Consider the following 70,664-nt stretch of genomic DNA (forward strand, 5'->3'; position numbering starts at 1 on the left):
CAGAAGAGAAGGCCGCTGCCTCCCTCCCCCTCCCCCACCCCACCCCCCACACCTGCTGCCGGGCCCCCAGCGGCCGAAGCCCCGGGACGGAGGCGTGGATCACCCAAGTGGGGCGGGGCTGTGCGGGAGAAGCAGCAGACCAGATCACAGTCACAGTCAGCCCGTCAGCATAGTCTGGTCTCTGACACGTGCGTGTGGAGCTTCGATAAGAACGCAAGTAACTTTAAAGCGATCCCCGGAAACGCGGGAGATGTTCGTGGCCCCTCTCACCTGTGCCCTGCTCTCCCGGATAGGCTGCCTGGCACTACCGCTATCGTAAGTCTGAGCCTCCCAATCAGGTGCAAGAGGCCAGCCTCACACACCCCTCAGCGCCGCCCCTGCTGCCCGGAGCTGGGACGCCGGGGTTCCAGAGGCGGGCTCCCCAACCTGCCCTCAGGGACCACGTGGAACGCGGTGAAATTAACCAGCTCACTTAAAACACTGCACAGACTGGAGACAGAGCGCAGCAGGGACGGGCGAGGCTCTGCAGAGGGCCAGAAAGTCAAGGCTGTAGGCTGGGCAGGCCATTTGGTCTCCGCGGCAACCATCCCACCCTGCTGCTGCAGCCCCAAAGCCGACGCCGACCACCCCCAATCGAGCAGGTGTGGGCGTGAAATTTTATTTATGGATGCTCACATATCTCTTTTGACTTTTTTCAACCCTTTAAAAATGTAAAAACTGGGCTTCCCTGGTGGCACAGTGGTTGAGAGTCTGCCTGCCGATGCAGGGGACACGGGTTCGTGCCCCGGTCCGGGGGGATCCCACGTGCCGCAGAGCGGCTGGGCCCATGAGCCATGGGCGCTGAGCCTGCGCGTCCGGAGCCTGTGCTCCGCAACGGGAGAGGCTACAGCAGTAAGAGGCGCACGTACTGCCAATAAATAAATAAATAAATAAATAAAATAAAAAAATAAATAAAAAAATAAAAATGTAAAAACTATGCTTAGCTCACAGACCACAGAAAACTGGTCAACAGGCAGCATGTGGCCTGTGAGCCCGTTTGCTGACCCCTATCTTAGACCAAGACACCAACAAGAACAAACCTAAATTGCTCCTAAAACCAAGAATTCAGAGCAGACTATTAACGAAAACCCTCCCTGTGCCCAATGCAGTGCTCACGAGGTCAGGCTCCCCCTCCAGGACCATGGCCAGGGCACCCCACTCTGCCCTGGGGACCCCATTCCATCCCAGGCACACCCCCTCTGCTCTCCTCTGCCCGAGACAGCCCCCAGTCTGGGGAGGTCCTGATGTCCCTTGTGGGAAGTTACCCCGGGCGGTCCACAAACAGCATTGTTTTCAGATCAATGTTTCAAGTAGAATAAGGCACTTAGGAAAAGTTTGAAGCCTTCCAGCTTTTGAGACGCAACATGATTTGTGTCCAAGTACCCTGTGAAACCCACACCAAAGAAATGCTTTTCTTCAAATCAAAAAGCAAATGTTTCCGTCGGAAACAGCACACTCATCAAAGAGGGTTCTGCTCAATATATTTTGAGATTAGCTCCACGTGTTGCTGCTAAAATTTCTAGAAGCTGCAAAAAAGCTCATCTTTATTGATCAGTAATTAGAATTCAGCCGACCCTCCTGCTCTGCAGCACGTGCACAAAGTTCAAACCGAAATCAAACATACACAACGTCACCCGTCACTTCCCTGCGGAGTTAAGTGTGCAGCCGGGCTTCTCTGTCCTCACGCGTCGCGGAGAAGCTCCTGTCTCCACCAGTGCCGGCGATGAGCTCTCCGCACCCCGAGGGGCCTGAGCACCGGAGCCAGCGCTGCCCAGGGAACCGAGGACTTAACTCCCCTCAGGTTTTCGGCCCCCGAGGCGCGCAGCCGCCTGCTGGACAGCGTAGTGGACCATCCAGAAGGGCGAAGGGACTGGAGAAAAGCGCACGTGTGCACCGCACTGCTGGAAAGACGTCCATCCGCCTCCAGGCTCCCCTAGAGGAAGCCGCGTGGACGAGCAGGAAAGGACAGCGCCACGACTGCAGGGTGACGTGCCCTCCAGTGTGAAGGGAAGGGGCTTGGAGGCACTTACTGCTCAGGCATAGCGGCTAACACACTGCATGGCCTCCCTCCTGCCAGAGGGCTCTGCTCAGCAACAGAATGTTCTAGAGCCCAGGGTCCTGCGTCCAGCTACCCGGCACGGCCCCAGGTGTCCGCTGAGTCGGGATGGACCTCGCCGCCCCCCAGCCCGAGTCGGGAATGAGGTCCCCCCTTTGCCTTCGTCAGGGCGCTGCGGGAAGGAGGGGCGAGCACAGTGTCCCGCCGCCCCGAGGCGGCGAGCATCCCGAGCCGAGCTAGGACGAGCAGCTCCGTGGTGCGCGCCCCGCCTTCATCTTCTTGGTCTGCCCGTTGGACCCGCACGGCGGCCCCCTGCGTCGCTTCTTCTCCAGCTGCTGCTGCAGACGTTCCTCCTTCTTCTTCAGGTAAGTGGTCATGTTGTCACAGGTGGCCTTGTAGAGGCTGCTGAAGCCACCATCCGTGCCAGCAGAGCCTGTGCGGAACAAGAATGGGTGCCAGCGTGCCACAGGAGCGCAGGGGCTCTGCTTCTAGCGGGGGACGTGGTGGGCCGGAGGGACCCTCCTGCGACAGTGACCACCCGGCTCTCTGTGGACCTGGGGCGCCTCCTCTGGCATGGCCCCAAGGATGCCCACCTCCTGGTGGCCACACCTGGCTAGACCGAGGACTCACTTCTAACAGGACACGCGGGGCCCCGGGGTCCCCCGGAGGCCAGGTGCAGAGGCTGTGGCTGCGTCCTGTTGGCGCCGTGCCCCTGCTCCTCTGCGCTGGGGACGGGGGTGTCCTCCAGCCAACAGCCAGAGGGGACCTGAAAACTGCCAACCACCGAGTGGCCCGGATGCAGACCCCGCAGGACCCAAACAGTGGGACGTGCGGGCCGCTCTAGCATCTATACACACCGAAGCTGCGTTTGTGTCCCCAGAGCTTGGAGGACCCAGACCTCTATCCGGACACTGGTTTGTCTTCCCAAGAAGTCTTCTGAGCAATCATTGCTTTATTCGAGTGGAGGCACCTGAGTTCCAGGGCTGAGTTAAAAGCACCCCCAGACACAGCCAGAAGCTGCGTCCCAAGAGCCTGCCTTCTGCCAATACAAACGGAGGGTCTCTCGGTACCTGAATCTCCGCTAAGGGAACCAAGGGCGCGGCCCACCGTGGCCCCGCAGCCAACCAGGCCCCGGCTCACAGCAGCTCTGCTGTCCTGATGGGGACGCGGACACACAGACTGCACCCACCACAGGCCCTGCACCCTCACCCACAGAACGGCTTCCCACTGCGTTCCGCGCTCTGGAACCCGCGTCCACCCGCGCCCACGGCTGATCGTGACCCTGCAAAGCAGGCCAGGGCAGGTCCTCACCTTCCAACATGGCCCAGTTCTCGCGAAGGTGAGCACAGACCCTCTTCGACGCAGCACTTTCAGGAAGAGACTGAGAAGACGAATGGAAAACCTTTATTGGAAAGAGGCCAGTGGACAGCGGTGAGCCCTGCACTCACAGGAGGCAGAAAGGCCGCTCTCCCCGGTTCATCAGGCCTGGGAGCGACCGCGGCTCGCACGCAGGACTCCGCCCAAGGCGTCTGGAACCTGGCAGGCACCGGCTGGCAGCATCGCTCACTGCTGGTTTTCAGATACAGACACCCGAGCGAGCTGTCGGGCAGCTCTGAGCACTCGTCAAGGCCGTGCAAGTTTGCAACGGGCTCTGAGGGTGTCACCTGCTTCTCCCCATGGCACCTTAGACACAGGACAGGCGGGAGGTGACATCCCTGATTTACGCACAGGCTCACCCAGACCACCTGCAAGGAGGGGTCCCCTCACTGTCCAGCGGGACCACTGCCCCAGCGCAAGGCTGTGCTGAGGCTGCAAATGTTAAGCATACACACCCAGGGCTCACCAACTGTGGGCTTTTCTCCTAAAAAGACGTGTCAGCAAAACAATTACAGGAAATACATACCAATGACAGCAATTCACCCCCGAGACACCCGTGCAGGCACCGTGACACTGAAGAACCCGGCCAGGCACCCAGCTCCCTGCACCCACGCCGCAAGCCCTGTGGCCACTGTCCCCCAAGGACACAGCCGCTGGCGCGGGTGCGGTCGACGGAAACAGCGGGGCCGCCCATCTCACCTGCCACTGGCCGCCCACAGGCCTGCAGAGCACGAGGGGGGCCTCCCGGCAGTCCTGCAGGACCCACAGCCCCCGGGCCTCCTCGAAGGCGGCGTCCCACACTCTGTGCTGGAAAGTCAGCTGCTGCTGGTAGACCAGCTGCCGCCGGGGGGCATCCAGCTGGAAGAGGCAGACCACGGGCAGCCTTCGCAGGGAGAGAGGGGACGATCACGACAGCGCCCACGGGGGCGCTCAGCCCCGGGACAGCCCCGCCAACACCTCAGCGGCAGCCTCGGGACGCCCTGAGCCCGGAGCCCCCAGCCAAGCCACTCCCGCTCCCCCGACCCCGGGAACCGTGAGCTAACGAACGCTCAGTCCCGAAGTCCGGGGGCAGCTTACTAGGCAGCAAAGACGAAGCTGTGCAGATGAGACAGCTGCCCTGACCGCCGGGCAGCGGACGGGACCCCGGGCGGCGCTCAGCGCCCCCCGCGGGCCTTCCACCCTCTAATCCTGCGTCGTCATTTCCAACACGAGCCCAGCCGCCCGCCCCAGGCCTGCTGTCAGGACAAGTGACGATGGGGGAGGCCCCCAAACGCCCTCCCCGGCGTGCAGACAAGGCTCAGGAGGGAACAGCTGGGCGGCCCGTGCTCCCCACACCCACCTCGTCAGCACCGCCCGCCCCCGACGGGTCTCTCGTGCCGAACCGGGGCTGACTGAGGTGGGTTCTACCACAGCCGACCCTTCGTTGGGGTTCTATGTGCACAAAAGACCAGCCGGGGGCCACCGCTACCTTCTCCCTAGTGGATTAAGATGCAGAGCACAGAAAGGAAGCCACCGGCCCGCAGCAGCAGGGCTCGTAAGGCGAAGTTCACCGCAGGCAGACGCCAAGCCAACGTCGCCGCCCAAGCCTCCCAACCCAGGAGACGCAGCCCGCCGCTCCCTCCCGAACGGGCCACACGGGCTCACCCGTCACACAGGAGCGCCACACAGTCCTCCTGGCGCCAGTAAGCGATCCTGGATGCGGCAAACCTCTGAAAGGAAAAGCAGCGGCTTCAGGGATGTCCGCTTGTCAGGACCTGACGCCGCGCTGCTCTGCTCAAACTGCGAGCATCGCTGCAGGACGGACGGTCCCCACGTGTGGTCCACGACGGGCAAAGGGAAGGCACTGCAGGGCTCTCTGGACGCCAGTGAGGGCACAGCTCCCAGGGAGCTCCGACCCACGGGGCAGACGGCACAAGCCGCTCTGGGGCTCTGGCCCTCCCTCCGGAGCTGTGCCGCATCTCCAAGGCCAGTGGAACTACTCAAAAAGGAGGGAGACCAGAGCACATGGGGAGGAAAGGAAGGCGGGCACGTGAGTGTCCGCGCGCTCCGGCAGAGGAAGCAGCCTGGGCTCGGAGCCAGCAGAGGCGCGGGGGACACGGCAGGCCCTCGCACAGCTCTCGGGGGCCGCCAGGCTGCTGCTCTCCTCTATGCTCTCTCCTCGCCGTCCAGGGGCGTCAGGGGTGAGCAGGGCACAGACGGGAAGAAGGCAGAACGAGCAGGCCTCTGTTTGCCGCAGCTCCAACGGGGGCACCGTGGCTGCAGAAACCCGAGGCGGAGGCGTGCACGGGGGCAGCCAGGGCAGGTGGAGGCCACTGACCCGGGGGGCCCTGCAGCCACTGGGCTAGGTGGCCGCGGCCCTGGGGTCCTGGGGCTCTGACCCACGTCAGGCCGACCTGCCCACGTGCTACAGAGAGGTCTCGGGGTGGACAAGAGAACCGAGAAGCCAAGGACGAGGCAGGAGAGCCCTTCAGTTCAGGCCCAGGTCTCGTTAGACACACGGCAAAGCCCCGTGCCGTGGGCTGCCACCCTGGTCATCATGACCCCAGCTCCCAGGCCAGCTCTGCAGGCCCGGGAAATGCATGAGCAGACCCTCCCTCCCCACCAGGCCCAGCTGGGTCTCTGAAAGCTGCCAGAACCGTCCACGTGTGACCAGCTGGACCCCAGCCAAACAGGGCACCTGCCCGGGAGCATCACAGTGAAGAACCCCAAGAGCCTGAAAGGCAGCCCACACCTTCTCCCCTGCAGATCCCCTGACAGCTGAAGGCTCAGGTGACCTGACCTGGGGATGCACTGGCCAGTGCGCCATCCTGGGGGCATGAGGTTGACCCACGAGGGACAGAGGTAGGGAATCCTGGGCATGCTCAGCTCCCCGCCAGGCACCACTATTTTTTCCACTTCCAAGCAGGATTAGAGGACTTTCTGTAAATTCGTGGTTTGAATGCACACATGGTAAGATATAAATTTTTTCCCATTTACATGACTAGGTGCCTTCAGAATTTGAAATACACGATTCCTCTCAAGCTGGAAGAAGTGTACGTTGACAGTAAAAACACTTTTCCAACGTAAAACGAATTTTTTCCACAGGATCCATGACTGGAGAGACACCCTATAAACCAGAGACAAACGTGAGGTTACCTTGTCGCTCCAGGGCTCCGTTGGCTCCTGCAGGCTGGGCAGGTGACAACAATGCAACTCACGGCCGCTTCTGTACTGCCAGAGCCTCAGGGTGCGGTCCTGCACACACCAAGGACGGGTCAGCACCCAGTGAGGCATCCAGGCTTCACCGGGTAGTGGGAATAACTCAGCGATGGCCACTGCGCCTCTCTCCCAGCTAAAGGCTCTTTGCTTAGTAATAACTGTGCAAAGAGTCGCACAAACCAATAAGTAAACATGGGTGACCCCACACAGCCAAATGGGCAAGGACACAAGACACCCTGTCACATGCCGGAGGTCAAAGACAACACCTGCGATGCTCGGGCTGGGAGTGAACACACGCATGCACGCACGTACACACACGGACCCATCAATGAGCATGCATTCGCACAAGGAGAAACACATGGAGTTAGTGAGCATGTGACAACTGTCCACACATCACTGTTTAAGAATGGGTGAAAAGAGGACATCCGTTTGTTACCCATGAGAGTGTCAACTGGCATGGCCTTGATGTGTGCTCCAAAAATAACAAAAATGCAAAAAAAGGAGTGTTTATCAGGAACAAGACAAGGATGCCCACTTTGGCCACTTTTATTCAACACAGTAATGGCAGTCCTAGCCACAGCAATCAGTCAAGAAAAAGAAAAGGAATCCAAATTGGAAAAGAAGTAAAACTGTTACTGTTTGCAGATGATGTGATTTTATATATAGAAAAGACTCCACCAAAAGACTACTAGAAATAATAAATGAATAGAATAAAGTTGCAGGGTACACAATCAATGTAGAAAAATCTGTTGTGCTTCCACACACTAACAACAGACTAAAAGAAAGAAAAATTAAGAAAGCAACCCCACTTACAATTTATTTAGGAATAAATCTAACCAAGGAGATGAAAGACCTGTACTCAGAAAAGTATAAGACATTGTAGAAAGAAACTGAAAACACAAACAAATGGAAAGATATTCCTGCTCATGGATTAGAAGAATTAACATTGTTAAAATGTACATTATTAACTAAAACAATTGAAGACTCAGTCCAATCACTATCAAAATCCCAACAACATGTTTCAAACATAAGACAAAAAAACCCTAAAATTTATATGAAACCACAAAAGACCCAGAATAGCCAAAGCAATCTTGAGAAAGAATAACAAAGCTAGAATGTATCACGCTCCCTGATTTCAAACTATACTGCAAAACTACAATAATCAAAATGGCATAGTATTAGCAGAAAAACACACACACAGATCAGTGGAACAGAAGTGAGAGCCCAGAAATAAACCCATGCACATATGGACAATCTACAACAAAGGAGTAAAGAACATACAACAGAGAAAGGACAGTCTCTTCAATAAATGGTGTGGGGTAAACTGAACAGCCATATGCAAAAAAATAAAACTGGACCACAATCTCAAACCATACACAAAAATGAACTTAAAATGGATTAAAGACTTATATGTGAGACCTGAAACCATAAGACTCCTAGAAGAAAACACAGGCAGTATGCTGTTTGACGCTGGTCTTAGCAATATCTTTCTGAATATATCTCCTCAGGCAAAGGAAATAAAAACAAAAATAAACAAATGGAACTATTTCAATCTAAAAAGCTTCTACACAGCAAGAGAAATGATCAACAAAAGGACAACCAACCGAATGGAAGAAGATATTTCCAAATCATATATCTGGTAAGTGGTTAATAACCAAAACAGATAAGGAACTCCTACAACTCGACAACAAAAAACCTTTAAAAATGGGCAGAGAAAAAAAAAATGGGCAGAGACTATGAATAGACATTTTTCTAAAGACATACAGATGGCCAACACGCACATGAAAAGGTGCTCAACATCACTAATCACCAGGGAAATGCAAATCAAAACCACAATGAGATATCACCTCACATCTGCCAGAATGGCTACTACCAAAAAGACAACAAATGACAAATGTTGGCGAGGATGTAGAGAAAAGGGAACCCCCGTGCACTGTCGGTGGGAATGTAAACTGGTGCAGCCACTGTGGAGAACAGTATGGAGGTTCCTCAAAAAATTAAAAATAGGGCTTCCCTGGTGGCGCAGTGGTTGAGAGTCTGCCTGCCGATGCAGGGGACACGGGTTCGTGCCCCGGTCCGGGAAGATCCCACATGCCGCAAAGCGGCTGGGCCCGTGAGCCATGGCTACTGAGCCTGCGCGTCCGGAGCCTGTGCTCCGCCACGGGAGAGGCCACAACAGTGAGAGGCCCATGTACCGCAAAAGAAAAAAAAAAAAAAAAAATTAAAAATAGAGTTACCATATGATCCAGCAATTCCACCCCTGAGAAGAAAACAAAAAACACTAATTTGAAAAGATATACACACCCTTCTGTTCACTGCCACATTATTTTCAATAGCCAAGATCTGGAAGCAACCGAAGTGCCCATCAACAGAAAAATGTGGTACACACACACACACACACACACACACACACACACACACACACACAATACATTACTGAGCCATAACAAAGAATGAAATCTCGCCATTTGCAGCAACATGGATGGACCTGGAGGGTATTACGCTCAGTGAAATAAGTCAGATGGAGAAAGATAAATACCATATGATTTCACTCATACGTGGAATATAAAAAGTAAACAAACAAAACAAAAACAAACATGCAGATACAAAGAACAGAGTAGTGGTTACCAGAGGGGAAGGGGTGGGGGGAGGGCAAGATGAGTGAAGCGGGTCAACTGTACTGTATTGTGACGCGTGGAGACTAAACTTTTGGTGGTGAGCGCACTGTAATGTATGAAGAAGTCAAAATGCAATGTTGTCCACGTGAAACTTACATGTTATAAACCAACGTTACCTCCTTAATACAGAAAGGAGAGGGTTATATTAAGAAACATTTGTTACAACGCTCATTAAGACGCCAGGAAATAGAACCACACGTCTAAGGAGAAGGACCAGACAATGAGTGAAACGGAGCAGGGTCCACGCCGGCACCCGCCTCAGAAAAACCCCTCCTGTGAGTGGGATCCCTTGACTAAAACTAGACATGCACAGGCCACGTCCACCTGCGGAGCAAATACAAAGTGTGATGAGAAGAACCTCTGCGTGATTTAAATGACCAAGAGAGAAAGAGGAAAATTAACTTCCCCCGAATGGTTAAGGCAGGAATCTCCGGGTGCTGGGATGTGAGTATGAATGTCTTGCCGTGAATATGGCTGATGAACAGGGAGACGAACGCACGTCTACAGGTGTCCCCACTCACCCCTAGTCCCCCCAGGCAACAAGGGGTGTTTTAGAGCAGAGCCCTGCAGGACAAAGCCAATCACGGGTAGATGCAGACAGAACCCAGCTGCTGGGGACAGATGATGGGAACAAGAGGCCTTGGTCTCGGGGACGCTGGGACACATGTAGAGAAGAGACACAGGGCCCCTCCCCACAAAGGGTGAAGACAGGAAACCGAACCCCACCCCCATGAGAAAAGGACTGACTGACCCAGGAGGGCTCCCACAAGGAGGCAGCCGGGTGCCCGAGTCTGACACCCGGGCTCACAAACCCAGCCCCAATGCCATAAGCGGACAGACGGACCACCAGACATCGAGGAAAACCTCCAACTGGAAAGGTGTGCGACACACAGGGAGGAAAGGAAACACACACAGGAAAATCCCTAAAAAAAAAACCACACGTCACACCACCTCAAGGAGATCCTAAGTCTGCATTCAGGATGCAAGAACGGGGGCTATGAAGAAAGAACATTCCAAGGACGAGAAAGAGCCTTGAAAAGTAGAAATCACAGCAGAAATTAACATTCCCACAGAAGGCTGGAAAATAAAGTTGAGAAAATCTCCCCCAGAGCAGAACAGGGAGCAGGAACACGAGAGAAAAGATATGATAGGAAAGAATCAAGAGTCAGCGGGTCCAACATCCAACTGCACAAATCCCAGGAAGAGTGAGGCGGGGACAGCTCCAGAGGGAGGGAACCTGAGAAAACCCCCAGGTCTGTGGACCTGAAGACTCAGAACGGAAAGAGCCACTGACTGTGCAGCTAATTTCAGGGCCCCCGTGACACCCCCGCCAACTCCATCATTCTTCAGAGCACGGGGTGAGAAGGCCCCCAAAAAACGGCCAGAGAGAAGGCGATCAGACCCCACATAGAGGACCCAGACTCAGTGGCCTCAGACTTCTCAAAAGAAAAAGCGGGCAGTAAACCAAGCGAACTAAAAACCAGAGAAAAGCCTGGAGCAACCGCTTGACCATCTGCAAGGAGACGTCTGACTGTTCATCGTACACCTGCCTGATAACCGAGTGCTGGGGGCGGGCGATGAGCACCTCCCGAAAGGCAGGCTCCTAACCACCCTCCCTGCACCTTCAGAAAGCTGCCCCATGATGTGCGCCCCAAACAAGGTCCGGGGGCACCTTCAGGAGACAAGAAGCCCACCAGCAAAGAGGGAGGGGGTGCAGGCAGGACACTGCTGATTCCCATGCAGGTGGCAGCAGCGGACACGAGGAAACTGCTCGTGCTTGAAACACGGGCCATCAAGAGGACACTGAAGGCTCCCAGGGCCTGCCTTGGAGGCCACGGGGGGTGGGGTGCTAGTTTCCACTCTAAGCCTTACAGCAGCATCTGACTCTTTAAACAAACAGACAATCTGCACTTCACAGCGTGCAGGGCACGCAGCACACCACGCCCGGGCCGGGTGGCCCGTGAGGAGGTAGTACGCAATGGGATGGGCACCCAGGACGGCCAACGCCAGCCCTACTGCGCTTCTGTAAGAAGGAGAAGCGAAACGCTGGACTTGACAAAGCTCAGTGGTAAGACCAAAGGTGGCCACTACGCTTTCCGGTGCGGCTGAGTATTTTTTTTTTTATTGTAAAAGAGGCTTACAGCAAAATTCACAGAAACTGGCTATCTCTGGGAACTCCCGCACGTTTATTTTCTTCTCTTTACTTTCACAAGTCACTTTCAAGAACAGGACAAGAGAAGGGAAAAGTAAAAACCTGTGAGAAACCACACGTGATGAAGGAAATGGGACGTGGCCACCGCCTGGAAGGCCTGCCTGTCAGGAGTCCATGAGGCCCCCAGCCCACCCCAGGCCCCTGAGTTGCATAAAAGGCTCAAGGGTGGAAAGATAAAGCGCTGTGGGCAGAGCTTCTGAAAAGAAAAGAAGAATCAGAGCCAATTAGGAACTCGAAGCCTGCACTTCAGCAGAAGTACTGCCTGATGATCCTTCTAAGGAGTATTCCCTAGAGAAAGGGGCCACCAATCACTCAGCTGTTCAGGCTTCCGGCTCCCGGGACAGAGCTGCTGTACTTACTGATCAAACTTCCACCAAGGCCACGTGCCTGGCCCCTCTCCACGCACTCACACAGGGGCGGGTCAGGGAGAAGGGCTGAGAGCGGCAGGACGGGAGGGAGCCAGGTCCCTCTGGGATTCGGAAAGGGCCGTCTACCAGCCGTTTTGACGAGGTCATGGTGCCGTAAGGACCCCTCAGACCGGAGTCCCTTGCACACCGGTTCTGGCTCAGCGCCTGCACACGCACTCACACGCACAGCCCTGGAGCAGGGAGCGAGCCGGCCGGCTCCACCCCACGGGCCACAAGCACCACCTAGTGGACGGCCACCCGGGAAAGGCACGCGCTGACCTCCCAACCACGCTGGGAACAGAAGACAGGCTGCTCGCTGACAGGTGCTCCCCCGAGCAAGGCTCCAGGCTGCATCCCCCCCAAGGGAAGCCGGGGCGCCCGTGGGGGGCGGAGCACTTACCCCGGAGGAGGACAAGAGCAGCTCGGGGTGGCTGGGCACCACGAAGATGCGACTCACAAACCTACAGGTGGAGAGAGGCAGAGGGTGAGCCAGGCTGCTGTGACTCTGCCCCGCCGTGTCACCTCAGACCCTGACCCCAACAGAAGCCGAGAGGAGTAGCGTGGCTGCGTGGGGAGCACGCCCTGTCACTCGGGCCCAGAGGCGCTCCCCGGCCGCGCCTGCCAGGAAGGCCCCAGGGGGTCTGCCCTGCTCGGGAGCTGCCCAAGCACGCACCTCAACGGGGTCTGTGACACCAGGGCCATCTGCGAGCAGGGCCAGGTGTTAGGGGAGCAGCACCACTGACCGCAGCCGGAGTCACACCCACTGAGCCTCACCCGAGCAACCCAGCTCCCCGCAGAAAGCAGCCTCGGGGCTGCAGGCGTGCACCAGCATCTCTAACGCGATCACTAGCTCACGGGCACCTGGGGACCCCTGGGAGGGGGGCCTCCGTGGCTCCCTCGCCTCCACCGGTTCCCATCCCAGCCGTCTGGAGCTTCACCCCGGCCTGGGCCCCGTCCTGGCTGCAGCCACCCTCCCTCCCCAGGACAGCCTTCCCCGAAGGCCCTCAAAAAGGAACAAGGACATGTTGCAGGATGAATGCAGCCTGTGTCCCCCGCAATGGCACGTCCACGACAGCGGGTACGCGCCACCTCGATGTCTCTACAGGAAAGGAGTGGAAACCACAGTCTCCAGGGCCTTCACCAAGACTCTTAAGGAGCAATGACTGGTCATTTATTCGCCGAAATGTCCACTGAGCACCTACTGCGTGCCAGGCGCTGTGCTGAGGGCTGCAGACAGCAGTGAGCAACCCTGACAAAGACCCCCCGCAAGTCTAGGACTCGGCGGGAGACAGGCCATAGGAGACCCAGGGTGTCAGGGGAGGCTCAGAACGGCCCATCCGACAGAAACACGGCCCCAGCCATGATGTGAGTCACCAGGGCATTTTACATTTCCTGGTGACCACGCTAAAAAGGTAAACAGACTCAGGCGAGACTAATGTTAATACTATGTTTTGACTTAACTCAATATACCCAAATGTTATCATCTCAACCTGCAATCCGTATAACAAATTAATAATGAGCTATTTTTACGTTGTTTTTTCACACTGTCTCTGGAATCAGGTGTTTTACACTAACTACTGGCACATCTCACTTGAGACCTGGTGGCTCATGGCTCTGAACTGGCCGGCACAGGCTGAGAAGCCCAGCAAGGAGGGGCCGGGGGGAGGGGTGCTTCCTGAGAGGGCAGGTGGCATCGGGCAGAAAGCTGAGTGAAGGAGGGCGCTGAGCAGCATGGGCAAGAGCTTGCCCGGTGGAGAAAATGGCATATGCAAAGGCCCCGAGGCACAGTGTGCCCAGTGGGCAGGGGAGGAGCAAAGGCCCCCGAGAGACGGCAACGGGGCGGGGGGGCTGGCAGGTCACAGGAACTCTGCTCGCAGGATTACTAGACAACTGAATAAAAGCTAAAGCAACGCTATCATGACGTACAGACCCAGCAACCATCGACCTTTAAGGTCAACGTGTACATTCCATTCAAAAACCAGGAAACAGGAGCAATCTCAGAACTGAATTAAATCCGTCCAATTCTTCCCCTGCCTCAAATAACGTAGTTTAAAACACTTCAGCCAGTTAAACTAAGTGCTTTTCCTTCCTGCAAACTGTAATCAGCCTTTTACCTCAGAAGAGCGACATTCTTCAGAAACGCCACCCTCACGTAACGTCAAACTTCACTTACTAAACGAGCGCTCACTTGCAAGAAGACAGATCACAGAGCAACAACGCCTGCCTGGACGATTTAAATTACTGAAGCATGTTCCTCGTCCCCCGACACCACCACCCCTGACCGCTGACTACTGCCAGGCGCTGACAGGCATCTATGCTGGCCTGCGGTGACCACGAACTGGGGATGGAGACCTCGGTGCCACCAAGAAAACCTCTGGGAAATGGATTCTGAACAGGGAAGGAGGTTCTGAAGCCTCTGAAGCCCTGGGACCAGGGCTGAGCTAGACCGGGGCCTCACGAGGAAGCAAACCGATGCAGGCCAGGCCATCCAGGCTGGTCCCCTCCTCCCAGCAGGCATCTCTCGCTTCGCCACCAGCTTCCCCAGCTGAAGGGTCCGCCTGCATTTCAAACCTGAGCCTCCCTCTGTGGAGGGTGAGGGACTCACTTGGTGGGGGGGTGGGGACGGGGGACACTCACTAGTTGGGGTGACAGGGACAGGGGACACGGTGCGGGGACGGGGGTCACTCACTCGGTCGGGGGACAGGGAGGGGGAACACTCACTCGGTCGGGGGATAGGGGACAATCACTAGGTGGGGCGACGGGACGGGGGACACTCGGTGCAGGGACGGGGACGGGGGACACTCACTCGGTGTGCCCAAGGCAGAAGGACTCGATGTTGTGCGGAGCCGCGGCCCAGCTCACCCGGATTTTCTCGTCCCGGTCGGCGGTGAGGACATAGCGGTCGTCGGGACTCACGGCCTGTGCACGAGGGTTAGAAGGGGCGGGTCAGCATGGCCGGCTCCCCCCGCCACCCCAGGCCTCAGCTCAGGTGTCCCCCCGAGGGCCACAGCTGCCCCACACCTGCTCCCGCCCCAGCCCGGCCACGCCCACTCCCGTCTAGGGCACCTGGTCGCCTTCCTTTCACATGTCCCCATGTCCAGCCCGCCACTGAGTCCTGGTGATCTGTCCTTCACAACCCCCCCGGTTCCTGTGTGCCCCTGCAGGGCCCCACCCCGCCCCGCCGCCCCTAGCCGCAGCCCGGCCCTCGTGGGCCTCTCGGGGCCTCTGTCGGGGGCAGCTCGTGGCTCGGGGGCTCGGAGGACGCCTGCTCTTTCCACACCCCTCCCCCTCGTCTCCCCGACCTGGGCCTCCCCCACGTCTAGACCGCCCAGCTGCCCCTGACTTGACCGTCCTCCTTCAGCCTGCTGCCAGCTTCACCTCTGAAATCGGGGCCCTGCCCACAGCAGAGCCCCGACCCGCCCACCTGGCACACAGGCCGCCCCTCCTCGCCCCCTGAGCCGGACCGCAGCCGACGAAGCACGTCGCCCACGTACCACATCCAGCAGCATCGACAGGTGTCCCAGTTCAAGCTTGCCGCTCCCGTGCGGCTCCAGCACCGAAAAGGAATAAACGTCCCCAGACTTGTCTGCTACCAGAACTTTCTCCTCAGAGGCCGTGAAGGTCAGGGCTGTGCACCTCCTCACCACAGTCCTACAAGGCCAGAGACGCCCACGGTCGGCCTATACGGGTCGGCGCCAGGGCAGCCCGCTGACCCGCAAGGCTCCCGCCACGTGGCAGTTACCGAAGACGGTGCCAAAAACATAAAGGATGGAAACAGAGCCAATGCCTCAGACAAAACTTACTTTCGCGATATTTTTTCTTTTAAAAATGTGCTAATGGCAGAATCTGGGTGGTGGGTATCTACATGGCCAACGTGAGACCCGCTCAGCTTGACAGTGTGTTTGAAGGCTGTCGTGATAGAGTGCTGGGGGCGGGGCTCCCCGGCCTCCCCATGCGTCGGGGGGACGACAGCAGCCAGCTTCCTAAACGCCAACGCGCTCCGGGCCGCGACCACAGCTGCGGAGGGCCCTCCTGCCCCTGCGGCTTCCCATCCAGGACCCCGCCCTCCGCGCCGCCCACCCACCGGCGGCTCTCTGCCGCCCGGGACCGGGATCCTGCACGCGCTGCCTGTGTGCGTGCGCACACGGGAGGGCCGCGACGCCGAGAGCTGGGGGCACATCACAAATCCAAGTCCTTGATCCAGGGCCACAAGACCTGTCACGTCTGCGAGCTGGTTCAGTAACGACGTCAGCCACGAGGAGCAAAACCACAAGTGGTGACACAGGCGCCACCGCCGCCCGCTCACCCCGGTCGGGGTCATGCCGGTGCCTCCTGCTACCGTTTTTCATTTTGTTTCTACTGGGACGTCTTCCAGGAAGCAAAACAGGCTCTCCGCGACAGGGTACCCGTGTTTTCCAGTCTACGCTAGAGACAAGCCCTAACGCTGCTTTACACACAAACGCCTTCCGTTTATCTACACGCGTGGCCTCTTCACAGAAGGGCCGGTCTCAGCTTTGCCGTCGCCCGAGGGCTGCAAGGGGACCCACCGTCCCCGTAAAGAGCTAACGTCCGTGCAGACGACACCCAGCTCACACAGCAGCCGGGACTCCAGAAGTCAGCCTGAAACGGAAACTGAACATTACGCCCCCCACACGGGGCCCATCAGAGCCCTGCCCGCCTCTCCGGAGGGAGGGGCGAGAGGACAGAGGAGCGGGCGGGAGGCCCTGCTGGGTTCCAAGCGCCGCCACGGGGCTCGGCAGCTGCTGGACGGCCCCCACTCCTCGGTCCGGTGCAGCCCGGCAAGGAAGCGTGATGCCATGAACGTGGGGAAACAGCAACAAGGAAAGGGAATCAGACCCCAGGGCGAGGCTGATCAGAACTCGCGGCGCGCCCGGCATTTAAACAAACGGCCTGTGCGGCACCAGCAACACAGCTGCGCAGCCTAACGGGCCCACTGAGCATGTGCGCGGAGCGCGGCCGCGGCCTGGGGGGGGCGGAGGGGGAGGCACGACCTCCTAGGGGGCACGACCTCCTAGGGGGCACGACCTCCTAGGGGGCACTGGCCTAGGACAGTCCTCGGGAAGCAACAGGCTTGCATCCCAACGAGCTCACCCACCCCAGGAGGAAGTGAGCCCTCCAGAGCCGGCCCCCTCCCCACTGCAGCCCCCCCATTCCCACTCCGCATCTCACCCCTTTGTCCTCTGCCAGCTGGGGGCTTCCAGCTTCTCAGGATAAACCTGTCCTGGCAACAATTCCAGGACGTGGCTCAGCTGTGCAGGACGGGTGTAGGAATTGGGACCCGTGGGCATCAGGACACAGGTGGCAGACAGGACCGTCGGTGGCTGGCCATGCGGCCCCAGCAGAACGAGCCCCGGGGGCACCAACCTTCGGCCTCCGCGGGGTCTGAGGCCTCAGTGCTTTCCCTCGCTCCACAGAGTCACTGGGTTCAGGGCCCAGGCCCCCCCGAGGGTGGGTGTGGCCCCCTCCTCCCTGCCAGGGACAGAGGAAGGGGCCGCTACAGCGAGCTCTGAGCCGTGGGCAGGTTCCACAGCCGCTCGGGGCCCCGGCCGGTCACATGTGGATGAACTGGACGTCAGATGTACCGAGGATGGGTGCTGTTCTGAGGGGGCCCATGAGATCCCAAAGGAGTCTGTGCCCCAAAGGTGAAGAGCTGCTGCACCCCCTCCAGGGTGACGTCCACTAGACCAGCATGGGGGGGACCGCCCACTGCATGTCGTCGCCCCGGAGACTTCAACTCACCCTGCTCTCCTGCAAAAGCGTAATCAGAGAGGAAAGGCGCTGAGCTCAGGGTAAACGCACAGGAAAAGGCAACGGGAGACACACGACCCCTGCCCTGAGCTCGCCCCGGCCCAGCCCCTTGGCCCCATTATCCAAAGGCTGCAACACGAGGGAGGTCCTGCAGTTGTAATCTGGTTCCTTAATTTCATCCAATCACATCATGCCTTCCACACCACCTAATGCAAGCATTTCCTACACAAAGTTATTCTGTTGATATCAACTTAAAAGCCAAGAGAACGACTAAAGGGAAAACGCCCAGCACCGAGACCGCTAAGGTCTACAGCCCCGAGTGTTATTGGGTCTCACGTGGAAAGAAGCCCCGACACACGACCTTCCAGAGACAAAACAACACGGCACCTTCCGTTCAGTCCACACCCACAGGCCTCGGGGTAGGGGGACCCAGGCACGGTCATGGGGACCAGGCGTCTGAACACCCGCCCTGCCCCGCGCCCAAGGAGGCCTCACCTAAACTCTCTCACTAAGAAGCCCGACGCCACGCAGACCCCCTGCTCCCTCCTCAGACCCTGCACAAGCCAGGACCCTTCTAGAACAGCCAGAGCCCCCCAGGAGCCCTGGGCGCTTGCCGTGCCACCCCGGCAGAAGGGTAGGAGCTCCGGAACCAGGACCCAGGAGTGCGGCAGGCTGCGTGGACACCCCCGTGCCCACGTCCAAAGTGAAATCCCTACCCACCCGCGGAACGCACACAGAAGTGGCAGTTCACCCGCATGTCTGCCTTCTAGCAAGTCCAGAGCAAGAGCAAGCTGGCCGCCAACTCTCCCCACCACCAGCAGGCCCTGCGGCCACACCCACGCTTCAAAGAAGTGGTCAGTGTGACTGCGAGGGACCCAGGGGTCAAGAGCCCTGACAGTGGGCACACCCCCTCGGTGAAGAATCACCCTCATCCAGAGAGAGCTCGGGCCCGTGGCCTCACGGCCTGGGAGGAGGTGATCTCTAGGAGGACAGAACAGGTCTCCAGGGGCAGAAACAGATCCCGCGAAGAAACCGTCGCAGGGGAAAGGCAGGTGCCGAGGAGGCAAACGCCGAGTTGGAGGGCCACGCGGTGTCTCTCGCTAGGGATCTCTGGATGATGAGATTCAGGGTGATGGGTTTTTGTTCCCACTTTGGCCCTCTCTGAGGTTCCCAAATTTTTACATGAACCAAAAAAACTCAAGGGGGAGAATGGAAAAAATTGCTGTGGTAGGAAACCACACTGCTCCAGGGACCAGACAGGACACCTACGAACCTGCCCTCAGCTGCCCTCCCGCAGACCCCACAGGGGCAGGTCTGCACACAAGCACGCCCGTGGCAGCTCTGGACGGCGGCCTGGGGGAGCCGGTCGGCCGAGGCTCACCCGTAGTGCCTCGCTCAGCACGCGACACTATATTGGGTCGGCCGGGTGACAGGGCAGCCGCAGCAGATGGACTCGTTTAACACAAATGGGAAAAACCCAAGTTCCCCAACAGAGAATCAAAGGGAAAAGGAACCACCACCCCGTGGGAAAGCAAAGGGCGTGAAAAGACGGCTCGCAAGATACAAGCAGTTCTTCAGGGTACGGCTGCTCTCCGCACTCCTAACGCGGCAAGCACGCAAGGTCCCACTCTTCTCTCACGCGGCCCCAGGTCCAAGGTTAGACGCTACTCAGTGCTGGGCTGGGTGGTGCTGCTCCTGTGCTCTGGCGGGTAAAGGGAAAACCCCTTGGGAAGGCAATTTGTGATCATCGACATCATTTACAAATACACATCTTCAGACTTGGCAATTCAGTTTAGGCAACTTTTACAGAAAAATGAGAAAAATTACGTCTGTATATGATAATTCACTGAAGCACTTTTTGAAAGAGCAGAACAAGTGAAATGCAGGTAAGAAATGTCCATGAAGAGGGAAGGTCAAGAAAACGACGGGACTGCATGCAGTTGCTACTCTTCACAAAGCACTGACCGGCATAGACATCTCTGCCAGCGGCTCCATCGGGCGTACCTCCAACACGCCCTGGAGCCCTAAAGACCCCAAGTCTCCTCTGACCCAGGCCTGATCCCCTGGGTCCTCTGATCATTGCCCAGGTCCCCTCGTCAACCTGGGGGTCAGACACAGATTTACGGATGTCCTTGGAGGGCGATCAGAGCTCTAATACATCGCGCTGCAGACAGAATCGGTCTGCAGGTCCTCAAGGTACCCCGGTGGGCGTACCAGAAGCAGGCCAGACAGCCTTTACTTTAGCAAAAGAATTACTGCCAGATTCCTTTAGATGGTTTGATTTTCATCTTTTGGGGCAAAGCTCCCTTTTTGAGAATCTGATGTAAGGTATGGAGACTCCACAGACAAAAGTCAGCAGTCAGGGTCAAGAACGGAGATTAACTACTGTTATGGGCTGAACTGTGTCTCCCCCACCAAATTCATGTTGGAATATAAACCCCCACCCCCCAGACCTCAGAATGTGGCTGTATTTGGAAAGACAGCCTTTAGAGGTGATTCAGGTGCAGTCTGGCTGTTCAGGTGGACCCCAATCCAGTGTGACGGGCATCCTTACGAGAGGAAAACAGCCCACAGAGGGATGACCAGGTGAAGAGACAGCAAGAGGGCAGCCATCTACAAGCCACGCCCAGGAGAAACCAATCCTGCTGACACCTTGATCTTGGACCTCAGCCCCCAGAACTGTGAGGACTAAATACCTGCTGTTTAAGCTGTGGCGTTCATTACGGCAGCCCTGGCTGCCTCATCAGCTACCATCACCTGCCATCACTGTCGCGGGCCCGCCCTCCCCGCTCCCTACAGGTTGTGGAAGCAAAACCAAGGCTACCTGCAAGGATCCCTGTGGGGGAGCTCAGGGTCAGAAACCCCAATGTTCCCGGCAATGTTCAACTCTGAACCCCGAAAATACATGACATCGTCTGTGCTCTAAGTGACCCGCTAATGTTCCGGCTATGTTGGCAGGAAGATGCTGCCTCACAGGCCTGTCCGGTTAAGGGTGATGTGAATTCACCTCGGCAGGAAGGAGCAGTTCATCATCAATTATCCTGTGGCTACACGGCAACACACATTTAAACGTCATTTTGGGGCTGGAAACTGTAACTGACTGTGGGCGGTAGCTGGAAGGCGCGGGTGCAGGGAGATTCCCTGTACATCCTTTTAATTTTCTGTTTTAAGCTTTTAAAACATGAGCATCTATTGCCCATTAATACACAAAAACACGTATGAGGTAAAAACGAAGTAATGTCACCGGACTTTATTTTTAACCTGACTGGAATCGAGGGCAGAGTGGGTACTCCTTGCTTTTGATGCCACCTGGAATCTGGCTTTTTATCCTTCTCTTAGCAAATAAGATGAGATAAAAATCTTAGAAGTGTAGCTGTCCCAGTACAGGTGTGAGTCGGCTACAACAGGAAACTCCTTGACCTTGGCCCTTCGGTAGTTAGAACGTTATAACCGCACGCGTTTATCTCTGACTATGGAAGGGCAGTTAAACCCTGCAGCGCGGGGAGGCGAGGCGGAGGGGGAGGGCCGGCTCGGCTCCGTGTGGGTGCTTCCATCAGTGCCAGAGAACAATCAAAACAAAGCCAGCCTGCACCCTCCTAAGGAAACAGAGAAGGTGCAAGTTAAGAGAGTATCAAAGCCAAAGGGAATTTACATCTGCCCGCAGCCGACTGTCAGCATCACCCACCTCCTCTCCAAAGACAAGGAAGCTCTCGGGAAGCGAGCGCGCTCAGAAAACCGCAGTGCCGCCTCCCTTTGAGGAAATGATGGAGAGAGATTCAGGAGAAGAATAAAAAGTCGGAAGAGCATGCACAGGACTTTGCTGGGTAAGAGGAAACACCCAGGCCCGGTGACAGCTATGTTCTTGCTGAGTTACTGACATCATCTCCCATCAGTGCTGAGCCCCCAGCCCTTGAGATACTCAAGTAAGTGCACCGACTTAAAAACTCACCAAGTTAAAATCGTGGCCCAGGGCTTCCCTGGTGGCGCAGTGGTTGAGAGTCTGCCTGCCAATGCAGGGGACACGGGTTCGTGCCCCAGTCCGGGAAGATCCCACATGCCACGGAGCGGCTGGGCCCGTGAGCCATGGCCACTGAGCCTGCACGTCTGGAGCCTGTGCTCCGCAACGGGAGAGGCCACAACAGTGAGAGGCCCACGTACCACAAAAAAAAAAAAAAAAACAACCGTGGCCCAGGTGCCTTAACTTACACGAAGCCCCCGACACACTCCCAGGGGGCATGCTGGCATTCTCTATTTCTGCCACCACAAGACTGGAGGAACACTGTTTGGGAAGCACGTCAGAAGCACGACGGCACAGTGGCCAGGGGCACAGACTCTGTAGCCAGTGACCAGGACAGGGCCCAGCTGAGCTGAGTAACTGGAACTGCTTCAAAGTCTCCTGAGCAGCAGTGTGGGTGAGAACACTGCCCCGCCCCGCCCCACTCGTGGGCCTGTTATGAGAATTAAATCAGTTAACACAAGTACAGCACTCGAAACAGCTCCTGGCACAGAACTGGTGCCCTGTGTTAGCTTCTTCCACTATTGCTACTGTCACTATTGTTATTGGCATGCAAGTGTAAGCCGTGCGTTCAACATCGTAATGATTCAATGTTAGCATTTCATACCTGACACTCAGACATTGCCATGGTTTTGTACGGAAAAGAATCAGACGCTTACTGTCATCAGTTAAAGCAAAATAGCTGCCAGACGTAGAGAAGGTGGACGCCAGAATCGTGTCACTCCCCTTATCCATGGGCTGTCCGTCCTCCCTGAGAAAGAGAGGGGACAGGTCAGGCCTTACCTCAGCAAGTGAGGCTGCGCCCTCCAGGCCAGCCCTGTGCGTTTATAATGCGATCGGACGTAGAAAATGTGATGAGGTTCATGTAACCAGAATATAAAACATATTAAGGGGACATGGAGAGGTTAAAGACCACTCTAATTTTTAAGGAGTAAAGCTAATTAAACAGAAAAGTCTCTCGGCATACACACCAGAATCCCAAGGGCTGAGCTGCAAAGACCCTCAGAGGCCCACTCCCTCAAGGACATGAACTGATCTACAACTAGAGGCAGGGATCAAATCATATTAAGAAAAATAAAGTGGGCCCCAAGCCCGATTCTTCTAAAGAAAACCACCATACAGAATGACCATACTCTGAAAACAAACCTATGGTTACCGGGGGGAAAGGTGGAGAGGGATAAATTGAGAGATTGGGATTGACATATACACACCACTAGATATAAAATAGGTAACTTAATAAGGACCTACTGTATAGCACAGGGAACTCTACTCAATACTCTGTAATGACCTATATGGGAAAAGAATCTAAAAAAGAGCGGATATAGGGCTTCCCTGGTGGCACAGTGGTTGAGAGTCTGCCTGCCAATGCAGGGGACGTGGGTTCGTGCCCCGGTCCGGGAAGATCCCACATGCCGCGGAGCAGCTGGGCCTGTGAGCAATGGCTGCTGAGCCTGCGCGTCCGGAGCCTGTGCTCCGCAACGGGAGAGGCCGCAACAGTGAGAGGCCCGCGTACCGCAAAAAAAAAAAAAAGAGTGGATATATATATAGATGTACAGCCGATTCACTTTGCTGTACACCTGAAACTAACACAACACTGTAAATCAACTACAATAAAAATTTTTTTAAAAACCATACTCTACTTTTATCTTTCAATTAGCTAAAGTTAATTTCATATACCTGCTTTCAATGCATTTAAAATTGTCCTGTTATTTCAAAGTGCCAATAAAATAGTTAATTACTGACAAAAACGAATTTAAAGTATTTTTTAAAGTGCTAATATTCTTAATGCTGAATTTGAAAGGTAGTTCCACATTTCTCTCCTGAGGTGGTCCGTGGTTTATCCACACAGCCGGGTAACAGAAATGAAAAATTAAGCAAATAAGACAACAGCTTATTCCTTAGACTAAACGGTCCCATTATTCAAACCATGCACCAGCCCTGAAGAGGCTCCCCTACCATCTCACCCTTTATGCTCTTGTGTCTCCTTTTCCGCAGCACTGCAATCATATATGAAGAGGCTGTCATCATCACTAAAGAAAAAAATAACATTTTAAAGGAAGCACTTCGTTAATTATAATGCTCATTTTTTTTAACCTGCATCAAAAAAATATTTGCATACTCACTAAGGGTCTTATCCACAAGAAACTGTCTCTGTAAGATATTTCAGGGAACAGTTAAGGAGCTTTATTTGCTTAACCTATTTATATTTGCCATACATAACTGATATGGTCTGTCCATAAAAGTCAGTTAAGTGAAATAAATGAGGACAAACACTCAACAGGAAGTAATATACCGTTCTTTGATAACCAGAACATCAGTGCAAGACGGCTATGTAAGAAGTTATATTCTGATGTTATTGAGTTTTCAGAGCGTTTTTTGCACCCAAGTTTAAAACCGCCATTACTTGTTTAGAAAAATGTCTCATCTGCCCCAGAAAAGCTCCCATGGCTGCCAAGCATTTACCAGTATAGAAGCCATCCACCTTCCCTATCAGACCCTGAGCTCCCCCTCCAGTGCCTGGCACAGAGAAAACATCGTGCAAATGTATAGCCTTTAAAGTGACTGCAGCCAAACTCTTTTCACATGGAACACTGCAGTGCAGGAAGAGAAAGTCCTCCAAGCCAGAAACTGTGCCAGCCAGCCACTAGATTTCCTCAAAAGGCATGGAATGAAGCAACCAGATGGAGTCTAATTTAGCCATCTCTCACTGTGGCATGTGTTAGATACCCCGAGGCTCTAAAACAAAATAACCTGGGACAGACAACAGGTTTGTGAATAAATCTGTGAAATCTAAACTTAACATCTTATTGGATCTCTGAAACCAAACACTGAACAAAGAACACAGAGAGTATCTTTACATTTGAGAGACACATTGTTTCAAGTATGGAAGAATCAAAACTACCCTGGGAAAGAAAACAGGGTCCGAAACTGACCACTACTAATATCCAAGAGGCCCCTGGGTCAAGACTATTCGATCAACAAACATTTACTGATTTAAAAATCCCGGGAACGATAAGGAAGGGGCGTGAAATTAGGGAAAGCAAAAGCAGGACCTTGTAATGGGCCACTAGGGAGGTGCGCGCAGTGGCTCTGGAGTACCCCCTGAGCGAGGAGGTGTCAGAGAAAACCCTCCAGCCCCGAAAGGCAAGTAGGGCGGGGTCGAGGGATGTGGGCTGGGAGGAGGAAACAGGCACCTACGCAGGAAGAGGGAGGGGAGAGAGGGAGTGCGCCGAACTTGGTCCCCGGGAGTAAAGCCCTCTCTCCAAGGGCTGCCTTCCACCTCTCTCTCCAGAGAGGGTCTGACCAGCGTACCCCGGACCCCGCAGGGCCCGGAAGTGTCCCGCGCCGAACCCTCAAAGAGCGCCGCAGAACCACCGCGGAGGGCGCGGGGCCCTGGGCAGGCGGCTAGGGGACCCCTGGGCGGGTCTTGGGAGAAAGACGCGGAGAGCGGACATTCTGCGGCGCAGGCACGCGGCCGGGCCCAGGTGGCAACGGAGAGCTCACAGATAGTAGCGGGGCTCCCCGGGGTCACCCCAAGGTGGGTGCAACCCCGGCTGTGCGGGAGAGCCGGGGTCTCAAGGCCCCGACGCGCGACCGCAGCCTTGGATCCTGCTCCAGGCCCAGACCCCTCACCTGCTCGAAGTGGAGGTGGCCAGCAACCGGCTGCCGCCCCGCACCACCAGCTCATGCCCGCACAGCGACAGCCCTGCAGAACCCGCCATGTGCCCGCCCGCCGCGCAGCCACCCACGTGCGCCGCCTAGCGCCTCTTCCTGCCAGCGCCGAAAAGTGACGTCAGACGTAGACGCCGCAAGGAGACGTCATCCGGGCTGGCCCCGCGAACGCGCCAGGCCCGGGCATGCGCAGAAGGTGCATTATCCCTTCAACTCTCAAGCTGGCCTTCGCGCCTCTGGTGGCTTGGGGTCGGTTGCTGATCGCGTTTGTTCGGATGGAATACACTTGCTTGTTTAGTTATCGTCTCTTCCTCCAGACTGCATAGGGCCAGCTCTGGATCTTTCTCACGCTGTGGCTGGGCGACTTGGCCAGCCTGGTACCTACTTGGTCCTTCAAAAAGTGAGAAGGTCTGAGTTTGCCTCCAGGTCGAGGACGCGGTGTCTGAGGTGGGCTCAGAGCTGAGGGAAGATAAGCCAGACGCTCCCGAAACGCAAAGCCTGTGAACTGCTATTTTTCAACCCAAGATAGGGCTCTTTTCCTGTGTTCTTATGCTCATGGAGTAGGTCACCAGGCACCAGTTATGCGGAGTGATTTCTCGGGACTCTCCGCCCCCATATTCCACACTGTTCATCTAATCTCATAAATCCTCCTGGACGCCCCTTCTCTCCATCTCCGTGGCCTCCGCCACGACACAGCCCACAGGAGTCCCGCTGCTCACTGGTGTCACATCGCCCTTGTCTCCCCGCCACCCACCCCCCATGCAGTTTCCGCACTAAAGCCAGAGGGACCTTTTCAGAACACAGTTCCAATTCCCTGCTTAAAATCAACAAGTGGCTTCTCACTGTTCTCAGTACAGAAACCAAATCCTAATCTTCCACTATGAGACCAAGTGTGGTCTGCCTCCTAACGGCTCTGCAGCCTCCTTCCCTACCAGGCCCGCTTCAGTCTCAGTGCTCTAGCCGTGACTACCCTTCCTTTCACTGGAACAATGGTCCTACTAACCACAGGACCTTAGCACGTGCTATTCTTTCCGCCTGAAATGTTCTCCCCACACCCTGTCTATGTCCCTAGTTAATTCCAGTCACCCAGTTTCATCACAGTGGAGTCATCACTTAATCAGGGAAGCCTCTCCTGACTTTCCATTATTTGCATCCACAGCACCGTGATAACTTGTTTAATGTCTGTCTCCAGACTACAAGTGCCATGAAGGCAGGGACTGATGCCTACTAAATTGGCAAGTCACCGATCGATGCCCCAGCTTGCACAACAAAACCTGGCATGAAGTCAGTGCTCAATATTTGCTAAGTAAATAAATGGAACAACTAATTGGCGGTCTTAAAATATCAGCTATATATATATATATATATATATATATATATATATATATATATATATATATTTTTTTTTTTTTTTTTTTTTTTTTTTTTTTTTTTTGCGGTACGCGGGCCTCTCACTGTTGTGGCCTCTCCCGTTGCGGAACACAGGCTCCAGACGCGCAGGCTCAGCGGCCATGGCTCACGGGCCCAGCCGCTCCGCGGCATGTGGGATCTTCCTGGACCAGGGCATGAACCCGTGTCCCCTGCATCGGCAGGCGGACTCTCAACCACTGCGCCACCAGGGAAGCCCTATCAGCTATATTTGCATAAGAGGAATTGTGATAGGCATGAAGCATGGAAACTGCCTGACCCAAACCCCACCTCCAGTTTGATTCAAGGATGAATTTACACCCAGACTTAAAGCAGAATGCTTGGGAGACTTCCCTGGTGGTCCAGTGGTTAAGAATCAGCCTTCCAATGCAGGGGACTCAGGTTCGATCCCTGGTCGGGAAACTAAGATCCCACGTGCCACGGAGCAACTAAGCCTGTGCGCCACAACTACCGAGCCCACATGCCACAATGAGGAGCCCACGCGCTGCAGTGGAGGATCCAACATGCCGCAATGGAGGATCCCCCGTGCCACAACAAAGATCCCAACGAAGAACCCGCATGCTGCAGCTAAGACCCACAGCCAAAAATAAAATAAATATTAAAAAAAAAAGCAGAATGCTTGGGAAAAGCTGGGCTTCCTTTAAGGCAATGAGGTAAAAGGGGCTTTCATGGGGCTTCCCTGGTGGCGCAGTGGTTGAGAGTCTGCCTGCCGATGCAGGGGACACGGGTTCGTGCCCCAGTCCGGGAGGATCCCACATGCCGCGGAGCGGCTGGGCCCGTGAGCCATGGCCGCTGAGCCTGTGCGTCCGGAGCCTGTGCTCTGCAACGGGAGAGGCCACAACAGTGAGAGGCCCGCGTACCACAAAAAAAAAAAAAAAAAAAAAAAAAAAAGGGGCTTTCATGGAGGCAGAAGATGGAAGAGAGTCTGTATCACAGAACAGAGAACGCAGAGGGCTGGGGGCGGGGGGTTGGGGGGTTGGGGGGTTGGGGGGGTGGGGAGAAGGGGCAGGAGCTAAGCCGGAGACTCACATGAGATCATTGCAAGGGAGCGTCCAAGGAGGGATTGACGCTGGGCAGAAACCAGAGGAAGCAGGAGGCTCCACAGTGTTTCTGGAGGTGAATCGGCTATAAACATCATTTCTATTCAGCTAACCTAGCCGGTACAGTAAAAGTCCATACTCATGGTCTGGGGTATTTTTCAAGCCTGCAGGTGAATTTACAGTTTCTCTTCTGGGTGGGATAACAATATCAAGACCACAGAGATCCTAGAAAGGGGCAGCCAGTCATCAGCAGGCTTGCCGGCAAATTTAACTTTCTTTACAATCGTGGTTTACATGGTTTTAAATGTTCTGTAACACACATTCTAACAGATACAATTAACTGTAATGTGCGTATTTAAACTGACCTTGAAGCTTCACTACTTTCATGTTATAGGTTACAACCTCGAGAAATAACTACAATTCTTTTGGAGTTGCACTATTCCTCTTAAGTCTTTATTATTTGTTATTTGGAGGAAAAATAATAAAGACTTAAGAGGAATCCTGCATTGTATCAAAAGACACAGAGCAGGTATAAATGAAAACTTAAAGATCTGTACTTGACCATCAGATGTAAACAAAACTTAAGCATTTTGAACTTCTTGAGTTGATAAATCACTTGCCTCATACTTTGAATTCTTATAGTACTTGTGCCAACAAGACTTATTTTCCTCAAGATTTTTTTCATCAAATTTCGTGATAACATCTACCTTTCTAATTTTAATCAAATCAAGTTGAAGGGGCTTCCCTGGTGGCGCAGGGGTTAAGAATCCACCTGCCAATACAGGGTACACGGGTTCGAGCCCTGGTCCGGGAAGATCCCACCTGCCGCAGAGCAGCTAAGCCCGAGAGCCACAACCACTGAGCCCACACACCTAGACCCCGTGCTCCACAAAAAGAGAAGCCCCCGCAATGAGAAGCCCGCGCACCGCAACGAAGAGTAGCCCCCGCTCGTGGCAACTAGAGAAAGCCCGCGTGCGGCAGCGAAGACCCAATGCAGCCAAAAATCAATCAATCAATTAATTAATTTTTTAAAAAGTCAAGAGAATAGATCTTGAAAGTCCTCATCACAAGAAAAAAAAGTTTGCAACTATGTGTGGTGAGGAATGCTACCTAGACTTACTGTGGTCCTCATTTCACAATGTACACAAATACTGAATCATTATGCTGTACACCTGGAACTAATACAATGTTATATGTCAACTATATCTCAATAAAAAATAAAATAAAAATTGTATGGAAAAGAGAAGAAAAAAGAAAATGCTACATATATATATATATATATATGTATATATAATTCAGCCATAAAAAAAGAAGTAAATCCTGCTACTGCACCATTGCAACAACATGGATGAACCTAGAGGGCATGATTCTGTGTGAAATAAGACAGACAGAAAAAGATGAATACTGTATAGTCTTATTTATATGTGGAATAAAAAAACCAAACTCATAGAAACAGAGCAGATTGGCAGTTGGCAGGGGCAGGGGTTGCAGTGGGGAATCAGGGGGAAATGGATGAAGGCGGTCAAAGGCTACAAACCTCCAGTTATAAGATGAATAAATACTGGGCATGTAATGTACAACATGGTGACCATAGTTAGGAATATTGGATTGTATACTGGAAATTTAATAGAGCAGATCTTAAAAGTTCTCACCATACACACAAAAATTATACCTATGTGAGGTGAGGGGAGGGATAACTAACCTGACTGTGGTAATAATTTGCAATATATACACCTGACCCTTGACCAACCCCCTGTGCAGTCGAAATGCATGTACTGCTCTCTCTGCCTCAAAGGGCAGGAAGCGGACGCAATGTGTTCCGAATCAGGACTCACACCCCAGTTCTTTTGATTCCACATATTGTGATTGCTAATTGAACACAAACTTTTCCCTATGCTTAGTTAATGTAAAGATCTGTAAAAGGAAAATACAGGTACTGTATTTATTGAAAAAAAATACAGGTAGAAGTGGACCCATGCAGTTCAAACCCTGTTGTTCAAAGGTCAACTGTACATATGTCAAATCATTACATTATTCACCTTAAACTTACACAATGTTTTGTCAATTATATCTCAATAAAGCTTAAAATTTTTTTCCACTAAAAAAAAAATAAAGTCACTCAAAATCTCCCATTTGGCATGGTTTTGACATATGTTATGGGTTGAATTGTGTTTCCCCCAGATATACTGAAGATATATGGAAGCCCTAACCCCCAGGACCTCAGAATATGACCCTATTTGGAGAGAGGGTCTTTACAGAGCTAATCAAGTTATAATGAGGTCATTAGGGTGGGCTCTAATCCAATATGACCGGTGTCCTTATAATAGGGGGAAATTTAGATACACAGACATGTACAGAAGGAAGACTCAGTGAAGACACACAAGGAGTACGCCTTGTGAAGACAGAGGCAGAGACTGGACTGATGCAGCAGAAACCTAGGGACAGCAAGGACTGCTGGCCACCACAGCTAGGAAGAGGCAAGAAAAGATTCTACCCAGGATCTCAGGGGGTGTGTGGCCCTGCTGACACCTCGATTTAGGACTCCAACCTCCAGGAAAAACTGTGAGACAATACATTTCTGTTGTTTTAAGCCACCCAGTTTGTGGTCCTTTGTTACAGCAGCCCTCACAGGCTACTACGACACATATTTTCATCTTGAGGACACTGGTATTATGACAACTAAGTTCTTAGTAGCAGCGCACAGCTTCTCGCTTGGTTGGTAGCGACCTTTGTCCATCAGAAGCTTGGAAAGTCTCTGGTAACAGCCACTTGGTGAGGTGGGAGAAACATGAAAGCAGATCTTCCGAGCTGGATGCAAGTTTTATCCCAGTTGGTCCATCTAGAATGAGTTAGAGCATGGTTATGTACACAGGACCTTGCTGGATAATCCTAGTAATCATGTCAGTGTACAAGAAGACAGACTTTCTAGTAGTATCATTGGAATCTACATCTTTTCCATGAAACAGTGGGCATCTAGAACGATCATATCAGGACTTCCCTGGTGGTCCAGTGGTTAAGACTCTGTGCTTCCACTGCAGGGGGCACAGGTTGGATCCCTGATTCGGGAACTAAGATCCCACGTGATTCATGGCTCGGCCAAAAAGTGAAAAAAAGGAAAGAAAACCATCATATAACTTTGAAGCACCAAATGAAACCAAACATTTGTGGGTTTTTTTAAACTCATCAAAATGCATTATGAAATATTTCTTACAAATCAAATCCATGCACATAAGAGAACAAACACTCATGTACCCCCAATATACCTAAGAACTAACCATTACTGGACTTCTAACCTCCGGAACTGTGAAAAAATAAATTTGTTTTAAACCACCAAAAAAAAAGAACTAACCATTACAAATAGAACTGAAGCCCCAAGGCTCCCTTCCATGTAGGCCTCACTCCAGTCTCCCACATCCCCTCCAGAGGTCGCCCCTATCGGATTTGTTTGGGTGGCTTGTCCCCCTTGTTAATAAGTAGGAAACACTTTATGTATTTTGGATACCAATTCCTCACGAGTTAAATGATTTCCCGGTTTGTGGCTTGTCATTTCACTTTTTTTGTTTGTTTGTTTGTTTTTGCGGTACGCGGGCCTCTCACTGTTGTGGCCTCTCCCGTTGCGGAGCACAGGCTCCGGACACGCAGGCTCAGCGGCCATGGCTCACGGGCCCAGCCGCTCCGCGGCATGTGGGATCCTCCCGGACTGGGGCACGAACCCGTGTCCCCTGCATCGGCAGGCGGACTCTCAACCACTGCGCCACCAGGGAAGCCCTGTCATTTCACTTTTTATAATATCTTTTGCTAAAGAGAAATTTTAATTTTAGGGCTTGGCATGTCCTGGATCATGGGAGGCATGTGTATGTTTAAACCCCAGACTCAAGAGAAGAATAGGCCTTGAGATACTTATCCCCACCTGAGATAGATACATTTCCTGTGGACTTTCTTTGCAGATTTTTTGCTAGCGGGTGGCTTTGCCCAGGTTCACCCTGTCACCAAGGGGAGCTCTGCAAGGGATTCCTCTGGTGCTCTCCAGCCCACTCCCAAGTGTCCTCAGGGCCAAAGTCTTGTCTCCTCTTCTGATGTCAGTTAAACCAACGCTTTGGCTTACTGAGATCAGCAAATGCTCCCAGGGCAGTGCTGGCTTCTTGTAGTTTCTGACTTCTGTTTTAGAGCCCCTGGAGACACACACTTCCTGTGGTCCAGGACACTCCAGACTGTGAAAAACATGATCACACTAGACCAAGACAACCAGCACTAAGGAGGGTATGGCAAAACCCAAATCCACTCGGGAGGAACGCACATTCAACCTGGAACTTGGGAATTCCCACAGAGAAGAGCCCAGAAACACGAGCTTCCAGTACATCACTGCCCAGCAGTCGTGAATAGGAGCCAGCAGAGACCACGGAAAACAGAACTGGCATGAGAACGGAACTGGTTGTTTGAAATTATGCTTGTAATATTGTACCCAGCATTGCTACATGTTTTGTAACCCGAGGGTTTTTCATTACATCTCGTGGCCACATACTGCCAGAAATAGAAGTCGTTACATATGTTTTAAAACACAGTTTTAGGTACATCCACTATAACTTCAACTTTATTTTCTTATTTTTTCTTTATATAAAAGCTTTTAAATTTACTTTTCTTGTTTGCTGAGCAACCTGTTTTTTTTAATCTATTATTAAAAAGAAAATTATCTTACTAACTTAGTAAAGCATACTATGTACGGTCATTCTAAACAATAGTTTTACACTACACTGTTATTATATACACACTACTATATATAAAATAAACAACAAGGACCTACTGTATAGCACAGGGAACTATACTCAATATTTTGTAATAATCTATATGGGAAAAGACTCTGAAAAAAATTTATATACATAACTGAATCACTTTGCTGTACACCTGAAACTCACACAACATTGTAAATCAACTATACTCCAATAAAAAATTTTAAAACTACACTGTTATTGAAAGCTTTGTTTTAAAAAAATCTTAATTTAAGACATAATTAAATCATACTTATTTACATAGGATAATGCCATAATACATTTCCTTCGGGGCTTACCAAGTATGTACATATTAGCCCAGGATGCAGAGCGAGGTCATGCGTCTGGAAGGTGTGATAGCTGAGTATGTTAATTTTCCTCTTTGGCCCAAACACCTTTGAGTTCAGGACCCATCACTGGGTCCAAGTGATGCCCAAGTTATCTAGTTACCTTAAAAAGAAGTTTAATTCACCCTTGGTTGGGTGGGTGGTGGATTCCTAATAGTTTAGATAGAATTTTATGTGATTCATTAAGGAATAAAGACAAACACAAGTTTTTGAGGTTTTGCCTAAAAATGCTGGATCAGCACTTGCTAGAACTTCAGGCAGAGGTGACCGTGCCTGCAGAACGACTAAGGCAGAGAATTAACAACTGAGGAAAACCCCCCGCTGGCAGCAAAATGTACCTACACTTTTCCAGCTGACTGTGAAATAAGGTATAACCCCCTCTCCACAAATACTTGTGAAACCATGGGCCCTTTCTCTGGCCTCTGCTTGATTTTTCTATTTCCTATTTGCCTCTTGCACTTGGCCCTGTTGCTTCTGTTCCTTTTGGCCAAATGTCGTGTAGGCCTGCCTTAACCTCCCCACCTGACTGCAGCAGCTTCCAAGGAGGTCCTGCTTCCCCCAAGGCTTAGGTGCTGGTGCCAACTACAAATTGTCACTTGCTATCTGCTTCTACAAAGATGAGGTCACCCACCACTGCAGCCGCTCACCTTCAACACCCCCCTGAAAGGAGCTCAGGGTGGAGATCAGGAATGAGGCCCTCTGTGCTCTGGGAAAAACTGGCAGAACAGGCCTTCAGACAGTTAGAGATTTTCAGGAGAAGATGTTATGAGGCAAATATGTAGAAAAGCACTAAAATCCCTCACGGTGACATCTGTCCCTCCTGATTAGCATGACCTGAGGGTGGAGTTTTCCACCCTCTGATCTCAAGAGGTCATTCGTCCGCCACCTGGCACGGGCCCAGTTTTAGGGTTGGTGACCAACCAGTCTTAGCCGCTTGAACTGGATAGGAGCCCACCCCAAGTTCCTGAAAAACGATTAAAGCCTCCATTACTACAGTGACCCATAGGTCAGAGGTGTTATCTATAGGGGTGACTAAGGAGTCAAAAGTAATTAAGGTGAGCTGGGTCAGTGAAGGCAGGTTAAAAGCAGAGTTTTTAGCGAGCTGTTCCTTTAGCTGCTATTCTGTCAGACAAGCTCAGGTATTTCTGTTAGTCACCAGTTTCTGTTAATCCTATGGGGATGCTTTTCTTTTTAACCCTACGGGGCACGGTTTCACAGGGTATCTGTTCTGTCCATTTATCTGGCACTCGTATGAGTCTCCAGCCTTAGCCAAGGTGGAGGGCCTCTCCAGGGTGGAGGTGAGGTGTGGGTATGCTCCTCTTGGTTGGAATGCTTCCCGGCACCGGGCATAGGCAGGAGTGGGGAGTGAAGGCGCGATCAATGGGGGAGAAGGAAGCCAGTAACTAACTACACCTACTCCACGTCTATGCCTAACTTGGGGGAGTCTGCACCGCAAGTTATAAACACTCAAGTAAACTAAAGCTTGCACTTTTGATCTGCTTGGCTCCGGGACTAGTGCGGTCACAGGCCAAAAGAGCGTCCACGGTCCCACCTGAGGCTGCCCTGCAGGGTGGCCACAGGTAACCACTCCGGTCGGAGGACAGGAAATGGCACCCACAATGACCACTTCGGTGACGCAGCGCCCAGGCCGCCGCGCCGTCCGGGTCCGCGGGCCCCAACCTCCAGTGATTGGTGGCTCTTCCCGGAGGCGTGGCCTCGAGGCGCAGCACGGGGAACCTGGAGGCCACCAGGATGCGCGCGCAGGACCTCGGCGGTGGTGCGCGCGCAGCAGCCGGAGCCCCGCCCCGCCCATTCCCTGTCTGTGATTGGCGCCTTCATCCTAGGGGGCGTGCCCTCAGGTGGCAGAGGGCGCGCTGCGGCCGCGTCTGTTAGGTGTGACCTTTTCCCGCCCGGCCTGTTCCCCGGTCCGCGCCCCCGTCATGGCCATGGCTGCCTCTCTTCTGCTGCGGCAAGGACTAGCCGGGGGGCTGAAGGTAAAGGGGGGCCGGGCCGGCGCCCAGGAGCCCGCGGAGGGCGGGGTGAGGGCCGCGGCCCTGACGGTCACCTCCAGCCGTCCGGGGACGCCGCTGACCCCACTTCCCGGGCCGAGGAGAGGACGCCGGGTCGGGGGCCGGGCCTGGGGAGCGGCGAGGGTCCCGGCGACCCCGGCCACCGCTCCCTCTGGTCCTGGATCACCGGGAACCTCCGGTGTGCGGTCCGGGCCTCCGACAGGCGTGGGGGCCGCTGGTGCCTCGCGCCGAGCCCTGTCCGAACCCTTGAGGACAGTGTCTCTACTGCTTATTTAACCCGCGAGGAAGTGAGGGCACTTTCAGGCACCTGGTTGACCCGGTAACTTACGAGGCAGCCATGTGAAGCCAGCTTACGTTACCTCATCTGTGAAAAAAAAGGAAGAAAGAAGGGCTTTTTTTCTCCATACAGGAAAAGCGAAGTCCTCTTCACTATCTTTAAAATGAAAAGGGGCTCTTATTACAAAAGCAAGAACTATTCGAGGCAAAATAAAGTACAGATGGTTGGAGGGGAGATCTGTTGTCAGAGAGGCCACTATTTACCTCTGCATATCTAGTCCCAGTTCATTTTTTTTTAGCTTTCATGTATACATATACACACGTGCTGACGTCATAACCATAAGAAGCAAATGTTTCACTCTCATATGTGGACTGTAGGCACCTCTGTAATGTGTCCAGCATCTGGAACAGTGCCCAGCACATAGCAGGCCTTAGTAAGTGTATGCTGAGTGAATTAACGCTCTATAAAATGCTTTCCACTTATGATATATGGTAGGCAGTTTTGAAGCAACTATTATTCATCTACATTATTTTTCATGGCTAGATAGTGCTTCTACTTTATATTCTAAGTACAGGAAAACATTTTATGAAAAGAATCAGTATTTTGTAGGTTGATAGGTAATTGGAGAGTACAAAACAGTACGCTCAGGAGAAAGTCTGGTTGGAGAAATACCCAAATGTTAATAGTGACTGTCCTTGAACTCAGGTGTTTTTTTCTTGCAGCTTTTTTTGTGTTTTTCCAAATTTCCATAATACACATAGATTAAGAGAATTGTAATAACTGTTAGAAATATGCCATATGTATGCAAAGCATTTATATGTCATAATAATACATAGTATTTATGTCGTAATAGCTGTTAAAAAGGGTATTACTCTAAAATATTCGTATTTGTGCCATTCTTTTGTCAGACTGTGCTCCTAGAAGCAGGAGTGTTTCGAGGACTTGCTTCTACAGTTTCTCTCTCTGCACAATTGGGAAAGAATGAAAAGGGATTGCCACCGACTCCCAAGAAGCAAAGTCCACCAAAAAGTAAGATTTTAGTGGTCGTCATAAGGGAGACAATACAGAGTAAATCAGTCAGCTTCCCAAGCAGGAAGAGGAGTTTACTAGCTACATAATTGGGCTCTTCGTTTCTAGTAGTGTCCAGGTTATAATCAGACATAGGATCTGTAACAGGCTTTAGACCAAACACATCAGTAACATAACAGTTAACTCTGTTAAGGCTGAACTCAGCGATTAGCCCTGAACTGTTCTCTCTGTATTTTCTAAATGCCAGACTCCACGGATAGCAACGGAATGCAGAGTATGCTGGCTCTGTGGCATCTACGTGGCCCTAATACCAATCCCATACTCCCGTGAAGTAGCTGTGAACCCCACCTTTTTTTTCTTCCCTGATTGTGACTTTTCATTGTCTCTGGGACTTATCCGTAGTCTCCCAGGCTTTGCTTGGTCATAGCCCAGGATTGCAGGCATCCTTTTACGACTATGGAGAGAGAGTTAGGAGCAGGCACCGTTTTCCATTATGACTCACTTTGGTGAAGCATGATTCTTATCTGCTTCCAGCTCTTTCCACAGTCATTTTGACTTTTATCACCAGTTTTGACTTTTTCCCCTGAATCCAATGTAGTATATCCTCATAGGAGGAAAGCAGGAAATGCAGCAGTATAAACCTGATTATAATCCAGGTCCATTGCGTTTAGTTTTAACTGATGAAACCCTAGTTAACTCTTAATATATACATATGATATATATAGTCTATTTATAAATCTTTGACTGTATGGGGTTTAGAATGATAACTTGAGTTTGTCTTATTTTCATCAAAATATCATTTCTTCAGTTTGAATGCTTGAAAAGTGTGTGGACACTTCTGTTTAGCCCCCCTTCATCTGCCCACGGAGACATGGGCAGCCTATAAAACGTCCGCGCACTGTTGAGAGAGCCAGCCACCCGCTGCCTTTCACATGCCATCCATCCACGCTGAGGAGGTGGACCCTGCCTGTGGTGTCTCCGCGCCCCCGTCCGACTTCAACAGGAACGTTGTTTTCTGTCCTGTACCTGCTGTGTTTTTAAAGCCAGTATTCTGTTTTCTTTTTAATCTGTACGTTTTTAAACAGGTTTCTTAAACATAAGGACTCTCCTTTTTCCCAAAGATCCCCCTTTTTACAAACGTGCATCTGTATATGAATGGAAATGGAATACTTCATCCTGTGGCGGTTTGGGGTGCAGTTACGAGAAGGGAACACTGAGCTGGGAGTTGGCCTTGGGCTCATGTAACTTCTGCCTCTGGGCGTGGCAGGCCCTGCCGCCCACGGGGTTCCTCTGTGTTGAGTGGATCAGCGCGCCAGTCTTGGCCTGGTCGATGTGAGACTGATGACCCGTGTGTCATGTGTGTGTGCTGTCAGGTGGGAGGACAGTTTTTAGAGCTACACCGTCTTTAATGCACATTATGTTTGTATCTCAGAATTTAAAAAATAATTACAATCCCTCCATGAAGAAAAAGAAATGATGCTTCTAAGTCAATGTGTGCAGGCCTCAGTATTTCTCCCGAAGTGTCAGTGATTGGTGAGTGTGAGATACAGAAATGGCTTTGGCCCGCCAGTGGCGCATTGCCACTGTGGGTGGTTTTGGAAGCTCTAGGGAAAGTTTCCTGCATGCAGACGGGGCCCTGAGCGCTCACCCTTGGGTTCACATCTAGTCCGGGGATCTGCATCTGGGCTGAACACGCTCTCCATTGTTCCACCTGGGGCGCCAGCTCATCGTAGCCCACACTTCCCTCCTGAGGGGAGCCGCCAGCACGGTGAGCACACACATCAGAATCCGGGTCTCCAGGTGGGTGCCTCCCCTGCACAGCTGCCTGGCTTGCCAGCTTTGATGTTCTGGTGAATTCCATCACTAGGCTGAATTTTGCAATAATCAGTAATAAACCATTGACTGGATAAGTCCTATGCCGCTTTTTAAAGACTCTGTCAAGAAGCCAAAGTTAATTATCTACTTCAAGTCCCTATTCCAGTTTGAGAAATGAGGACTCTCCGGAAATAGGGGTTTGATGTGTTTAATTCTAACCAGCGTTGCTAGGCACTGTTTCAAGCACTCCGTATCTCCCCTCCACACCCTGTGAGAAGGTACCATTAGTATCCCTGGGTTATAGATGAGAAAGTGGACGGGGGACTCCTGAGCTGCCCAAGGTCACACAGATGTCGGTAGTGGAGCCCAGGCAGTAAGGCCCCACAGCCCATATTTATAAGCAATGTGCTGTCTTGCCTCTGAAAAAAGTCAGTTCTCGCATGTTCATTAAAACCAAAACCAAAAAAAACTCTTTTTAATAGTACCAAATGTGAAAAGAGGTTTTAGTTACCATATAGAATTTGAATAACTGTATTCTTTCACATCTTGTTGAAATGCACCTTTGTTTCTGAATGTGCTTTGTTTCTGAAATTAGTTTTGTGACCTACTGACAAGATGTGGCGGTACTGCAAGGCTGCTGATCTGTTTCAAACACCGAAGTCATTTTTACTTTCAGTAGGGGACTACTAAAAAGTTGAAGATCATGCCCTCCCTTGCTTTTCAATGAGCAGGAAAGAAATTCAGGAAATTCAAATTGAGGGGAGATAGAGAAGCAATAAGAGAACTCGTGTCTCTGCGCTGTCACTAGTGTTTGTAGACCTTTATTTACGTGGGTTGTGATGGTCTCTGAGGGTTCGAAACCGTCCCCGAAAGCCCCCCTCTTGTGCTGGGAAGGGTGTCTCCGTGGCTAGTCTTATTTAAGTAGCTTTGTGTTTTCGTATATTTATCTTTCAAGGAAAGTCACACTGAAACTAAAACTAAAACTAAAGCATCCCGCCTTTAGAAACGCAAGAGGTTTCATGAAAACAAACAGGTAAAGTCATACTTATATTCAGAGTGAGAGCCATTGTTCCTGTACCCGATGGTTGTGTCTCCAGGTGACATCCTGCACTGTGAATGCAGGCGTGGTGTCCACACTGGCACTTTGGCCCAGAGGTCACTGGTGGCAGCTACAGATCATCGTGGCAGACTTCCTGCTGAGTCACAGAGGACGCTGGGCCTGTGCTGCAGCAGGTCAGAGGTTGGCTCTTAATAAAAAGCAGATATGCTACTGTGGTTTATTCTATTAGCTTTTCCATGGAATTGTCCCAATAACTAAGCCTGAATCAAAGATATTTTAAAACACTAATGTTCTTATTAACATTATATGTTAATGTTAATAAGAATATTAATTAATGTTCTTATAACATTAAATAAGTTTCCTTTTTCAAACAAAATAAACTATATCATTTGAAATTTTCTTTCTGTTTTCAATAGGTGATAAACTCTAACGTTTTAATAACTTATTTACATTTTTTTAAATCTCCACAATAAATTTTAGAAGATTGAGGCATAATGATTAGATAGCAGCCTATTTAAAGTAAGCCATATTTTAAGTTAATTTTTCACACTTGAAAAATTCATGCTCAGCATAAAAGTGGATTAATGATGCAGGTGAGCAGGCTAGCAGGGTTTGGAGACCAGCCTGTGTTACCCATTGCTTATAGGAATTTTTGGGCTGTATCAGGTATGGTTTAGAAAGACAGAGAGAGAGAGAGAGTTCAAGTGCACGCACATGCCTTTGCCATGGTTTTATGTTTAACGCGATCCTGGCGCTCTGTTCTGCTCCTGCAGTCAGAATGCAGATTCTGGGGTGGCACACAGCCACAGAATCAGACAGGGCGTGGCAGAGGGGTTGGGGGGGTGGAGGTGACGTGGTGATGGTTTTTTAAACAGTGACCCACTGCTCCAGCTGTTCAGTCATATCCTCTTACACTGCCCATTAACCTCTCTCTGGCCCATTTCCGATTATTTCTGGTTATTCCTCAGTTTTCTTTGACCATTTTCTGTCATTCTGTTTTGTATATATAGAGAGAGAGTTCCTGAGCTCAGAAAACAATTAGAAACTTTTTTGGATACCAGTAAGATGGTAAAGTTAGAAATACATTTTTTTTCTGCTTTAAAGAAGTAGTATACTTTTTAGTATAAAGTAGACTCTGAGACTTGAAAGTAAGGAATGCACTTAGAGATTTGAAAAGTAATTTTAATTTATAAAAACTTGTCCTGTATTTTTCTTCTAATCTGTATGGTTAAAAAAGATTTAGCACTTGAGAAAATTGAATGAAATGAGCTCATGAATGTACTGTGGTGGGCTTTCATTTGCTTTTGTAACTGACTGTACAAAGTCTAAGACTTTTATATCAGCACCTTTTTGTAACAGCTTAAAACTCATTGTTTCCAATGATATATATGATACTAAATTATTTTAGACTTTTCTGGTCTTGTAATACTTTTCCTTGGCAGAAGAAATCCCCAAATGATGTGATTTTGCAGGACTTTTCTTCCTCTCAGGGCACCTGCATTTGAATCACCTTATCCCCTCCGTCTGATCTCCCACTCTTAAACTCATGCATATGCTCACCCCAGACCCAAACCAGGCTACTGTCTCTACTTCTGCTTTGCTGTTTTGTTCAGAAAGTTCAAGTTCATACAATACGGGTAATTTTTAAAAATATTTGAGGTGCACCCATTTTTTTAGGGATTTAAGAAATGATACATTTCTAAAACTTCATCATCTGAAAATATATTATAGTTTATCTTAAATGTAGATGAAATAGTAGCTTAAAAAATAATTACCATCCAGAAGCTCTCGCTGTGAAAAATGGAGACAAGATTGTTACTTCTATTGGTAAAAATCCCATCTTAAAAAGTTTCAGCTACCAAGAAAAACATCTATGTTTTTTTACTGTTCTCTGACTTGTGTGGCTTGCCTTTCACTTAAGAGTGGGTTTCGACGGAACAGTTCCTAAGATGATTATGTTGAAGATAGTGTCAATAACAAGGTGATATGTAATGAAATGTCTGTGGCCTTGGTGAATGTTCACTGTTTTACTAAATATTAAAAATAATCTTCCTCTTTATTGCCATTTCCTAGATGTAGTGGAACCAAAGGAGAGGGGCCAGCAGCTAGCCACCCCAACAGCAGATGAATTGTCTAAAAACGTACCTTCACCCACTTCTTCCCCACCAGTTGTGAACCAAGGCAGGGTGCTAGCTGGCCCTAACCCCGATGCCAGCATGCCGCCCACAGACCAAGGGGTTCTGAAGTTTTTGCCAAGAAAGACTTTGGTAGAGTTTCCTCAGAAAGTTGCACCTCCATTCAGTAAACAGGGTTCTGATTCAGAAGGAGCCCAGCAGAGCAGGACAGGGACAGACGATTCATCCTCGTCTTCATCTTCATCCAGCTCCTCTGATTCGGAGTCTGACGACGAGGGTGACAGCTCAGAAGCGGGTCCTCAGGCAACAAGCAAACGCAGAGGAGGGTTTCCCGTAGCAGAGGCCTCCCATTCCTCTGCAGATGGGGCCCCCCCAATTGAACTATCTGCACAAGAGAAGAGTGTATCACAGCAGCCGCATCCGGACCTCATCTCTGCACAGAGGCCCCACCAGGCAAAGAAGAAAGGGGCCTCCAGTCAACCATCAGAGGACAGAAAAGACCCCAAACCAAAAACCACAGCACCCAAGTCACACGCAGGTGAAAAGTTTATGGAACAAGATGTAAAGGAAAAACAATGGCAGAAAGTATCTACATCAAATGAAATAGATAAAGAAAGCCAGAAGCCACTAGTAGTTAAAAAAACCGTATCCAACCGTACGAAATCAGGATTATCCACGCGACCGAATGGCAGCCCAGCGCCCACTCAGTCTGCAGAAACCAGAGTAGGAAGACGGCTGCCAGCGACTCCTGAGACCAAAGAAAGGCTTTTGGAGAAACAAGTACCAGAGCCTGATGGGGAGGCGGCTCTTTCCCTGTTCAAAAAAGAAAATCTGGGAAAGCAAGTAGCAGAAGGAATCTTGAAGGCTAAGGAAGAGATTTCGGAAGATCAGTTACCAGTGAAAACTTTGAAGCCAGTCCCTGTTCACAACGAAGATGTTTTTGATGAAAAGACAGCAGTTCTAAAGCTTGAGGAAAAGCGCGGAATCATCGAAGACTCAGCAACTCAGATGGAAGGCCAGGACGGCACACAGGGTACACCTTGACTTGTGGCTGAGAGCTCTTCTTGTCCTGGGGTGGTGGGTGAGACTGAAGAGCTGTGTGATCTGAAGAAGCCTTATGCTTGATCACGTTCTGTAATAGGAATATGGCCTATAGCACTGTCTCAGATAAGCTGAGGGTTATATGTTAATTATGGATAAAAATTCCTGAAACATTTAAAGTTTGTATCACAGTGGAAGAGTATGCCCTTGGCACTCTTGGACTGTCCCTTAACCAGTATACCTTGTGCAAATAGGCAATTTAACATCATCACCCTTAACTTTGGAGGGTGTTTAAGTGTTCATTTCTTGAACCTGCAGAGCATGTCACTGAGTGGAGGGGGGCTGTCCTATTAAACTCGCGTAGGTGAGGGGCGATAGTTACACTTGTAGTGATGGTCTTCAGGTGAGCCAGACAGGCTGTTGCTTTCAGCATCTTTATGCCTAAGGGAAAACTGCATTTTAGGGAGTAAAGCCATGACATGAAGGCAGCCATGAAATGCACGAGTCTAATTTACACGAGACAGTTCCTGCTCCTAAAAAGCGCAACGGGCTGCTTTGTTTCTCTATTTTGAATTTTTATGAAGGGCTTTTTTGCTACCCTAAGTTTTTATTTTTTTTTATTTTATTTATTTATTTTTTATTTTTTTTCGGTACGCGGGCCTCTCACTGTTGTGGCCTCTCCCGTTGCGGAGCACAGGCTCCGGACGCGCAGGCTCAGCGGCCATGGCTCACGGGCCCAGCCGCTCCGCGGCATGTGGGATCTTCCCGGACCGGGGCACGAACCCGTGTCCCCTGCATCGGCAGGCGGACTCTCAACCACCGCGCCACCGGGGAAGCCCTACCCTAAGTTTTTAAAGGGAAACTTTATTCCTATTATTTTACCATTTTCTTGCGCTTTGAACGTCATAAAATGCAGTGTGCTTTCGGTGGATCGTGGCAAAACTGAAGCAGTTGTGGCTCTTAAACGCTCATCCCTGACAAACCCCGCTCCTTCCTGTTTGCTCTCTTCTCTTTAAAGCCTCCCCCTTGCCTTAGTTACATTACCTGTAATCGTACTTACTGGTCGCACTATGTTGGCAGGATTTATGTGCTTTCTTCCCTCTCCATCTTCTCCCTCTTTCATAAATATGCGAAGTGCCAGTGCCTGCCAGACTTCTCCAGACGTCAAGAGCCACTTTCCTGATGCTGCTCTGTTGGTCATTCTGCTGTAAATTTGTAAAACCTTCAGGATGATAACATAGAGAATTGGGGGTTTTCAGACTGCAGTCTTTTTGAAAACAATTTGACCCTACTTTTTCATGGTTGTGTTATTTTTCCAGTATCCTCTTTGCCCTTCAGAAGCTAAAGACACTGCCCAGGAGTGCAGCTCACTTGCAGGGGCAGCGTCTACAGGGGGGCCGACTTCGTAGCTCTCTCAGCCCAGCTGCCTGGCTCCTCGCCCGCGGGGGGGATTGGTGTTGGACAAGAGTTCTCCAAACCCTCGTTCCCTGCAGTCAGCACCTTCCCCACCTGGGCTGTAAGAGTGCCTCTGCTTGGGATGTCCCTGCACCGCATCGAAGATACTCTGCTTGTTGAGATTGAAAAGATGTCCCTTCTTTAAATAAGACATCATTTAATACAACCAAAAAAATGAAAACCAGAACTTTTGGTATGAATCCAAATAGTGGAAAACTGTAGTTATTTTTTGTGCCGCATGAGTAGGAGTGGCGAGAGTCCCGACGGCAGTGGTTTAGGGTCAGTAAGAGCTTAACCAGCCTGAGCCGTCACCCCACGCCAGCTTCGCTGTGCCTCCATCGTGTCGCGTGTCACGCCGCAGGAGAGCCGGGTGTCTTTTGCTTCATCCATGCTCTGAGTTTTAAGATCACCAATTGTGTAGGTGTGTGGATTTTCATTCTTTTTTCCACTTAGAGAAGTAAGGCTAAGTATTTCTTAGTCTGTGAATCTAAAGTATACCAACAACTTCTTCAAAAAAAGTTAAACAGCAGAAACTACACGTCTCATTTCCAGTTTCCCTTAACTGTGTCATTATTAAAACCACTGGGCTTTATCTAATTTTCTTGCGTTTAGAGACTTAAAAGGCTCACTTAGTTTCTGCTTTTAAATTTCTCTTCTGTGCATGGTTTATTTCTATTAGAGACAGATTTTTAATAGATCTGCTTTTTTTCTGCATCTTTAAATGACCTGAAAGTCCCTCCATAACTGTTCTCAGCATTTTCAAGTCTAGAGGTATACAAAGTTAAGATGTTAAGACACGTTGTAAAAACTATTCCATTTCTTACATTATTGAGGCTATATGTTCTAGTATAAATTTTCAGCTAATTTTGCTTTTGAAGACACTGTTGCTTTATGGGCTTTTCTAAGTAGACAGCACATTCAGGAAGGGTTCATGTAGAATGCTTGGTATGTGAGTGTGTGTGTGTGTGACGGTGTGTGCTGACTCACTCAGAAGCTCCCTCCCTGTCGGAGGTCCTCACCAGCACTGTGTTTCCCCCGCAGGGTCCCCGCCGGCCGCCACCCCTGCTGAGCCATTTGACAACACCACCTACAAGAATCTCCAGCATCATGACTACAGCACGTATACCTTCTTGGACCTAAACCTGGAGCTCTTGAAGTTCAGGATGCCTCAGCCCTCTTCAGGACGAGAGTCACCTCGCCACTGAGAGCTCAGTTTAAAGATTAACCTTTCGGTGTCCTTCTGCATTCTTGCGTGCGAAAATAAAATCCGCTCAGTGGTCATGAGGCCTGGTGTGTAGGATTGCTTTCCCTTCCACACCTTTCATAGTGAGTTGTGAATTGGCAGCAGTCCTGCTGATGATTTATTCACCATGTGTTTAAATGCATCTATGTGCAGGGAATTTTTCTTTTCTTTTTAATTAAAACAATTTTTTAAAAAATAATTTATTTATTTCTGGCCGTGTTGGGTCTTCGTTGCTGCATGCGGGCTTTCTCTAGTTGCGGCGAGCAGGGGCTACTCTTTGTTGTGGTGCGCAGGCTTCTCACTGCAGTAGCTTCTCTTGTTGTGGAGCACGGGCTCTAGGCGCACAGGCTTCAGTAGTTTTGGCTCGTGGGCTCTAGAGCTCAGGCCCAGTAGTTGTGGTGCATGGGCTTAGTTACTCCGTGGCATGTGGGAATCTTCCTGGACCAGGTTTTGAACCTATGTCCCCTGCATTGGCAGGCAGATTCTTAACCGCTCTGCCACCAGAGAAGTCCGGGAATTTTTCCTTAATTATAAAGTATGGGTCACTGGACAAATCCGCACAATTAGAGAATTGTAGGTGTTTTCCTTCAGTGTGATTCTGCTATGCTGGGCCCCTGGTCAGTTTAGCGTTTTCTGGTTCACCAGCAAGGTGTTGATAAGGGCAGCAGAGCCTTCTGATTTGGTAGACCTAGTTCTTGATGAATTGGAAACAGGAGTTTTACACATTTTAACTAACTGCTGCATTGCAAAGAAATTATTAAATTATGGCATTTTATTATCAAAAGGATCGGAATTCTTTTGCTCACTTGAATTAGGCATGGGATGTAAACTCGGGGAAGTTTCGAGCGCTGGCGTTACACACAGGTGAAGGTTGTATAGTGTCCAGCAGCAGCTGGGGTCCCAGGTGGCCCGGCAGACTGAGCTTATTTAGCCACAGAAGGTTTCTGGGTTGGCCGAATAACTCTGTCATTTGCGGGAACATTACCCACACTTGGGGACGTGCGCTGTGCGAGCAGGCTCCCGTGTGTCACTCGGTGCCTGCACCAGGCCCCTGTGAGGCCGGAATAAACAGTCCGCTCTGACAAGTAACAAATCCAGATGAGGTGTTGCTGGGGTGAGAGACTGCACCCATCTGCTGGAGACTCGCGTCCCCCCCGCAGCAGAATGTCCGTCTGCACACCAGGGACGTTTCCTGGTTTGCCTGTTCTCACACTTCCCTGATGTTTGTGTGCCCATACTCGTGGGCCTTATTTCAATTCTGGTTCTTGGCCTCTAGTCAGTTTATAGCAAACAGTACAGTGTATTATAACTTCTGACTCACATTTCTGTAATCCTGCATTTCTTAAAATGAGTCCAAGTAAGGATACCAGGACCGAAAACATGGTGTTGAAAACTAATATTGTGATCAGATGTCTCAGATTTTGTTACCACCCCAGAGGCTTAGCAACTCTGCAAGATTCTTCTAATCACATTTTTTATTATAATAACACTAAAACCCCATTACCAAAAGAAAGAAAACGGAAAATACTAAGATTACCTAAAATCCCCTCTGCTAACCCAACCGTTGTTAACACTGAACAGGTTTTCCTGGTGGTGGTGGTAGTTTTGTTTAGATACGACCATATAATGTAGGTACAGTTTTCTATCCTCCTGGGGTTGTTTTTCATTTGATAGCTTGCTTCTCACACTGGCCCACAGAACCCCTGTGCTCTGTGGTGGTGTGGGGGGGCCGTGGACTCTGATGCCACGGAGTGTGTCTCCCTGGGCTGTTAACGCCACGGAGAGTTGAAGTTCTTTTTACATAAAAACCAGTCCAAATATATTTTAAGTTGCATGAAGATTTCCCTTGGAACCAGTGCTGTTGGGCTCATCTTTCAGTCTCTCTGGGAGTTTGATTCCCTCTGCCCCGCCCCCTGAAAAGGCTTCCTGCGGCCACGGCAAACAGCACCGGGCATGGCTCTGCCTTCAGACCCCCTGATCCTCCATCTGGGGGCAACACCGTGGTTACCCACCAAGTGCAGCTTTTTGGATTTGTGTAATTTCCCATGTTCTCCTTTAAAGAGTGCTACCAGAAACATCTTTGTGAATGTAACTCATTTTGTATTTTGTACTGTTTCTTGAAGATGAATTTCCAGAAGCTGAGCTGATGAATCATAAGTGATTCATGAACACACGTATCGCTCTCATTTCTGTGAGATTTTTAAACTGGCTTAATATGTTTTTGAGTTCAATAAGGTAAAGATTCTACCTCCTTTTATATTTTTCCCATCACGTCACCTGAACTCTGACATCTTCCTAGATGTTGGTTCTCTTACACCTGTTACAGCACATACCCTGGGACTGCAGGAGGCTGTACAGAGACCCTAAGTCCAGGCAGGCCCTGCTTATTGTGGACCCTGGTTCTAATGCTTACTGGCCGCTGCTTAACCTGAAACTCAACGGGTTATTGTGTGGCTTTTCGGATGCTGCTTCCAAGCCCGAGGTTTGTATTTTGATAGTTTGTACGTCCTATTTGTCTCCCAACCCAAGAAAGTGCTCGGTGGCTTCCTCGCTTACCCCCAGCACTGTGTGTCCATGGCCCCGTACCTTGCGTGTAGGATGCAGGCAAAGGTTTGTAAGATGAATTCGCCAACAGCACGATGTGCCCCACCCTGCAGGGAGGCTGCATGAGATAGAAAGGAGGCACACCGATTCAGTCTGTTAAAGCAGGGGGTGGCACGCTTTTCCAGAAATGGGCCGGATGGTAAATACTTTTGGCTTTGACACAGTCAGTGCAGCTCAGTCATTCTTTTTTTTCAACCCTTTAAAGATGTTAAAAACCATTCTTGCTGTGGGCCTTACAGAAAGAGGCAGAGAGCAGGGTTTGACTGAGGGCCGCAGTTTTAAGTGTTGATACCCCAGTGTTATGCGGTGGCCACAGATCATTTGATTCCGTGAAAGGCCAGCTAAGTGGTGTGCTCCAGGTGCTCAGCGCCCCAGCTCTACTGCCCTCTCCCCTGCCCTCCTTCCCTCCGCCCTCCTCTGGCCTTTATTCTAGAAGGGGTCTGAAACAAAGACTAAGATGTAAAATATTAACCACCAAAGTGATGCTCCTTTTGGAGTAGTTTTCACTCTTGCAGGCCTGGAATCAACATCAGTCTAAATGTCTGCTCCACGCTGGGCTCGGGTCTGGGCCTTGGGTTCACAGATGGTAAAGGCCGCTGGCCTCTCCCGAGTTCACAGCCTGAGAAAGAAAGGAGGCATGTGAGCCATATTGCAGGCCACGTGCCGAGTCTCACGACATGAGTCAGCTGTCTGGAGAAGAGGTGAGGGTGGGCGTGCATCAGAGGAGGCTCTGTGGGGCGTGATGTCTCACCTGAACGCTGGAAGGGGGCCAGGGACTCACCGGTGCAGGTGTAGCTGGTGGAGGGAGCCCTGAAGGTCGGTCTCCGAGGCACGGGGGATGGGGGGTGTGATGCACGGGCCTGGATGCTGGAAGAGCGTTGTGTTTTCGGGAAGCTGTAAATCCTTTGGCATTGCTAATGTGGTTAAGTACTGGCGCTGAACCACGCAGCCAGGGCTCCACCTGCCACAGCAAAATGCAGCAGGTTCAGTGGCTAAACCATACCCATTTACTGTCTCACAGTTCTGGAGGCTGGACGTCCAAGGTCAAGGTGCCGGCTGATTCAACGTCTGGTGAGAGCCCTCCTCCTGGCTTGCACGTGTCTGCCTTCTCCCTGTGTCCTCACATGGCACAGTCAGAGAGCAAGATTTCTGGCGTCTCTTTTTATAAGGGCGCTAATCCCATGTTGGGCCCCCACCCTCCTGGCCTCTCTAGCCCTAATTCCTCCCATCACATCGGGGGTTAGGGCTTCAACATATGAATTTGAGGGGGACACAAACATTCAGTCCACAACAGGTTCTGTCCTGTAGGAGAAGAATTTCACTGTCTGGTTTTATTTTTTTTTAACTGGTAATTTGTTTGAAATATTCTGACAAAAAGTATGGGAAGGGCTGAGCTGCAGAGATGATAAAAGAATGGGAAAATGATAATTGCTGAGCCTGGGTGATGGGCACATGGTAGTTGACAATTCTGTTCTCTGCAACTTATTAAGTCCTTGGGAACTTTCATAATAAAAAGACTTTTACAGGGTTTCCCTGGTGGCGCAGTGGTTAAGAATCTGCCTGCCAAGGCAGGGGACATGGGTTCGATCCCTGGTCCGGGAAGATCCCACATGCCATGGAGCAACTAAGCCCATGCGCCACAACTACTGAAGCCCTCGCGCTAGAGCCCATGCTCCACAACAAGGGAAGCCACCACAATGAGAAGCCCGCGCACTGCAACGAAGAGTAGCCCCTGCTCACCGCAAATAGAGAAAAGCCCGCGTGCAGCAATGAAGACCCAACACAGCCGCAGATAAATAAATAGATTTATTAAAAAATAAATAGGTCTTCCCTGATGGGCAGTGGTTGAGAGTCCGCCTGCCGATGCAGGGGACACGGGTTCGTGCCCCGGTCCGGGAAGATCCCGCGTGCCGCGGAGCGGCTAGGCCCGTGAGCCATGGCCGCTGAGTCTGCGCGTCCGGAGCCTGTGCTCCGCAACGGGAGAGGCCACAACAGTGAGAGGCCCACATACCTCAAAAATAAATAAATAAATACATTTCCTTTTCTCTTTCTTTTCCATGTGTTTGGACATCTAGCCTTCGGTGATAGCATTTCTGTCTGTCCCCACATCTACCATCTTCTAACTCCTTTCTCCAGAGAGTATATCACCCTGCGCCCTTGGTGGGAAAAAAACTAGGCAGTGAAATCCAGCTGCTCGGAGATGAATGAGCTCGTTTCCGACCCAGGGATTGGAGAGCACGGAGGGGGCCGGGCTGACCACACAGTCCCTCTGCACGGAGCTAGGACAGAGCACGGGGTCAGGGTGGCAAGACAACGGAACTGTCACGAACCCCGACTAAGGAAGAATCAAACAAGCCAAGGGGTCTTGAGGAGGCAGGGGGGTCGGGGGGAAGCCTGAGAGGGTGACTCAGCTGGACCTTTAGAGCAAGTTAGCCGGGGCCTAGAGCAGAAACTTGGAGAACAGCCACCGGGCTCTGCAGGGCTCGCAGGGGCTGTTTCTTGATTCAGTGGGATTTTTAGGAACCAGGGTGTCTTGAAAAAAACTGTTTCTGACGTTTAGGAACTCCTTTTTTACTTCAATTTCTTTCCATCTGTTAAAATTTAATGATTTAATGCTTTTTATTTTTGAAAGTGTCAGATGAGTTCTTTTATGTCTGACAGATTCTTGTACAGAAGAGACTTTTTAAATTAATATTAAATTTAAAAAATATATATTTTAAAATTTAAACAATTTTTAAAATTTTTTGAAAACATTAAAGTTTTTAAAATACAGTACTCTTAATAAAAACCTGATTTTTCTTAAAGCATTTTTTTTACAAGTCTCAGTAACCTACTTATAAAGTCCAATTTTAACAAACACTTCTAAACTTATAAAGTAAGTTTTTACTGGATACGTATTTCTTAGTGATTTGTATTGAAACTATTTTTTTCAATTAGTTCCTATATCCATGAATCACTAGTACTTAAGGCTAGAAGAGGTTCAATGAAAATTAACGGAAAAAAAAAAAAAAAAAGACCGAGAAAGTATAGCGCACTCTTGAGGATTGATTCGGGTTTTGTGGGGCCTGAATCTGACAGAATATGGAGAGCTCTTAAATAAAAATGATGCACAATTATGAATTCAAAATTGGTATGAAAGTGATATTTAGAATGAGAAAAAATAGCTTACAAATTTTAAAATTTGGTAGGTGCCATAAACCTCGCAAAATCCAGAAAAATAACATGATATTTTGATTAATGGCTTGACATACCTCTTTATGTGTCAAGCAGTTAATAAAAAAATAATTTTTGGTTGCATACTTTTTTTTTTTTTTTTTTTTGCGGTACGCGGGCCTCTCACTGCCGTGGCCTCTCCCGCCGCGGAGCACAGGCTCCGGACGCGCAGGCTCAGCGGCCATGGCTCACGGGCCCAGCCGCTCCACGGCATGCGGGATCCTCCTAGACCCGGGCACGAACCCGCGTCCCCTGCATCAGCAGGCGGACCCCCAACCACTGCGCCACCAGGGAAGCCCGGTTGCATACTTTTTGATTGCTTCTTCGCATGGCATTTTTATAGCACTATTTTGATAGAATAGAAAGATAATTCAGTCTTTCCACCTGCAGGGTTGATCAAAATTTGTTTTTTGATAGTCTGGATACATAAAAATTGTGACCGCACACAGACATCCTTGCTGTTTGTAGTACTGTTTCAAGCACAGGAATTCTGATAAATATAATTTCACATGATTCCCATCAAAAAAGAGAAAGCAAGGCCTATGTTTAATTGCATGCACTGTATCATGGAGTTTGTTCCCCACGGAGAGAAGTTCTGTTCATCTAGGTACGGGGGGGTATCAAATCTGATACCATATTTCATGATTTAAAGAATTTTCCATGACCGGTTTCTGGCTCCCTGCATTTCAAAATTTGCTTCTCAGAACTTCCCTGGTGGTCCAGTGGTTGAGGCTCTGCCTTCCAAAGCAGGGGACTTGGGTTCAATCCCTGATCCAGGAACTAGGATCCCACATGCCCGCGGGGCAACTAACCTGTGCGCTGCAATTTCTGAGCCCACGTGCTCTGGAGCCCACGGGCCACAGCTGGAGAGAAGCCTGTGCGCCACAAGGAAAGACCATGTGTGCCGCAACTAAGACCCGATGCAGCCCAAAATAAATAAATAAATAAATAAACATGAAAAAAGACAAGGGTTTCCCTGGTGGCGCAGTGGTTGAGAGTCCGCCTGCCGATGCAGGGGACACGGGTTCGTGCCCCGGTCTGGGAAGATCCCACATGCCGCGGAGTGGCTAGGCCCGTGAGCCATGGCCGCTGAGCCTGCGCGTCCGGAGCCTGTGCTCCACGACGGGAGAGGCCGCAACAGTGAGAGGCCCGCGTACCGCAAAAAAAAAAAAAAAAAAGACAAAAACAAAAACTTGCTTCTCCTCCTTCCCCACCTACTGCTGCTGCCCAACCTCTCAGGACGTGGTCACAGCTCACGTTCACTTCACATGTTTGTAAGCATGCTACATGTTCACGGTCACGGGACATGGTCATAGCACGTGTCTGTGATGCTCATACTCCAATCTCCCCTCTGGTCACCACCTTCACATCCGCGTGCCTGGCGGATTGGCTCAGTGGGAAGCAGGAGCGTCCCTGGAGGCCGTGCCCACGGCAGACAGCTCTCAGTAGCTCGGCCACACAGGAAGTCGGTATGAACCCATAGACAAGTCTCTAAACCTAGACAAAGTGTGCCCCGCCAGCCACTCCAAGCCGGCCAGAAGGGGAAAGTGATGGAGGACCCTGGAGTGGAAAGAGGCTGTGGTTTTGTTTTGTTTTTTTGGCACATGGGATCTTAGTTCCCTGATCAGGGATCGAACCCGTGCCCCCTGCAGGGTGAGCGCAGAGCCCTAACCACTGGACCTCCACGGAGGTCCCAAGAGACTGTGGTCTTAAGTGATTGTGGTCAAATACCCTCCTTTTGCAAGTCTGACGCCACCTGACTGTGTGAAGCCTCGGTTGGCCCCTCCACTGCTCCCGGGAGGGGCCTGAGGCTTGTCTCCTTAGCCATGGGGGAGCCGCCCCTGGGCTGGGGTCAGCGTCCAGCTTGCACACGTGCCATGATGATGGCTGAGTGCATCTTCACACAAAAGCCTCAGCACTTCCCATTAAGGTCATTTAAATATAACACATACGTGCGGGCGGGAGTGAGTGAGAGCGGGCAGGATTGCCCCATGTCAAAAAGAAAAAAAAAAAAAGAGTATCGATTTATAGTAACCAATTATCTTTTGGCAAAAATCAGTGACTGTTTTCCCAAGTCTGGAGAACACATGAAACATTCCATTTTCTCCAGTATCTGTTTCTTTTACTTGAGGATGTTACCTTGATCTGTCAGAAGTGAGGACTTCTCCCCGCCTCCTTGAAATCATGAAAACTGTGCAGCTGAGCCCCAGTTAGTGAGAGCACCCACCACACACTTCCTTGTGGGAAACGTGCAGCAGGTACCCCTGCATCCTGCAAATACTGAGGATCCCAGCTCCGTGACGGACACACAGCTAGATGGGATCTCCGACCGGCCAAAGGTTGTCGCCTGGATGAAGCCGGGAGTCGTACCCTCGAGCCAGGGGAGGGGGTCTGACTTTGAGTCTGCTCTGCTGTCTGAGGACCCTCGTCCCTCTTCCCTAATCGGAGGTGGAAGGGGCACAGCTACATGGGACCACTGTTCTCAAGCCCACCCCACCCCCCAAATACCCGACATCATGACACAGGCCAAAATGTCTGTGTCTAATGCTACATTTTGTTCATAACAGAAATACACATATAAGCCCAGGGAAGATGGGAGCCCCACTGTGCGGTCCTAGGGCCTTGATTAGTGGGGTGTCCTCTGACATTGCGAGTTGTTTCTTTGCGGGGTGCCCCGGAGATTTCTTTTTTTTTTTTTTAACATCCCTGGGATGATGTATCCGAACAGTCTCCCAGATGAGTGAGAAGCCAGCCTTTCTTCTGTGGGGGGAACAGGGTGCTGGTGAAAGGGGAGATGGACAGGGCAGGCACCCACCACAGGCTTCTCCAGACATCAGGGCACAGGAAGACCCAGGGGAAGGTGAGGGGTGCAGACTCTGCCCTCCAAACCACCTGTGCCCTGTGCCCCGAGCAGTTCCTGCTGCCCAGCGCATATTAAAATAGCTTCCATTTATACCGGGTTCAACACTTACAAATCAAGTATCAACCTAAGTAATATTGGGAATGAAAGAGTAAAACTGAATCAGCTCCTCGGCCACTGCGGGGCTGGGTGGTGGGGTACCTCGGCCGGGCGGAGGGTGGAGACGGAAATGGGTGTCCCAGAAAGTGGGCTGCTCGGGACCTGGTTAAGCAAGGTCTACCCACACGCAAGGAGAGGACCTTCCACAAAACAGATACCAGGGCAGCATGAGTGATTAGGTCCATGTTAGAATTATGCCTGTGACAGACGGAGACGTGGGTTGGAACACAAATTCTCCACGTATGTTCCTTTTACCCATTTGGATTTTTGAAGTATGTGAATGTATTACTTACTCAAAAATAAAATTTTAAATCTTCGGAAAAAAATTTTTAAAGAAAGAAAGAAGCAACTCTTTTTACCAAATGAGGTTGAAGCTATTTCCTCTGTTGACCCCGCCTGCTGAATCCCCAGCTGAGCAGGGATGTAACGGGTGGAACAAATCAGGGACAGAATATGGCCAGGCACAGCCGTGCCAGTCTAACGTCTAAAACAGGCAACCAGGCAAACACATTAAAGGCGCAAACTTGGGCAGCCTGGAGAGAAGCTTCTTTGTGCTTTCTTAGGTGGTCGAGGCCAACCGACCACCTGCATCCCCTTAGCAAGAGCTGCCTCCAGGCTCTGAGGGCCACGGAGCAGCTTCCTGGACCACCACGCTCTGTCCTGGGATGCCAGCCCTGCCCCAGAGCGGGACCAGCCCTCGAGAGATGGAGTCCGACCTGTCACCTGGGCTCCCCCAGTCCTTTTTTCTCTCTTTTAAGCACTGGTGTTAAAACCTTACAAAATCCAAACTAATCAGAGCCCAGGTTACAAGTATATCTTGATGCTTTTAGTTCATCAGAAGCCTTGCCAAGGTTTTTAAAGTGTGGGGCTTAAAATACATCATCCTCTGCTCTGAGCCAGCTGGGGGAAGCCAAAGGAAAACACCGTCTCCCTTGGAACATATGGCAAGTCGCTGCTGCCGGAATAGGGAGAAATCAGAAAAGAAAGGATGCTCTGGCATGAAATTAAAATGTGGGTTTATTGCATGGAAATAGACAAAGCTTCATGCCACCAAATGCTGTTTTCAGAGCGAATTTTTTTTTTAAGCTGAGATTTCTTTTTTTTTTAATTTATTTATTTTTGTCTACACTGGGTCTTCGTTGCTCCGCGTGGGCTTTCTCTAGTTGCGGCGAGGGGGGGCTACTCTTCGTTGCGGTGCACGGGCCTCTCATTGCAGTGGTTTCTCTTGTTGTGGCTCATGGGCTCTAGAGCGCAGGCTCAGTAGTTGCGGCTCACGGGCTTAGTTGCTCCGCGGCATGTGGGATCTTCCTGGACCAGGGCTCGAACCCGTGTCCCCTGCATTGGCACGCGGATTCTTAACCACTGCACCACCAGGGAAGCCCTTCAGAGAGAATTGTTAAATGATAGAGTTGATGAAAAACAGAAAGGGGGAAAGGCATTGCTGAAACCTCACGTGGGTGCTGGGGACCTGACCGTCCTACGTAAGATGGCGACCGCGAAGGGAAGGAGATGGATCTGGATAGAGTTAACATGTGAACACTGCACAGCAAGGTTTGTGGGCAGGACGAGCTCCAGCATGGTCCTGCAAGCAGATCCTTTTCTTTCTTTTTTTAAAAAATTTATTTTATTGAAGTATAGTTGATTTACAATGTTGTGTTAATTTCTGCTGTACACCGAAGTGACTCAGTTACACTTATATACACATCCTTTTTCATATTCTTTTCCATGATTGTTTATCCCAGGAGATTGGATATAGTTCCCTATGCTCTACAGCAGGACCTTGTTGTTTATCCATTTGAAATGTAATAGTTAAGCAGGTCCTTTTCTGGCTCATGGCTTTCAGTTCCCACCTTCCCCACTCTCACTGTGCCACCGGGTCCTTTAAAGCATCGTGATGGCATCACCAGGTGTACTGTTGCAAACGAAGTTCACCTGCATGCAGGGGACAGCTTAAAGAGCTTGTGGTGCTTGAACCATATTTAAGGTTTATTTTTCAGCACCTTTTGACCCTGTATTTCTTCTCAGTCTTTTGGTTATTTAATCTAAAACGCATAATTCTCTTTTCCACACTTTTACCATTCCTGGGGTTTCCACCTCGCTCTCCTCCTTTCACTGAATGTTAGACTTGTTTCTTTGTTTGTTTTTTTTGTTTTTTTTTGTGGTACGCGGGCCTCTCACTGTTGTGGCCTCTCCCGTTGCGGAGCACAGGCTCCGGACGCGCAGGCTCAGCGGCCATGGCTCACGGGCCCAGCCGCTCCGCGGCATGTGGGATCCTCCCGGACCGGGGCACGAACCCGTGTCCCCTGCATCGGCAGGCGGACTCTCAACCACTGCACCACCAGGGAAGCCCTAGACTTGTTATTGTTACTAGGGATTTGACAACACAGAAGGAGAAAATTTCATGTAGTGTCACTGGATAGTCAACGTTTTACTATTCGAGTTGGCGTGTCCTTAGGAAAATATGTGTGCAACAAAAGACTGTTGGTGGTGTAACTGTAGAGGTATCAGGTTAATATATAATGCATAAGTCTGTGTCATGGATCGTTTTTATTCATCATAAAATTTTCAAATGACTCGAGGAGGTGTGGCCCTCGCAGCTGTTCCCCGTGCTAACGGCCTCGGGCTCTGACTCAGAGAGGAATTCTGTGCCAAAGCACCTGGCAGCCACCACAGTTCTTGGGATACTCCCAGGAAGATCACTCATTGTCAGCAGGGGTGATGACAAACCAATAAAAGGCTGTGTGGGGAGGACCTGGTGAGGATAGAAGTCTGGGTCCCTCGGGTGTGAAGAGGCTGTTTTGACCCCAAAATGCTTACCGTTGATTTACTTAAATCAGTTTCTATTTACGAAGTCTAATTTTTGCCCCCTGGAGCAGATCAGAGAGGCCTGTGAACACGAGTCCAAGGACAGACCTGCATTTGGAGAGCGGATCCCCCAGCCCGACGCCCACGTGCCCCTGACCTGGCTGTGCAGTGTCTGTCTGAGGTCGGACCGTGCAGCCCTCGAGATGCACTGGTGCTGCTGCCTCTAGGGCCGAGCTGCTCACACTTGACCCCGTAGGAATCGCCCAAGGGCGCCGGTGACTCCTGGGCCCAGGGTGGGAGCTGCGGGGACAAAACAAAGGAGAGTGGAGATTGATTTTCTTCAGGCTGCTCAGGTAAGGGGATGCCCAAGATCAGAGCGTCTCAGCGGAGGGGGCCTGCCTTGGGCTTTACAGGCAGGGCCATGGAGAGACGGCTCAGTTCGCCGAACGGAAATGTTTGTCTCTGTGTCCAGCTGGTTTCACAGGGGCAATTCTAATCTCAGCTCACCCTTCACAAGACAAAGAACGGGACATTGGAGGGCCTGTGTGTAAAAGGGCATCTTCTGGAAAAAAAAAAAAGGGCATCTTCTGCGAGTCCTGCGGGGGTCGTGAGGAAGCGCGGACTTATCTAAGTCGTGGGGGGCAGGGGGGTTTCCTGGGGCTCAGCACCAATAATCCGCACTTTAGACAAATGCTCAGTGACTGAGAGGCAGGTGGGACTGGACCAGACGTTGAGAAACTCCGCTCTGGAGCATCTCTGAGAGACGCGAGAGGGCCCGTGTTGCCCTGGTAACACCTTCGCCATCTCCTGGTCCTGTGATAACCTGAGACAACGGGGTGCAGGTATCGCGGCCTCCCCAGCGTTTGCTGCTGTCGGCCCATGAGGCGGGTCTCCCACATCTGACACCGGGGAGACCCCAGGCCCACGGTGGAGGAGGGGCCTCCCGTCCCCGCCGCGCAGAGGGTCTGCCGGCCTCGGGTACCTGCCCTCTGCCCTCTGCCCTCAGTGACCTTTGCGGGCCTGTCCCCTCACCCCAACCTCGTCGGACCAGAACCACCCGGGCTTCCCCACCGTGACCCTCAGTGCTGGGCGGCTGGGCGTAGGCTGCTTTCTGCTGCCCCTGCCTGTTCCCGGCGGGACACGGTCCCCGTCATCTGAGGACACTTCCTGCGGGCACTGGCTGCGAGCCGGGGCCAAGGGACGAGGCACCGCTGGTTCCTCACATGGGGTTGGTTGTCGAGAGCTGAGATCCCGCAGAGGGAGGGCAGGGGAGGGGCGGTCTCAGAACCGGGGAGGCAGGCGGATGCCTGGGGCTGTGACAGCGGGTGAGGACCCTGCACCCACGGTGACCCAGGCATGACCCTCGCTTTCCTCCGACCCTCTGCCTTCTGAAGGTGCCCACGTCGGCCAGCCCACCCGGGAGCCAGAGGAGGATCCTGGGGGCAGCCAGTGCGATGGTCCCTCAGGGCACAGAGCCGGAGGGGGCAGGGGCAGGGTGGGGGCGGGTGCAGCATCCCTGCCTTCCCTGCGGGAACCGGGCGGCCTTCCTCCTCCGCTGAAACGGGCACCTCTTCCAGGGCACGGCGAGAGCCCATGGGGACACTGGGGGTATTTTCATTTATCGGCGTCTATATTTTTGTTTGCTTCTGTATTTGAGCTTCCAACGACGTGTGTTATTCGATAACAAAATCTACTACAACTGGTCCGTTCCCTAAAGGTACACGAAGCGGCGACAGGGGGAAACGTTAGGGCAGCTGGCCCACCCCTGACCCATCCCCGCGCTTGCGGTGAGGCTGGAGGTACTGCCTCCTCTTAGGGGGTGGCCCCCAGGCCCCCGGGGTGCCATGTGGAGACCTGGGGGTGATCGCGGGACTGATCTGGACCAGGCACCTGGGCCCAAGGCGAGTGCGCTGGGGTGAGCGGTACGACTCTGACACCAACTCTGGGGTCAGTGCAGACCCTGCCGGTTGAGGACACGGCCCCCCGCAAGACCGTCCTCACTCCGGACACCAGCTGCACTTCGGGGGTTCCAGGGCCCTCGTGCTTCTGACCAACTGGCTACAAATTTGGGGGTTCCCGGCACCCCCTCCAGTTCCATCGTTCGCCAGAATGACTCACAGAACTCAGGAGAGCAGGTCCCGAGGACTACAGGTGAGGTCCGGGAGGGCCCTTGGGTGCGCCCTCTCTGCCCGTCAGCACAGCAACGTGAGCCGCCGATCCAGATGCGCAGCTGAGTTTCCAGCGCCTGGAGTTATTAGGGGTTTGTTACATACGCATGACTGAACCACTGATCTTGTGATTGAATCCAGTTTCCAGCACCCGCTCCCCGCCCTCCCTGGAGGTCAGAGGTCAGCCTGATGTCACTCGACACCAGGTCCCCACCCTCTAAACCCATGTCTTTCTGGCCTGATGGGCCCCCCCAACCTGAAGCTCTCAAGGGCCCAAGGATAGTCACCTCATTAGCATAAACTCAGGTGTGGTCTGAGGGGTGGAGCCTGAACCGGAGACAAAGACGGCCAAATTCTTGTTGTACAACAGCTGCCCAGGGGGTGCCTCGAGGCGGCAAGGAAAGTCCTGAACTGGCCTTCTCGCCTCTGGGAGCTGCCCCGGAAGCCCCACCCCTGTGGGGAGGCCGGAGGGGGTGACGCGTCTGGCTATGTTTCCTCGATGCCCCGGCATCCAAAGCTCAACAGAAAACCCCAGACACTCGAGACGTCTTGGCGGGAGATGGTGTTTGCTGTCATTCTCCTCGCAGGAACGTTGGAGCTGTCAGTGCAACAACAAAAATAAGCATTTTTAGGGTTGCAGTTAAACAAAAGGTCACACATTTATTCTTTATGACTCCATATGTTTGGATTTTAAATAACATTCTTCTGAGTAAATGTAATTTGGGGCTTTTAGCGTCCTAGTTATTCATTAGAGGGACCCTGATTTTTACTTTCGGGAAGTAAGCTCTTAATCTATTTAAATAGTTGTGGGCTGAGATAAATCTATCCATGTGACAGACCTGATTGAAGACCTCTGTCCCAGCTGACACTGTGTCGTGGGTGACATGCTCTCTACATGCCCGAGTCAATCTGTGTGTGGGATGGCTGCGTCAGTTTGCAGGAGCACAGTTAGGACGGGGGGAAGTTGGCTTCTGGTACCTACCTTCCCCCACAGACTCAGTGTATCATTCTGGGTGATACTTTTCAGTGCTTCTATTTTCCCATAAAGTGGAATTATTAACACTTGCATCCCACTGCAGTGAAATAGCATGATGTCTGGGATTTGCTTTAAACTATGTAAGGGGAAAAAGGGATGGGAAATAGATGAAACAAGATTGGCAAAATATTGACAGATGAATGAATAAAGCAGATGTGGTGTATATATATATTTAATGGAATACTACTCAGCCATAAAAAAGAATGAAATAATGCCATTTGCAGCAACATGGATGAACCTAGAGATTATCATACTAAGTGAAGTAAGTCAGAAAAAGAAGGACAAATACCATATGCTATCACTTACACGTGGAATCTAAAAAAATGATACAAGTGAACTTATTTACAAAACAGAAATAGACTCACAGACATAGAAAACAAACTTATGGTTACCAAAGGGGAAAGGGTGGGGAAGGGATAAATTAGGAGGTTGGGATTAACATATACACACACTACATATAAAATAGATAAACAACAAGGACCTGCTGTACAGCACAGGGAACTATATTCAATAACCTGTGATAAACCATAATGGAAAAGAATCTGAAAGATAATATATATATATGTATATGTATAACTGACTCACTTTGCTGTACACCAGAAACTAACACAACATTGTAAATCAACTATACTTCAGGGAATTCTCTGGTGGTCGGTCCAGTGGTTAACCCTCCATGCTTCCACTACAGGGGCCATGGGTTCGATCCCTGGTTGGGGAACTAAGATCCTACAAGCTGCATAGAGCGGCCAGAAAAAAAGAAAAGAAAAAAACCTGCAATAAAGAGTTGTTTGTTCGGGGGAAAAAAAAGAAAGTCGTAAAAAAAGATTGGCAAAATGTTGATAATCTTACAGCTGAATGATGAGTCCACACAGGTTCATGATACTCTTCCCTCTACTTTTGTGCATGCCAAAAATTTTGTGAAAATTTCCAAAATGAAAAGGTTAAAAAGATAACAGTAATACCTGCCCCTGTGTACCGCACATGAGCTGTCCTTAGAGCACCTTGCTTCCCTTGGAGAAGGATGCCTCGTAAATACAAGACCGAGTTACTACTCTGTGGCCCTCAAATTATTGCATCACACCTTGAGGTATTGTTGACAAGGAGACAGAAAATAGATTAGACCCTATGGGAAGCATGGCCATGAAAGAGGAAGATAAAACTTTCAAAGCATCGGATGCTACGAGGGAAGAGCTCATCTTCAACTGACAAACTGGAGGGCCATCTGGGCAAATCGTTGACGTGGGAAGTACATTTGCAATACATCAAAAATATGTTTCCTGGTCGCTGACAGTTTATTTCTGGAGTTCCATAAATGTAACATTTCCGATCTTGAAAATGATAAATAATAAATGTTTATTTATAAATCACTGGTTCCCAGAGGCAGATGAGCACACAGAATAAAAACAAGCTGCAGCAGCTGGTTAATTCCCACCAGCCTGACTCACGGTGGGGATTCATGAGCCTGCGGGAGAGGCCAATACATCCAGGAAACCATGCTCATCACAACACCAAGGCTACCAAGCGTGGCCGGCGACACACAGAGCATCGGTGTGCGTGCAGCAGAGGAAGGCACGTCCTTGCAGATCAACAAACCTGCCCCTGCTTGGAAAGATGCATGTTTGAGAAGATGTCGTTGGCTTCCTACAAACCCCTGAGCTTTCTGTGATAGGAGACAGAGCATCAGCTAAAGATTGGTGCAAAAAAAAAAAACCCTGAAGGGAAAAGAACGCCTCACGGCTCTATCAAGAGCACCCCTCCCAGGTCAGGGTGTGCGTTAGTCTGTGTGAGCTGCCGAACTGGCTGATGGAGGGGGAAGCAGTTTATTCTTCCAGGCCTGGGTGACAGGGACCCACAGCTGTTTCGAGAAATGATAATCGTGGAGAAAGGTGACGTGGCTTTTGCTGAAAATGAGCCAAAAATGTACCCCAAATTACTCTGTAACTCAAGGCCTCCCTGATTTTTTTTTTTTTTTTTTTTGCGGTACGCGGGCCTCTCACTGCCGCGGCCCCTCCCGTTGCGGAGCACAGGCTCTGGACGCGCAGGCTCAGTGGCCATGGCTCACGGGCCCAGCCGCTCTGCGGCATGTGGGATCTTCCCGGATCGGGGCACGAACCCGTGTCCCCTGCATCGGCAGGCGGACTCTCAACCACTGCGCCACCAGGGAAGCCCCCTAATTTTTAAAAACAGCTAATGTGTCTTTGGGAATGCAGGATGGCTGAGGATCGGAACAAGGCAGGAGTGGAAGCTTATCTTAGTTAGCAAACCTTTTGGCCGTGAGATAATAAGATGGTGTAGATAAGCTTATAGCGGAATCAGAATAAGTAAGAAATGCTTTATTAAAGGCTTTGAAAACTTTTACATACAATTGGCAAAAGCTTAGCTAATTTTAAGTGATTCCACCCATTGTTACAAGCCTTCTGAATCTTTACTAGGGAAGCGTTTGTGTTCTTTGTTCACTCTGAAGGCAGTAAAAGAGGTCGCCCAGTTAGTTAAGCCGTGAAGAGCACTGGCCGGGATGAGGGCCCGGCCCCAGCTTCATGGCCCTTCGGGGCTGCTGAGAGCCCTCAACTTGTCCAGACATTTTTAACTTCCCATAAAAGGACCCAGGGTTTCCTTCCAGGTCTCTAATTACATGAGTACTTTCTGTTTTCGGGTAACAAATCTATTCTTTAATCTTTCCACTGATCCTGACTAATATTTGCACGTAAGAGAAGTGCATTGATTTGCATGATCTAAAAGTGCATTTACGTAGCACAGGGAGATCAGCTCGGTGCTTTGTGACCACCTAGAGGGGAGGGATAGGGAGGGTGGGAGGGAGACGCAAGAGGGAGGAGATATGGGAACATATGTATATGTATAGCTGATTCACTTTGGTGTACAACAGAAACTAACACACCATTGTAAAGCAATTATACTCCAACAAAGATGTTAAAAACATAAAGTAAAAAAAAATAAAAGTGCATTTAGATAATGTCATACATGGTGATGCAGCCAAACAAGAGGCCACCCAGCCCGACGGGCAGCGAGAGGGTGGCACAGCCCACCACCCAGCCAGGCTTGGTTCTTTCTTTTCTTCTCATTGAAAATATGATGTAGAAGCAGCAGCTCTGTTCTCTGTCTCAAGAGATGGTAAACATTCATTTCAGCAAGATCAGGAAAAGAGCCAAGAATGAGGGGGTTTTTTCATTTTAATGCTCCTTTCTGTGCCAATTTCGTGCCGTCCCGGGGGCAGGAGGGCAGCGTGCCAGCTCCGCCTCCCTCTCCCCTTGGGCCTCCAGCATCAGCCTCCCCGATGAGCCACAGAGACCCCAGGCCCTGCCAAGTCCAGTGCAGCCGGCCGGCGGGCAGGGGTAGGAGAGGGGCCCGCAGCCAGGCCACCACCTCTCTGTCCCACCTCATCCTCTCTCCCCACCCACCCCCCACTCCTCCTCAGCCAGGTGGGCAGCCAGAGCCCCTCCAGGCAGGAGGGCACCCTTCCCAAGGACACTGATGGCTGTGGGCAGAGAGGAAGCAGGACTTGAAAGCACGTCTTCTGAGGCTGAGCCTCAGCTGTATCATCCCTGTAGGAAGGACCTGGACCTGAGGCTTCCAGGGTCCTCCCATGGCCGCCTTGCCATCCACAGTAGGGAAGGACGAGATGGTGCAGCAGGTAAGTGGAGGCTGCCTGTTCTCGTGGCGGCCTCAACGTGCCATTCTAAGGGCCTAACTAGAGACAGAAACAGGGGTCTCCAGAGAATCAGAACCAGTAGGATGGAGAGAGAGAGAGAGAGAGAGAGAGAGAGATACAGACACACACATAGAGACAGACAGACACAGAGACAGAGAGAGATTGATTTTAAGGAAGTGGCTCATGCCACGTGGGTAGTGGCAGGCCTGAAGTCTGCAGGCAGGTTGGCAGCTGGAAATTCTGGTACACAGTCGGCTGGGAGAATTCCTTCCTCCGCAGGGAAGCTCCGTCTTCCCTCTAAAGGCCTTCAACTGGTCGGATGAGGCCCACCGCATTACGAGGGTGCTCGGCTTTACTCCAAGTCAGCTGATTCAAACGTTAATCACATCTGAAAAATACCTGCACAGCAATATCTAGACGGGTATTTGACCACACAGCTGGGCACCCCAGCACAGCCACGCTGACACAGGAAACTAACCATCCCAGGTGCCGAAGCCCAGGAAATCCTGTCCTGACCCAATGCAGCTGAGCCCATGCCCAGTGCCAGCTGCACACACTGGGTCATCTCACAGCTCTTGCCTCTATCTTCCTCCGGCCTGAGTGCGTTGTCTCTCTCTCTTTTAAAATGAAGCACAGGGCTTCCCTGGTGGCGCAGTGGTTGAGAGTCCGCCTGCTGATGCAGGGGACACAGGTTCGTGCCCCGGTCCGGGAAGATCCCACATGCCGCAGAGCGGCTGGGCCCGTGAGCCATGGCCGCTGAGCCTGCGCGTCTGGAGTCTGTGCTCCGCAATGGGAGAGGCCACGACAGTGAGAGGCCTGCGTACCGAAAAAAAAAAAAAAAAGAAGCACAATTGGGCTTCCCTGGTGGCGCGGTGGTTAAGAATCCGCCTGCCAATGAAGGGGACACGGGTTTGAGCCCTGGTCTGGGAAGATCCCACATGCTGTGGAGCAACTAAGCCCGTGTGCCACAACTGCTGAGCCTGTGCTCTAGAGCCCGCGAGCCACAACTACTGAGCCCACGTGCCGCAACTACTGAGCCCGCGCGCCTACAGCCTGTGCTCTGCAACGAGAAGCCACCGCAGTGAGAAGCCCGCACACCGCAACAAAGAGTAGCCCCTGCTCACCGCAACTAGAGAAAGCCCACGTGTAGCAATGAAGACCCAACGCAGCTAAAAATAAATTTAAAAAAATAAAAAATAAAGCAAAAGTATTATTCAGCCTTAAAAGGGAAGGAAATTCTGACCCATGCCACAACACAGATGAACCCTGAGGACACCATGCCCAGTGACATAAACCAGTCACCAAACGATGAGTCCACTCAGATGAGCCCCCGAGAGGCGGAGACAGAAGGGAGAACTGTGACCCCCAGGGGCTGGGGTGTGTGTGTGGGGAGCTGCCCTTCCAGGGCCCAGAGCCTCAGCTTTGCAAGACGACAGATGCTCTGGATGGGCGGTGAAGGCAGGACTACAGCGCGTGTGCGCCAGGCCACTGACCTGGACGCCTGCACACAGTCGGAAAGGCAAACCTTGTGTTAGGCGTATTCTACCCAAGCGTGTAATACGGTTTCCAAATATTGGGGGTTTCCCATTATCTCTCTGTTACTGATCTGTAGTGTAGTTCCACTGTGGTGGGAGGACGGGCTTTGTACGACTGGAATCCTTTTAAATTCCCGGACACCTGAGAGCACTTGCTGGCTTGCTCCGTCCTGCTGTTGTTGCCATGTTTCCACTGCTCAGTGACCTCCAGCAAAGGGTCTCTTACAGGATTACAGAATCGAGTGATATGCAGAACGCTTGGAGCAGACACGATATGACGATATTTGTACGGTTCCCAGCCTGTGGAGGGAGAGGCCCTGGAGGGGTGTATGAAACGTGGGCTCAGCTCAGAATAAAAAGAGGGAGCGGGGCTTCCCTGGTGGCGCAGTGGTTGAGAGTCCGCCTGCTGGTGCAGGGGACACGGGTTCGTGCCCCGGTCCAGGAGGATCCCACATGCCGCGGAGCGGCTGGGCCCGTGAGCCATGGCCGCTGAGCCTGCGTGTCCGGAGCCTGTGCTCCGCAATGGGAGAGGCCACAACAGTGAGAGGCCCGCATACCGCAAAAAAAAAAAAAAAAAGGGACTCATTCCAATCCCTCTGGGAAATGTAAGTCTAAACTTCCCAATTCCTCATTTTTAGGAATTTCTTTATCTTATACATTTAACCTCTTAAGTATTTCATAAGGTAGGAGGGGAGAGAAAGACAACTAAAGAAATTGGGAAGCAAAGAAGTCTTAAAGATCACTGATACTGCCTCACACCCACGAGGGTATAGACCCAAAAGAACTGAAAGCAGGAACTCAAACAGATATTTGTACATCCGTGTTCCGAGCAGCATTACTCACACTAGCCAAGGGGTGGAAACAACCCAAGTGTCCACTGAAAGGTGAATGGATGAACAAGATGTGGTCTATCCAGACTATGGAATATTATTCAACCTTAAAAGAGAAGGAAGTCCTGTCGCCTGCTACAACGTGGAGGAACGCTGAGGACTTTGTGCTTGGTAAAATAAGCAGGGGCCTTCGAGTCATGTTTAAATCGGATCACTCTTCATAGCAAACAATAAAGAGAAGTTGTATTCTGCTTATTAGTTCTGTTTCTCAGACCAGGAAGTGGATGCGCACAGCCTGGCTGGATGCTTCGGGCAGAGGTGGGCTTCATCCACCCACCATCCTGGACCCCCTACGCCGGTGGCAGCAATCAGAACAAAGTGAGCTCGGCCCTGCGAAAGCTCGTGTTGTCATTACTTTTGTAACTTCAACGAGAAACAGATTTTTACATACATGACATCACAGACCATGCCTCTTGACCGTTACCCAATTTAGAAACTGGCCCGATCACAAAGGAAGCTGAAGCAGCAGCTGGTTTGGGAAAGTCGCTGGTTGCAAGCGAGCAGCTGGGTCACCGTGCCACTTGCAGCTGCGTGGCCCGAGGGGGTCTGTTCTGGTCCTGCTCAAAAAAGTCGCCACCCGGCTCTCCTCGGGAGCAGCCAACTCCAGAACCTGTGGTCCATCTGAGGGGTGGGCAGCCATCATGGTGTGACCCGCAAAGAGACCAGGGAGAGGGGACCGCTGTGAAATAGGAGCTGCGGGACGAAGCTTCGTGCCATCGACACAGCTGCACTGGGGCAGGTGGTTGGAACAAAGCTCTTTCACTGGCAAAGTTGTCCAAAGGCTGTGCAGTCAGGGGAGAGCCAGGAATCGTTGTCCTCTAGCACGGTGTTTCATACTCTTTTTTTTTAACTGGACAATATAGTTTAATGTAGGAAAAATCTACGAACGATCCGGTATTTCAGTTAAGGCTCTGGGTGCCTGAAAATGATAAACAGAAAATTGGTTTCACGGCCTAAAAACATGAGATTGCATCAGGGAACGTGTTTATGTAAATAAGACTTAGTTCAAAACCTTGGTTAATAAAAGGTCAGGATAAAACCAAGAGGAAGTTGGCTTTTCACTGTAGCATCTGCTGTTTGTTTGCTTCTTTTGACTGGTATTTGGTATCCTTGGCTTCATCTCAGGGGAGCATGCCTGGCCAGGAGGCAAGCCTGGGAGACAAGGGCCACTGCAGCGCCCCCGCCCCCAGAAGGCCTCAATCAACATTTTCCCGATGAGCAGATTTTCAGTTAGGGACAGAGAGTCACCCCAAGTAAGCCGAGCCATTCTGGTGCCAGGGCTGGAGCCCACTGGCCAGGAGAGGCCTTGGTTTGGAGGTGTGGTGACCAATCATAAAATGGCCACGGGACCACGCCAACCTATGGGTGGCGAAGGGACCCACACAGCACGCACCTGGTGCGATTTGATGCTGTGACCAGAGCTCAGGCCCTAGTCCACCTCACAATTCTGCCTGGCCAGCTGTGTTTCCAGGGTAGGATTTCCTGGTGTAAGGGTTGCATTGTGTCCCCGCAAAATTCATATGGTGAGTCCTAACCCCCAGGGCCTCAGAATGTGACTGTATTTGGAGATACAGGGTCTTTACCAAGTTACAGTGAGGTCACTGGGGTAGGCCCTAATCTAATCTGACTGATACCCTTAAAAAGGAGGGGAAACTGGGCACACAAAGGCACACAGGGAGAACACCACGAAGGCAGAAATCAGGGTGGTACGTCTACAAGCCAAGGGATGCCAAAGCTTGCCAGCAAGCTACCAGAAGCTAGGGGAGAGCCTGGGACAGATTCTCCCTCACAGCCCTCAGAAGGAACCAACCCTGCTGACACCTTGATCTTGGACTTCTGGCCTCCAGACTGAGAGAGAATAACTCTGTTGTTTAAACCACTCAGTCTGTGGCACTTTGTTACGGCCACCCTAGCAAAGTAATACACCTGGTGTAAGGACACCTGGAATAAACAAAAACGTTGGCTGGGTGTCTCCAGTGGGCAACTATGCATTCTTTAGAGCTCACCCTTCTGGGTTATCTGATTCTAGCTTTTCCTTGCCTTTGACCTATCTTACAGTTGTAGAGAACGGGTAACGATGCAAATTATTTTTGTCTATGGACTCTGTGATGGAGGGACAACCCTCACCCCATGCTCCCCAAATCCTCCCACCCAAAGCCAGATTTGCACAATTTGCAAGTTCACGCCAATATTCCTGCCTATATAGGTGTCTGTTCTTTGCATTTTCCTTTGAACTGGCTGCAACGTCTTACCAGTTCCCTCAATTAACAAGCTCAGGAAGCTGTTTGCCACCTGCTGATTGCATGCCTGCCTGAGAGTCACAATTCTTTCTTTGGTCAACATTATTTTTTAACATTGGCCATGGCTGCCATTTCCCTGTTGCGTTGTGCTGGGATCCTTGAGGAGGAACTGTCACAGCTAGGGGCAGTGTCTCCCACCCTGATCTTTTAGAGACTTAATTGTTCGAATTGTCCTCTTTAGAAAACCAGGGCTGGGGGGGGGGAGGGTGGTGGGATGCACTGGGAGACTGGGATTGACATGTATACAACTAATATGTATGAAATAGATAACTAATAAGAATCTGCTGTATAAAGTAAATAAATAAATAAAATAAGCTGTGGCAAAAAACTCCCCCCAAAACAAAACAAAAAAACCCCAAATTGCTGACACAGGTGAAAGTAAACAAATAAAATTATTGTTAATTTTTTTAAAAAAAATTTAAAAATAAAATAAGTAAAAACAAAACCATGAGCCATGAAATAGAGACACACAGAGAGAGAAAGTAGATAGATAGAAAGGTAGGAAAGCACATCTTTCTCCAGCGTCCTAGTGACTGGTCCCTCTCCCTTTCCCTTCAGCCTAGGAGTTCACAGTGGTCTGTTGTTAATTAGTCCCCTGGATACTTAAGTATCTTTTTAAAATAGTACTTTTACTAAACTGCTCCCCCTGGATACTTAAGTATCTTTTTAAAATAGTACTTTTTTTTTTTTTTTTTTTTTTGCGGTACGCGGGCCTCTCACTGTTGTGGCCTCTCCCGTTGCGGAGCACAGGCTCCGGACGCGCAGGCTCAGCGGCCACAGCCCACGGGCCCAGCCGCTCCGCGGCATGTGGGATCCTCCCGGACCCGGGCACGAACCCGCGTCCCCTGCATCGGCAGGCGGACTCTCAACCACTGCGCCACCAGGGAAGCCCTAAAATAGTACTTTTATTAAACTGCTCTTGAAATCTTCCTGATTGATACAAGTCCCAAATTTGTATCTCTACCTATAACCTCTCTCACAAACTCCAGATTGTTTACAAAACACTCGTTATTCTCAGAAGTCATTTTGAAAATACCTCAAAATCAGCATGCACAAAACTGAACTTTTGAATTTCCCCCAAATACCATCTCTGCCAGAGCCTTCCCCACGTTATTTAATGGCAACTTCATCTGGGAGTTGCTTTAGCCACTCATTATATCTTATGATCCAACAATTCTTAATTAGATGCACACCCCTGAGAAATTCTTGCAGTGTACCCCAGGAGACATGCAAAAGAATATTAATATCATGTCTATAATCCTTGCAAAGAAAGAACAGTCTAAATCTCATTAAGAGTAGATTGGATAAAATGCTGGAGAGGGTGTAGAGAAAAGGGAACTCTCTTGCACAGCTGGTGGGAATGTAAATTTGTACAGCCAGTATGGAGGTTCCTTAAAAAACTAAAAACAGAACTGCCATATGACCCAGCAATCCCACTACTGGGCATATACCCTGAGGAAATCATAATTCAAAAAGAGTCATGTACCACAATGTTCCTTGTAGCACTGTTTACAATAGCCAGGACGTGGAAGTAACCTAAGTGTCCATCGACAGATGAATGGATAAAGAAGATGTGGCACATATATACAATGGAATATTACTCAGCCATAAAAAGAAACGAAATTGAGTTATTTGTAGTGAGGTGGAAGGACCTAAAGTCTGTCATACAGAGTGAAGTAAGTCAGAAAGAGGAAAACAAATACTGTATGCTAACACATATATGTGGAATCTAAAAAAAAAAAGGTCATGAAGAACCTAAGGGCAGGACAGGAATAAAGACACAGACCTACTACAGAATGGACTTGAGGACACGGGGAGGGGGAAGGGTAAGCTGGGAGAAGTGAGAGAGTGGCATGGACACATATACACTACCAAATGTAAAATAGCTAGTTGGAAGCGGCCGCATAGCACAGGGAGATCAGCTCAGTGCCTTGTGACCACCTAGAGGGGTGGGATAGGGAGGGTGGGAGGGAGATGCAAGAGAGAGGGGATATGGGATATATGTATACATATAGCTGATTCACTTTGTTATACAGCAGAAACTAATACAACATTGTAATTATACACCAATAAAGATGTCAAAAAAAAAAAAAAAGAGTAGATTGGATAAACAGTGGTTATACAGATGGAATAGTGTACAGCCCTAAAAACGAGTGAACCTCAGTACTGTGCAGACTCATAAATGGATGTCTCAAACCAAAGATTAGGTTAAAAGAACAAGACTCAATAAAATTCAAATATTGTTTTAAAACAGTGAAAAGTAAAATATATATATTATTTGAGATTTCAAACCTAGATGGTAAAACTATAAGGAAGGGCAAAGGAATTACAAAACAAA

General features: G+C 50.7%; 2 protein-coding genes across 3 annotated transcripts; one reads left to right on the top strand and one right to left on the bottom strand.

The window, feature by feature from the left end:
• Positions 1 to 1,566: 1,566 nt before the first annotated feature.
• WDR4 (WDR4 tRNA N7-guanosine methyltransferase non-catalytic subunit) lies at positions 1,567 to 25,544 on the bottom strand. The gene is made up of 11 exons (XM_079704924.1): positions 25,385 to 25,544; positions 23,716 to 23,781; positions 22,359 to 22,502; positions 15,462 to 15,618; positions 14,774 to 14,886; positions 12,368 to 12,428; positions 6,608 to 6,706; positions 5,117 to 5,181; positions 4,172 to 4,355; positions 3,407 to 3,476; positions 1,567 to 2,528 (listed from the first exon to the last, which is right to left on the bottom strand). Exons 1-11 carry the CDS (start codon positions 25,471 to 25,473, stop codon positions 2,332 to 2,334), a joined length of 1,245 nt encoding a protein of 414 aa, XP_079561050.1. The 5' UTR covers positions 25,474 to 25,544; the 3' UTR covers positions 1,567 to 2,331.
• A 9,374-nt stretch (positions 25,545 to 34,918) lies between these two features.
• On the top strand, positions 34,919 to 45,127 carry NDUFV3 (NADH:ubiquinone oxidoreductase subunit V3). 2 transcript variants are annotated; one of them, XM_079705104.1, is made up of 3 exons: positions 34,919 to 34,998; positions 36,220 to 36,340; positions 44,888 to 45,127. In XM_079705104.1, exons 1-3 carry the CDS (start codon positions 34,945 to 34,947, stop codon positions 45,049 to 45,051), a joined length of 339 nt encoding a protein of 112 aa, XP_079561230.1. In that variant the 5' UTR covers positions 34,919 to 34,944; the 3' UTR covers positions 45,052 to 45,127. The 2 variants fall into 2 exon arrangements, 1 of the variants encoding a protein (XP_079561230.1); XR_013810913.1 differs by lacking the exons at positions 34,919 to 34,998; positions 36,220 to 36,340 and adding an exon at positions 41,865 to 42,383 and having other exon boundaries at positions 44,888 to 45,022.
• Positions 45,128 to 70,664: the final 25,537 nt, after the last annotated feature.

The sequence above is a fragment of the Hyperoodon ampullatus genome (genome assembly GCF_949752795.1).
Source record: "Hyperoodon ampullatus genome assembly, chromosome: 5".
Classification (NCBI taxonomy): domain Eukaryota; kingdom Metazoa; phylum Chordata; class Mammalia; order Artiodactyla; family Ziphiidae; genus Hyperoodon; species Hyperoodon ampullatus.

What these genes read in the sequence shown, in the direction of transcription:
- WDR4 (XM_079704924.1), bottom strand. Translation starts at nt 25,473, where the DNA reads ATGGCGGGTTCTGCAGGGCTGTCGCTGTGCGGGCATGAGCTGGTGGTG. An exon ending in GAGACACAAGAGCATAAAGG is followed by an intron (nt 22,503 to 23,715) that starts GTGAGATGGTAG and finishes TCTCTTTCTCAG; the next exon opens with GGAGGACGGACAGCCCATGG. An exon ending in GAACTGGGCCATGTTGGAAG is followed by an intron (nt 2,529 to 3,406) that starts GTGAGGACCTGC and finishes TGTTCCGCACAG; the next exon opens with GCTCTGCTGGCACGGATGGT.
- NDUFV3 (XM_079705104.1), top strand. Translation starts at nt 34,945, where the DNA reads ATGGCCATGGCTGCCTCTCTTCTGCTGCGGCAAGGACTAGCCGGGGGG. An exon ending in GACTAGCCGGGGGGCTGAAG is followed by an intron (nt 34,999 to 36,219) that starts GTAAAGGGGGGC and finishes TTCTTTTGTCAG; the next exon opens with ACTGTGCTCCTAGAAGCAGG. An exon ending in GAAGCAAAGTCCACCAAAAA is followed by an intron (nt 36,341 to 44,887) that starts GTAAGATTTTAG and finishes TTTCCCCCGCAG; the next exon opens with GGTCCCCGCCGGCCGCCACC.